Genomic DNA, 72,089 nt, shown 5'->3' with positions numbered 1-72,089 from the left:
GGCAGTCATCGGACCAATGCCTTTTTCAAACCCTTCAGCGTTCGGAACTTCTGCAGCGCGACGTGTGCACAGTCATCATTCCTGTAATACAGCTTTACAAGCAAAGCGGTATCCTGCACTGAGACAGTCATGGTGAACGTCACCGACGGGAAAGGAGGGAAATCCGTGTACCCGGCATGTTTATACCAACTTCAGTGGGTCGTCTGCATGACAGGTATTTTATGTACTTATTCTGGCATATACAGCGTCATCTATTGACCAATTTTCAAACTATTTTTTCTTCTGCCACACGTTTTCCCCCTTTTCTGACAATATTCCGTTGCAATTTGACGTCATTCTGACCAGTAGTGTTATTTCTACAGCGTTTTGAAAGTTTAACTTAGATTATAATCACCCTGTATACGAAAGATGGAAATTCCCAAATTTCAAATTGACTTATAATGTGTCATTTACACACACGAATCCAACACAAAACCCCAAGAAATAAGATTAATCCAGTTTCTCTTCCATTTTTCGGATTAAACTAGAGTTGGCAGAATTGGTCGTCCGCACATGAATTTTATATTTAGACTGTAATATATCACTATTCAGATGCACATTTTTGGGAAGGATTACATGAAAAGATGCAATTCCGTCCCAGCTACGCTGCTTGGAAACCATCACCCACTACGCTATTTCCTGCCTCATACCTCGCATGTGCCAAAAGTGTAGGATTAATTTCCTACTACAGGACTGATTCGACGTTGTCTAGATTACGGGCGGAAGAAGATAGCACAATTCTGCTTAAATAAGACCGACCACAGACTAAATGAAATACAGTGGTCAAATAAATGTTGAAGAAGGCTTTTCAGTTTATAACAATACCTCCACTAACAGTTAATTAGTTCAAAAATTATCACGGCGCACACTCAAAGTATGATCTTTTTATTGCGCAACTAAAAGGTCTTTAATGTGGCAGGTATTGCTGCATCAATTGATTACAGTCATTGAAGAAAATTAACAATAATATCACTTATCTTGTATTTGCAATCCATCGACGATCTCGCTCTGGCTTTGGCTCGTAATTAAACATGTTGTCTAGGTAACATGACTGTCGCTGTTGATGCGAAAGACGCTCTGACGTTAATTACGCCGACTTGAAGAACTTACGAAGACAATCTTTCAGGACTAATTTGATGATTTATGTTTTCCATTGCAATGTGCTTCATACTTTTTTAAACAACGGTCACTTGAAAATAATTCTTGACACTCACTTTTCACAAAAATTCACATTTATAAAACTTTTTATACTTTAGCATGTTCAAAACATTACTTCATCATACAATTTCGCAGCCGTTACTGCTCTTAATAAAACTCACAACATGTTTCATTGTCCACAAATCCGACTCATCTTTTCATTTCCAACACAAAGTCAATACTGTTCATATTCAACACAAAAACTTGACTACTCTGTACGCTTCCGCGCCAAAAGTCACAGGCCAGCATCAAAGATGACGATAAGTACAAAGATATTCACACTAGATATTATATCGATTTCAACATATCAAAATATCGACGTACATACATATAAAAATGAAACTATATTTGAATAGAGTGAAAAATATGAGACATTACGTAGAAAAATATTCATTAATCTACGGTATCGAAAAATAGGGTTGGCGGGTGGTAATGGTTTCGCAAATAAGGAACCATTACAAGTTCTGGACGTAAGAGGGAACAAAACGGATTTTGTTGTATCAGGTACAGTCATAAGAAAAGAGAAGTAATGACTGTAAACACATTTCCATTTGACAAACAGAAACAACCAAGAAGAAAGACACATCCTTACAAAAGATTCCATTGGAACATTAAAGGTTACTCACAAGTCATTTTTGGTAACACACTCTTCATGAACGAGCTGGCCCTCCTTGTAACTGGAGACACTTCTGAATGCTATTAGTCACACTCCTTACCAAATTGCCCAGATAAGTCCGCGGGATATTGTCCGATTTCTCAATCTCTACGATGCACTGTGAGACGTCTGATAGGGCAGGAGGATTGCAAACCGCTCTTTTTACATTGGCAAATGCATCCTCAGTGCGTTTTAGATGTGGGGAATATGAAGGTCATTCCATCCAACTGATTCTGTGTTCTACTAGGAGGGCGTTCACAAAACTTTGACTATGGGGTCGTGTGCTGTCGTCCATCAGCTCCAATATGTTTACCAAATGGAGACACAAATCCTGCAGGGATGTCGTCCCAATACTTCACATTAGTAATCCTCCCATATATTGGCATAAGGGGTGTGCAGCCATACATATTTCCACCCCAAGACACGACTGAAGCGTCTTGATAAAGGGTGGCGATCTGTGATACAGTTAAGGTGAAAACTTTCTCCTCATTGCCTCCACACATGAATGTCACTACTGTCAGGGTGAAGACTGAGATTGGTCTCATCAGAAAGGAGCATTGTGCCGTACTGCAGCCTAATCCACAACGAGTAGTTTCGTATCCATGCGACACGAGCCCCTGTGTGAACCCAGTTTAGATGAGGAGCCTTGAGAAGCCTTTAGGCACATGAACCCTCCCCATAGAACCTATTCTATACCACTTGTGTTGACACCTGCACTCCAGTAGCTGTTCGGAAAAGCTGCCATAGACACGTGTCGTGTTGAGGGTTTCTGCTTGCTGTTAGAGTCCGTGCAGAATAAGGTGGTCCGTAGATGAGCATTTGGCAGGCCACGAATGGGAAGAGCGGTAGTGGTGGAGGTTACGGGCAGCCACTGCAGGCGAAATGCTAAGCGCTGGAGGGGAAGTGCCTTTCTAAACTGATATCTTACATTTATGTGATTATTAAGTAGCCCCTCCATGCCCACACATAAATGATGGTCATGCAAACAAAAATGGCTCTGAGCACTATGGGACTTAACATCTTAGGTCATCAGTCCCCTAGAACTTAGAACTACTTAAACCTAGCTAACCTAAGAACATCACACACATCCATGCCCGAGGCAGGATTCGAACCTGCGACCGTAGCAGTCCCGCGGTTCCGGACTGCAGCGCCTAGAACCGCACGGCCACCGTGGCCGGCGGTCATGCAAACAGATCTACCACCTCTGCTTTAGTTAGTATCTAAAATAATTCCGCTGAAAATGGTACAAAAGCAGTGATTTATTTTCGCCTGGTTTGTTAACAATTTGTAACTTTCACAACAGCGACATGAGTGGTGAATATTGAGTAAAACCTACACGTTTCTGTTGCTGCCACGTTAAAATATGCTTCTTTAGCTAAAACACGGCAGAGTTTACACACTGTCTTCTCATTAACATGTTGTGCATATGCAGTTGTGAGAGAACTGTGAAAAAGTGATTTATTAAGTTCGTTAGGAAAGGAACTGAGGAAAAGTAATGTCAGTAGCTTCCGAAAACGCACATCCTTGGTAAAAAGAAGTACAATCTCTTAACGTATGTATTTCCAAGACCCATAGCATTTCTCGTCTCGACAGTTATCGATGGCTCTTAAAAATTAAGAAAATGTCTTTAGTTAGTGGTATAACATGGTAGATAATGACTAATATTTATATGGCAAAATACTCTCCTCTTTGCGTGTTATTTACCAAAATTTCATTTCACTATCTCGAACCGATTATGAAATCTGAGGCATGTTGTGGATATTTCACCCTTGGCTGCCGCTCGCAATCGCAATGAATGTGTTGCGTCAGACCAATTTTCTATAGACTGGTAGTAACTAAGAGCGACATCCACTCAAATCTAAAGAAAAATTCAATATCTTAGTTAAATTTCATACGCAGCAACGTATTATGTAATATGCACCAAAAGCAAAATCATAGTGATCCTTATTTTCCACTGCAAACTTTTTCGAATTTCGCTCAGTGTCTTACTTCGATGCGAATATCACAATAACTATGACCATTAACGAAATGATGGGCACATCATCATAAAGCTCACATATAAAGCTGTAGCTAACGGAAAAATGAATTGTTTTATCGAATAGTTTCTGTAAACAAATCAACTGACACGATAACACGTTGCTGGATCACAATATTCAATATTAAAGTTTCGTCAGTATGCAATATTTACTTTTGCCACTGTATGTATACATTCATAAAGAACCACCAATAGGTTAATAAAGTAGCTGAAAGGTCGAATAGGGAAGAAAGACAATGAAATAGGTGTCAAAAGTGCCTGGATACCAGAAATATTACTGAATCGGAAGACAGCACTCGTTCAATCAAGAAAAACGACACACAGCAGTAATCTGAAGACATAAAATGAAGAAATAAAGCCGCGCGGGATTAGCCGACCGGTCTGGGGCAGTGCAGTCATGGACTGTGCGGCTAATCCCGGCGGAGGTTCGAGTCCTCCCTCGGGCATGGGTGTGTATGTTTGTCCTTAGGATAATTTAGGTTGTGTGTAAGCTTAGGGACTGATGACATTAGCAGTTAAGTCCCATAAGATTTCACACACAATTGAACAATTGATTGAAGAAATAAAACAGGAAATTGAGGGTGAGCGAGAGACGTACTGCCTAACGACGGCGGAGTACCTCGACTGCGGCACTATAGTCAAATGGTTCCAATGGCTTTGAGCACTATGGGACTTAACGTCTGTGGTCATCAGTCCCCTAGAACTTAGAACTACTTAAATGTAACTAACCTAAGGATATCACACACATCCATGCCCGAGGCAGGATTCGAACCTGCGACCGTAGCGGCCACGCGGTTCCAGAGTGAAGCGCCTAGAACCGCTTGGCCACAGCGGCCGGCTGGCACTGTAGTCGTCAGCGATCGGGGTGTCATAGTAATTCCAAGTTACCATACTAATTCAAGGTGATCTGATTTTCGTAACTAGTGATCAGCAAGATAATTAACTGTTCATCCGACTAAACGGCAAACTTTTATAGGTCCTTCTGCAGCACTCGGTTAAGCCGTCCCAGCAGGCTCCTAAACGATATAAATATGTCGTTTAGTCACTGACCTCTACCAGGCACGGAAATGGATCTGGATGGCAAGAGAAGCCGGGTTTCGTGAGGTAGAGCTCTTGATGTGTGGGTTTATTTAACGCCTTAGGTTTCGAAGTAACCGGCCGACTGCCGAAGGGACATTATTTTCCACAGTCAACGTATCTATGTTGTCTGCGCAGTTTTTGGCAGATTGCCTACTTGCGTTAGTTTGGTTGACAACGACTTCAAATGGCCAGAACCGTTTCTCACACGCCGCTCTGCTGTATTCCTGCGCGAAAGACAGTTCGAACTACACATAGGTACCCCTTACGACGGAAACCACCATCTTGAAGAATATTACCAACTTTCGAATTAGAAGAGATTAGGACCAGCGAAATTATGGACATTACCTCAATACCGAGCATCAGTGCTGCCAATCTGATATGCCGCGTTTGGCCTCAAAACACCAAACTGTATTCAAAATTTATTAATTTGATGCCCTCAAAGGCTTGTTAATTCCAAATAACAAAACTGATGTGACGGTATAAATTGACGATTCCTGGGAATGGGGCATCACAGTATCCACGTTTCAACTGCAGCTAATCCGGAAATAGCAGTGTAATCATTTCAGTGTGCAAGGCAGGGTAATGCATGAGGTAACAAATCTCATGCATACAGATGGCGGAAGCATCGCGTACGCAAGTATAAAAGCGTAGTACATTGGCGGACCTGTCATTTGCACGCAGGTGAGGCACGTGAAGAGGTTTCCGACGTGATTGGCAGCACGACGGAATTAACAGACTTTGAGTTCATATGGCAGTTGGAGCTTGACGCATGGGACTTTCCATTTCGGAAATCCTTAGAGAATTCAGTTTTGCGAGATCCACAGTGACAAGAGTGGGCCGAGAATGCCAAATTTCAGGCATTACATCTCACCAGGGACAAATTGTTTTCAGTTGTTACGCACAAGCGCAATTGTTTCCAGTTGTCATGCTCAAGCGCACTAATAGTCCTTGACAAATTGTCTTAAATAATTGTGCGCAGGAGCATATACAGCCTATGAAAAACTGGTTAAATTGTCAGGGGCATAAACAGTCCACAACAAATTGTTTTAAATCATCGTACACAGGCGCACCAACAGTCCATGAACATCTGAGTGCTCAAAGCGTGAGTAAGAAAAGAAATGTGCTAAAGTCACAGTTTTTTAAACCATTGCAAAATCCATTTTGCCATCGTTAAATTACAAGTATCCAGTAAAAATCGTCGTTAACTTGATTGCATCCAGTACACCACTAAAGATAACTCACTTAAGTATGCCTTGAAGTAAACGTGGCTTGTCGGAGACTCAGTGCAGTACCATTTACGTCACTGTCAGGAGGATAAGAGCGACTCAGAGGATGCAGTATTATTCCATTAATATTTCGTTGACAACTGTGCCAAAGCCTCTCACAGCATTACTGTAAAATGCCATAGTAATAAGGAAACGCAGCACTTTTTCACCAAATTTATGTGAAATAATTGCATGAATGCTGTTGAAGTGAACTAACATATAGTTGTTGTAAAAATGCGTCCATAGATTAAAGTGTGCCACAGTGCGGAAGAACATTCCTAAAAAGCCCATGAATGTTCTGATTCAACAAAAGACATAATAAGCAAACACTGTTACAAATTAATAAATATAGAAGTTAAAATAAAAATTTATTGTTAATCTATATGTGTTACCATATGGCAATACAAACAAATATCTAAAGTAAAATCCATAAGAGAAAGAGTTTGTTGGTGGCATTCAAAACCAGTCCACAATTACAGCTAAAGTTGACAAATCACCATAAGGGTCACATATTAACATACGGTATACATGAAATTCCTTTTACTTGGTAAAAGAAAATGAGAAATGCATTGTATTCGTAGAAGGCATGAATTGAGAATAAAAATCATAACATTTTCGTACAAATATCTGTCAAAATAGACAAAAATAAAAGCTTCCTTACATAAGGAATATCCAGTGATCAAAAAGATAATACTATTTCCCACAAAAATTTCCAGCTCGAGCAACAGTTCAGAAGGTATGTGGATGCAGGAACGGAGTAAAGCTTTTTGCATAAAATTATTGTTACAACTGTCTAAAGAAATTAATTACATTTATTACATGGCTCAGTCCGACACAAAAGATAGTGATAGCGAAAATGAAGCCACAGACGCCTGTTCTATGCACTTGCTAAGTAATCATTATCATTTAAAAATGCTTAGCATATTCCAAATGCAAAAAAGGGAAAGTGGTAACAAAAACGCTACACAGCTGTACACAAATAGCACAAAGAATGGTTGGGCTAAATGGTTACTAAACGTATATAAATCTGTTACGGTCTTCTGAAAAAATAAAAAATGCCATTAGCCTGTCGAGCGAGAAAAAAAGTTGTTAGGACAAGCAAACCGAACAGTTGTCAGATCAAGCACATGAACGAAAGTGTATTCTCTCATAAATATCGCTATCCATGTAGAAAAATGCTTACAGGCAAAAAGACTGTCAACGAAATGTGTCAAATAAAGTAGCAAATTTCCCAAAACATCTCATCTCCATTTATAAGAAATCCTCTATCCTAGATAAAAATCGCTAAATCACAACAACTCAGAGTGTTCCCTACAAGCAGATCATCACATAATCCCCAACAGTCCCTAACCTCATTGCCTGTCTCCTGAAATGTTGAAACATATCACCACAGATACACAATCTGTAAGTCCATGAAACCATCAGCTTTATCATCATAAACTCATAATTCCATCACACACTATATTTTAGTAAATACAATGTCATATGGCATTGTACTTATTGTTGTTACTCCGTGTTATTATGTTCAGTGCTCTTAAATCCAACCAAAAATTCTCTACCTTTTCCATATCTGCGTGCTGTACAACATGTGTCATATGCCAACCAAATGTTTCATAGTTCAGTGTGACACCTGTAATAAAAATTCCATTACTTTACGCAATACCAGATATTACCATCCACAGACTAAGAGTTGCTGCTTCTTTTTCCAGAATGTAGTTTAGTCTCAATCTGTGTGTGGTACATACCGCTAGGAAGTTTCGTTATTAGTGATATCGTTGTTTATATCTGTAAAATATTTATATTAACAGAAATACATAAAGTTAAAGAAATACAAGGAAATGGTCTATCTCTTCTACCTTACACACGGAAAACGATCACACATACATAGAATGAAACGGCATACGACAAATTCTATATATTAACAATAATCCACTCGTCAAAGAGAAAATCGCATGTATCGCAACATGACTATATATAATACCTAAATAATTACTCTATAAAATGTTAAAAAGAATTTACATTGGAAACGTGGTCATTGTAATGGCAAAGTACGACAGAGTTTCATCTGGATTATTTCATTTGAATTACATTTGATGAATGCTGCATCACTAATTACTGAAACTGAAGAGCCTGAATCTAAAACTGCGATTAAAGTATGTTTCCCTGTTTGTGTGCTGAGGACTGGATAAGAAATTTGTTTTCGAGGCTCCTCTTTTTCTTGTAACAACGTGTCCCTCAAGTCTTCTAAACAAATGTATTTTCAGTAGTGTCTGTGGGATTGGTAATACATTTTGTTGTCTCTGTGGGTGAATCTTCTGCTCTCTTCTCCTCTAGTCATTGTTGTCCACCACTGTTGCGTCGTTGTGAAGCAGGCTGCCAAACTTCAGTTATTTGTACAGATCCTCTCGGTTCTACATTATTATAATTAATTTGTCGTGTGTGGAAACGACTGTCCCACTCATTCAAAATAAAGTTTTGCTGTTGTCCGTAATTTTCATTTGTCCTATTCCCGTACCTGTCATTTTCTCGGAAATCGTGGTTTTGTTTTATGTTGTCCTGTTAGCTGTGATTGTATGGTTGCTGCCTATGCAAATGCAAATTTTTATCCCTTTGTACGTAATTGTTTGCGAAATTGCTATGTTGTTATGAGCAAAGCATTGTCTTTCTATGAGTCGTATCCGCATAGCTGGTTCACCTCCCAGCAAACTGCAAATCAATTCTATCTTGTTTTTCAATGGCCAAGCCAAGTCATTAAAGTTCTGTCGGTTGAAATGCGTATGTGAATGTTCGCGTTCATTTTCAAAGTCTCTTTCACGTCTAATTCGGCCAAAATGTTCTTGCACGAAATATTTTTCTCGTCCGTGGTAGCTCTTACTACAATCATGTATATCTTGTTCTTGTGTCAAATGCTTTTCAATGTAAGCTAGATTAGAGCGTAACCTACTGATTTCTTGTTTTTGCTGTTTGTTTACTGTGAACTGTTCTTCCTTATAACGCTCTAAAGATTGAAATTCTTCGGTTTCCTTAAACTGTATTCATTGTGTGCCTGTTGAATGATCGCCTGTATTTACTTCGATTTGTTCATCTTTGTTTGAAAGTTCATCGGGCCGTGCTTGCAGTTTTTAAAATTGATCTCTCGCACTGCTGTCAATTTTGTTTCTGTTTCCAAATTCTGTATCTGTTCCGAAAGCTTTTGTGATTTGCGCTGCATTTTTGCGATGATGGCACTGAAACTACTTAGTTAATTTTTTCAGTAACTGATGCTTTCCCTGTAACTTCTTTAAATTTTGTGTCTGCATCCACCACTCTGTGAGAAAACTGACGTTATATTTGTGTCTGTGTTTTTGCAATTTCTTCTATTCTTGTATAGATTTTGCTTCATTCTGTTTTCATACACTTCATCACATTCTTTACGATTTAATCGTTACTAATGTTTTATCACTTTCTTGTAATTTTGTCTCGGTTATTTTGTTGTTCTCTTGTAACTTTATTTCAAGGTGACTTGATAGCTAATTAATTGATGCTTGTTAATTTAATTGTAATTTTGTTTCAATTACTTTGTTGTTTTCTGGTTGTACCTACTGAAGCATAAGTGCAAAATCGTTTTTCTGCGAAGAATTCATGCTAACAGTTGTGTGATAAAGTGACTTTTCGTCTTTGTTTTCATTTACTGTTGCGTTTTTCGAAAAATTTTGCGTCGTCTGTGTGGCAATACTGTTTGACTACGCGGATCTAAGATTAGTCTCATCGTCAACACAAGTATTTAAGTTCGTAAAAATGTTGAAATCTGTGTTACGTCCATATTCCTCGTAACCTGACTGGGAGGGAAGCATCTGCCTCAAACATTGTTGTCTGAATTGGTCTCTGTAGCATTAATAAGTGACTTGTCAGAAGTTACGGTATTGTTGTCGCATGAATTTTGCATCCTGACTGTCTGAGAATGAGTGTTACGCCCCTTGCGATTTGCTGTGTTGCGAGATATGGTACGAGGGTGAGTCAAATGAAAACCTTAAATTTGTAATAACAAATCGAAATTTCGCGCCGTTATCCTGTAAGTTGGCAAGCGAGCTACAGACAGCGTGCAGAATGCCCTGTAGGTGGCAGCATAGTGCAGCTGCACTCATACCGTCGCAGTATCAGTATAAAGATGGACGCCTCAATTGCGACTTGCACCGGGGAAGACCAGCGTTCTGTTATTCGCTTTTTGCGTAGTGAAGGTATGAAACCTATTGAAACTCATCTATGGATGAAGGTTCAGTACGGTGATGCATGTTTGTCACAGCAGCAAGTCTCGAATGGAGTAGGAAGTTCGCAAATGGTGTGACATCAGTGGAAGATGCTCCTCGTCCAGGTCAGGCACAACGAGTTGTGACTCCGCAGAACACTGCAGCAATTGAAGCCATAGTGAAGGAAACCCGCCGAGTGACACTGAATGACATTGCAACATGTTTACAGCTTAGTCATGAGTCAGCACCACATTGTGCATGATGTGCTGCAGTTTCACAAAGTGTCTGCAAGATGGGTGCCACGGCCGCTGACTCCTGAAATGAGAGAACGACGTGTTGATGCTTGTGAAGAACTTCTTCGGGACTTTGAACGAGAAGCTGATGGCTTCTTTGCAAGAATCGTTACTGGGGACGAAACCTGGGTTCACTTCCACCAACCGGAAACGAAGAGAGCGAGCAAGGAATGGCGCCATTCCTCATCACCAAAACCAAAGAAGTTTCGAACAGAAACATCAGCAGAGAAGGTTATGCTGACTCTCTTTTGGGACGAGAAAGGCGTCATTTTGGAGCATTACATGCCTAGAGGGACCACTGTCACCAGTGCATCATACACAGATCTCCTAAAAAAAATCATCTGCGGCCTGCAATAAAATCAAAGCGACGTGGATTGCTGTCAGCAGGTGTCCTTTTGCAACATGACAATGCAAGGCCCCACACTGCCCGTACAACAGTTGCAACAATCGCAGACCTGCATTTTGAGTGTCTTCCTCATCCACCATACTCACCAGACCTTGCCCCAAGTGATTTCCTTATGTTTGGACCACTCAAAGACGGAATGGGAGGAAAGAAGTTCCGTTCTGATGAAGAGGTACGCCACGCGCGGACTACCAAAAGAATTTTTTTCTAAAGGAATTTATGCACTTTCTAAGCGCCGGAGGACTTGCATTCAGCGTGAGGGAGATTATGTTGAAAAGTGATACAGCTTTGTACCACTTCTGCACAATAAATAATACTTAAAAATATTTAAGGTTTCCATTTGACTCAACCTCGTAATTATAAAAACAAAGAAAAACGTTCAAACAAATAAAGAAACTTTCAGAAATCTGCCCAATGATCTGTAAGAAAACACAAAAGATAAATTAATAAAACTAACAGCAAAATGCTATCGAGAGCAGTGCACTTGATCTGACAACTTCATAAAAACTTCAGAAAATTCCCCGACGTTTGAGCCTAGAATCACAGTGTGGAGTTAGCTTCACTACTGATGATAAAAATACAACTGCGAGAATGGGAAAATAAATCTAATTGCGAGAATCTTAGGAACACCATGCCCTGGCTGAAACTTGCTGTAATCATAAAATCTGACTACGAACTTCGATAAAAGAAAACTAATTACACTGAAGTTAAAGTTGGTCCCCGTGAAATTTAACTGCAGAAAGAATCTGCTCTCTACACAACGTGTTACCTGGATGCAAACTGCTCTCGTAGCTACAGATCGTCTCGGTAACTACAGAGCTTCTCGACTGTAGATACCCAAGTTCTAGCTACAGAGATACGCAGAGGTGCAATGCGGAGTCTAAAAACATTGACAACATTCGTGACTCATAATTTTTCCAATGACTCCTGGGATGTGGGAAATGACTGTGGTTTAAATGAACTCACTTCTAATTTCATTTCCTTTGACATAATATCATTTAATGGAACTTCAAAAATTCTTAAGCTTTCTCTAAAATCACATAACAATAATCCAAAATTACAAAAATTGATCGTACAAAATTTGAACTTCATATGTAAAATTTCACCTTTAATAAAATTCCAAAATCGAATTCTTAAATCTATTTGTCTCTCAGTGAGCGATAAATCCTAACAACAAAATGAAAAGTAAAAAGGGTCCTGATCAGGATGTCTAACGAACTTATCCGCAATAATTCTTCTACCGATTTATAATGAAATTCCGAAAATCTACATAGTTTGTCCCTTGCTGCTACTAAACAAAAACTCGGCTGCTCACATCTAACACCAAATCTCAACTGACTATCTTCTCTCCACTCCTCGTGATCAACAGATAAATCTGGCCGCATTTCCGCAGAGCAAAGATCGTCTCTGTCTCACCTCTCTGCTGCGAAGCATGCTTCACTAGGCTGCATGCACATGTCTAAGCAAATCAAACTTTACCAATGGATTTCAGACATACAGAACAAGAAAAATTTCTACAAAAATTAACACACACATCTTTCTACGGGCTTAAGGATATCGAGATAGTAATGTAAGTGAATTTGGAACTATAGTATAGAACCCAGAAAGACGTTCCATATGGACGAAAGTATTTGATTTAAAGGTTGTCTCTGGATTATGACAAAGATATATCAAAATGATTTAGTGCATAATATCGGAAGCTCCTAAACTGAAAGCAAATGAAGAGGGCCTGCAACGGATCAACGCTTTTTGCAGAGACAGCCAGTTAACCCTCGACCTAAATGAAGTTAAACTACACTCCTGGAAATTGAAATAAGAACACCGTGAATTCATTGTCCCATTAAGGGTAAACTTTATTGACACATTCCTGGGGTCAGATACATCACATGATCACACTGACAGAACCACAGGCACATAGACACAGGCAACAGAGCATGCACAATGTCGGCACTAGTACAGTGTATATCCACCTTTCGCAGCAATGCAGGCTGCTATTCTCCCATGGAGACGATCGTAGAGATGCTGGATGTAGTCCTGTGGAACGGCTTGCCATGCCATTTCCACCTGGCGCCTCAGTTGGACCAGCGTTCGTGCTGGACGTGCAGACCGCGTGAGACGACGCCTCATCCAGTCCCAAACAGGCTCAATGGGGGACAGATCCGGAGATCTTGCTGGCCAGGGTAGTTGACTTACACCTTCTAGAGCACGTTGGGTGGCACGGGATACATGCGGACGTGCATTGTCCTGTTGGAACAGCAAGTTCCCTTGCCGGTCTAGGAATGGTAGAACGATGGGTTCGATGACGGTTTGGATGTACCGTGCACTATTCAGTGTCCCCTCGACGATCACCAGTGGTGTACGGCCAGTGTAGGAGATCGCTCCCCACACCATGATGCCGGGTGTTGGCCCTGTGTGCCTCGGTCGTATGCAGTCCTGATTGTGGTGCTCAACTGGACGGCGCCAAACACGCATACGACCATCATTGGCACCAAGGCAGAAGCGACTCTCATCGCTGAAGACGACACGTCTCCATTCGTCCCTCCATTCACGCCTGTCGCGACACCACTGGAGGCGGGCTGCACGATGTTGGGGCGTGAGCGGAAGACGGCCTAACGGTGTGCGGGACCGTAGCCCAGCTTCATGGAGACGGTTGCGAATGGTCCTCGCCGATACCCCAGGAGCAACAGTGTCCCTAATTTGCTGGGAAGTGGCGGTGCGGTCCCCTACGGCACTGCGTAGGATCCTACGGTCTTGGCGTGCATCCGTGCGTCGCTGCGGTCCGGTCCCAGGTCGACGGGCACGTGCACCTTCCGCCGACCACTGGCGACAACATCGATGTACTGTGGAGACCTCACGCCCCACGTGTTGAGCAATTCGGCGGTACGTCCACCCGGCCTCCCGCATGCCCACTATACGCCCTCGCTCAAAGTCCGTCAACTGCACATACGGGTCACGTCCACGCTGTCGCGGCATGCTACCAGTGAAGACTGCGATGGAGCTCCGTATGCCACGGCAAACTGGCTGACACTGACGGCGGCGGTGCACAAATGCTGCGCAGCTAGCGTCATTCGACGGCCAACACCGCGGTTCCTGGTGTGTCCGCTGTGCCGTGCGTGTGATCATTGCTTGTACAGCCCTCTCGCAGTGTCCGGAGCAAGTATGGTGGGTCTGACACACCGGTGTCAATGTGTTCTTTTTTCCATTTCCAGGAGTGTATTTTTCATGCACTCCAGGTCAAAATTTTACGAACGCCTATCATAACTATGTATGTGTGGTTAAAACGCAAATTTTGTTCTGTGTATTCCATTCCCATTCTGATAATAAATCAAGTATAAACATCTAAAGGCTAAGCACGTCTATTGTGTATTTGACTGGTAGTTCGGGCGCTGAGTATCACAACAACACTGACATGTCATTACCTAGGTCGGTGCCACTCGAATAGGCCTTATTCCTTCAGTTGCCTGTGTAGCATCCCGTTCGCATTAATTTTAGAGTACAGTGTGTGCATCTAACAGTGTGTTTGCATAACACAGCAGGTTCTCACTATACTACCTGCTAATGGGAGGGTAACAAGAGATTGGAACTGGAACTGCATCAGGTAAATTGTGCTAGCATGCCAATAGCAAGAAAAATTGGTGAAGCCCAATCTAGAGTGGTTTATACGTTGCAGTGGTTCAAGCAAATGGTGCCAATACAAGACTTTTGCATTCTGGAAGACACCGAGTAACATCTATAGGGAAAATCAGCTCTTATGTATATAGCATATACGTCAGAGGATTCGTACTGTATCTGACAATCGCGAGGAAGTAAACAGTATGCGAGCAGCTCCAATCTCTGACTCAATGGTGCATCGCCGTATTTGTGAACGAGAGTTAACGGAGTGTGTAGCGGCCAAAAACCCTTTATTATGCAAACGAAATAAGGTGGAAACATTACAATGACGACACCAACGTATGAACGGGAGAGTGCAGCGTTGCTCCAAGATTCTATTCAAGGACCAATCTAAGTCTGAAGCGTTGGGAAACCATGGTTGAATTAATTGGGAACGTAGTAAGAGTCAGTGTGAGAGACAACGTTGTAGCATTGTGGAGGGTGTATCATGGTACGAGGATGTTTTTCGAGTGATCTTGTGAGAATTTATGGAACATTAAGGATGGATGCATATCACAGGATACTGATCAACACTGCACTTCCTTCTGCCAAGGAACATACTGGTCGTGGGTTTATTCTGCAGCAGGACAATGACCCTAAACAAACTTCTACATTTTGCAGAGGGTATGTCGATGAAAAGCGAAATGTGAGGAACTGAAGAATGTAATCTGGCCAAATCAGTCACCTGACTTAAATCCCATTTATTTCGTATGGGATAAACTAGACAGGAAGGTTAAAAACTGACGTCATCTAATGATGAAGGTCTATGGAATCATTTAAAGACGTGTTGGACTGTAATATCCATAAAAACACTACCAAATCTTATCTCGAGGATGCCAAGAATTAGTGCATCTGTTCTGAGGTTAACTGGTGGATACTTTTACAACGTTAAAATCTGAAACACGCTGTATTGCATTTAAAGATAGATAAAATATTTACTTAGCTGATCTATTTAGTTTGTACGTTGTGCTTATTCGTTAAAATAAAGTATATAGTCTTTATCAAGGGTGATAGAAAACTTTCGGCCGGTAGTGTAAATCGAAAGAAAAGCCTATCATTTTTCCCTTACACTATTGGCGATTAAGTCCCTGTAAATTATAACAGCTTCAAAATCACAATAAAAGTAATATTGTAGAACAAAAGCAAACTGGTGCTTTTCATTTATTATAACGTTGTCCTACCAAGAACCGACGGACGATTCTGTTAACTTCAAAATCTTTGAAAATAATCATCTGGAGTGACCTAAAGTGGAACGACTTGAAAATATTAACGTTAGTACACCAAGGAAATGTAAGTAACACGCAAAAAAATTGCTTTCCAATCCCTCTACTGATCTTGAGCACTGCTCGTCAGTGGTGACCATTTCCACATATAATTAACAGAAGAGGATCCAATTACGAGCAGCACATTTTCTCAGTGGACCGGACAATTTCAATGAAATTCAGTTGCTGACGCTAGATATTATACTGTTACGCTAGCGGTTTTTTTTCCACCCCGAAAATACTTCTGAAACTGGATGTTTGGGAAGTTTTTAGCTCTTCAGCGATTCGTATTCAACCAAAAGACGACCCTTTAAGGGGTCAAATGGGTCTTGTCAGGTGAATATGGAGAGTGGGGTTTCTTACAGTACTGTTTTTGATCAAAAATCGATGAACAAGCAACAAAGTATAAGCAGGTTCATTGAAGTGGTCCAAAAGCCATGTTTCGTCACAAATTCTGACGTTTTTTTTTCAAAGTGCTTCTCGAAAGTCGCCTCGTTGTCACTGCAGACCTGCACCATGGGAAGCAAGGAGAGGATGTTTTTGGTGGCCGGTATTGTTTTTCTATAACATAGCTTCCCACTATATTAGCAGGTTGTTTCTTAACATAAACTATATGGTACTTAACTTAGTCCAAGTGTTGTGGTACAAGCTCTCTGTAATAGGCCGCATTAGCATCACTGCTGGTGAAGCACAAACCAGCCATGTCACTACTCTGGTTGCCACGTCCTGCCTGACTGAGCTAGAGGCTGAGCTAACTGCGATGCGACCCCCGCTGAGCTGCAACAGACGACTAGACTAGTTGACTCATTGAATGACAAACTGGAACTGACCACACTCTCTGGTCCGTGGCAGTTATTTAAATACTGGCTGCCGAGAAGGCATTGCCAGCACGTTTCTTGCGAGTCTGTCTTTGGCCTCTATCGATCTTCTCGCAACCTCATTGCCACCTGGTGTGCTGGCGACAGCTTACAACAGCACATTCCTCCTCCCCTCCCCCACCCCACAAAATGCCACACCATTGTCGTGTAGTGAGACTGCAAACGGCAACGGGGAGGGAGGCAGGACACTGGACACAGAAATGAGCCAGGAACCATAGCTGTAGAGGACGTATACTCCTGACAATACCCAGCCATGTGGTTTGCGAGGCAACAGGAACCTCCTCTGGAAAACTGATGCCAGGGCACACGTCCAGGCCTGCTGGGACGATGACAGCGTAGGCGACGGCGATGCGGTTCCAGGTCCATGTGGTCGGCGAGTGGGGACGGCGGGGCCAAGGCGCATCGCCCGCCCAAATGCTCCTCCTGCGGTGGCCTGGTTGGACCAGCGGGTGACTGCAAACGCCATGTGGCCCGGTGAGGCCGTGAATCTGGTGGAAGAGACGCAGCAGAATCACGGGGCAAATGACATGCACAAATTTGGTTCTGATGCCGGCACTGCAAACCATCAGGACTCGCAATCATATACATAGAAGGGCCGATGCATTCCTGGATCATGCCTCTTTCCCTGTGCCTATTGTTGCCGTAACCCCTGAAAAGAGCGAGATCGCGCGGGGCAGAGTGGTAGTCGAGGACCATTAGCGACGCCGGATGCTGTGGTGGGTGTAGCAAGTGTACCAGCGTCCGCTGGCGGCGGCCATGCAGAGATTCCGCGGGTGATGTTCTGTCTCGTGGGTGGAAGAGACAGGAGGCGAGAAAAAATTGCAGCGCTTGTTGCCGTGTGTGGGTGGTGTGAAGCTTGACCGTCTGTTGTCTGAAAATGCATATGAAGCATTCTGCTTCTCCGTTGGGCTACAGGTGAAACGGAGCACTTGGTAAATGACGGATGCCATTGCGTTCACAAAACTGTTCAAAATCACGTGAAGTGAACAATTGTCCGTTGTCTGACACAAGTACGTCTGGCCAGAGGGGATTCTAGAGGTCGGTCAAGGTTGGGGCTAATGGGGGGGAGGGGTTTGGGGGAATGGAGTAGCGCTTAACAAAAGGAGAGTCTTCCACCGACAAAATAGCAAGATCTGGTGTTGCTTAAAGTCGTTTTTGGTAACCGTTTTGGAGTTCAGGGTACGAAAGAAAAACTTATTTTAAGATGGTAGATTTCATAAATCACATAAAGCATAAAAAAGGTCAACTTATAACAAATAAGTTTTCATTAATTTTCTGGATACAGAAGATGACATGAATATAAAAACTTGAACTTGACATGAACATAAAAAAAGTTCTGTAATAAAATTCACTAGTTATTTCCGTCTTCTGCCCAATTTGTCATGCTCATTCGACTCTGTTTCTGTTTACTGAATATCGCAATGATATTTTCAATGTCCACATCTCTTTCTTTATGGATGTTTGCAAGAGTCAACCCATTTAGTCTCACCTGCATCATTGTGTTACGCAAATAAACCTTTATTCGCTGCATGTCACAGTTATTTAAATCTTCAGTTGCTGTTTCACATCTTTTACTTTCATCAATGCACTTTTTCTTCCATAGTTTCAGCTCTCCTTCTGAATCTGTTGAAGTAATACATTCGTTGATATCTGAAGTAATTTTATCCAGTGTAATGTGACACTCCATTGGGGGGGGGGCTATAGCCCCCATAGCCGCCCCCCCTTGCCTCCACCCGTACTTCTGGCAAACATTCGATGCAAAATATTGAAGGACAATGCTTGAATGGTGCTACGTGACGTGATAGATTTCACAGGAACTACAAATGGGGACTTGTTAAAAGAGACTACCGCTATGAGTTAACGAGTGTTCCAAAATGGTCCTGCATAGTCAAAGTGCACTAGTTGCCATGGTGATTGAGTTTTCGGCCAAGCTGAGAATGTCTGTTGTGGAGCGTATTGGTTATCCGTGCATGCGTCATCTGTTCAGTGTCGGCATCCATGCCCTGCCAAGTACAGTGCCAGCGCGCTATCTGTTTAGTGCGAACAGTTCCCCAACGTCCTTGATGGAGCAGTCGTAGTACATCATTCTGCAATACTTTGGGAATAAGCACACGCGATTGTTCACTGTCATTTTGAACTAGAATCACACCCTGCAGATTTGTAAGGCTATGCCGACGCGCAAAATATCGGTGCTCAACTCAGTTCTGGATACTATTCAATGACGAGAACAAGACGTGCGAATGCAATGCAACAAGATCTCGAGATCTGGGTCTGTCAGTGCAAGGGAAAAGAGTTCAGAAATTGAGAGTCCTGTGCATCGATTTGGCAACAAAATGCGGCAGATACATCAAAATCAGAGACTGGGCTAATCAGAAGGCGAGATAGGGCGTCTGCTTTGCCATGTATTGCGTAGGTCTGTAGACAATTTCATACTGAAACTGCAAAAGTAACATAGATCGCCGTTGCAATTCGTGGGCAGTGCGTGTAGGAAACGACTTTGACGGATGATACAAGGACTGCAAAGGCTTGTGATCTGTCACTAAATAGAACTTGCGACCATACAAATATTGACATAATTTTTTCACACCATACAGAATATAGAATGCAGAATTTGAGATTAATTGCACTTAGTTTGATTAATAACTTTGAGGCAAAAACAATAGGTCTGTCTTGTGCACTAATTCTGTGCGAAAGCACAGCGCCGATTCCGTAGGAAGACGCGTCGACTTGCAAAACTACCCGCTTGGCAGGATCAAAATGTACTAAACATCTCTCACTGAGCAAAGCATTGTTGAGTTTCTGAAATGCGTCTTGACAGTCTTTAGTCCACACGAAAGATACATTTTTGCGACGCAAGCGATGCAATGGGGCCCCTATCTGAGCGGCATTCGGTATGAACTGAATGTAGTATGTCATTTTCCCTAGTACTGACTGCAGTTCAGACACATTGCGAGGAACAGGCAGGTCACGGTGTGAAAGCAAATGAGTTTGGAGGGAATGCACACCCTGACTGTTTATCACAGGACTTTAGCAGTAAAGTCAGTTTGAAAAAAGTCACACTTTTCGAGACGATACTTGAGTCCTGCTTCTGACAACACTCCAAAAAGAATACACAAACTGGGAATGTGTTCCTCTGGTGTACGACCTGAGACGACAATATCGTCAAGGTAGTTTGAACAAAATTGCTCTTTTGCAGTCAGCTGTTCCAAGTAACGTTGAAAAATGCCGGGTACGGAAGCACTGCCGAATGGTAAACGCAAATACTTGAACAGTCCTAAATGCGTATTTACTACAAACACTTTTTGTGATTGAAACTTCCTGGCAGATCAAAACTGTGTGCCCGACCGAGACTCGAACTCGGGACCTTTGCCTTTCGCGGGCAAGTGCTCTACCATCTGAGCTACCAAAGCACGACTCACGCCCGGTCCTCACAGCTTTACTTCTGCCAGTATCGCGAAAGGCAAAGGTCCCGAGTTCGAATCTCGGTCGGGCACACAGTTTTGATCTGCCAGGAAGTTTCATATCAGCGCACACTCCGGTGCAGAGTGAAAATCTCGTTCTGGACTTTTTGTGATTCTTCATCCAATGGAATTTGCAAGTGGGCATCACGCAAATCTATCGTAGAAAAGTAACGTCCTGAACCAAGCCTGTCCATGAGATCCTCAGGGGGAAGTAACGGATAAGTCTCATCTACTGTATATGGGTTGACTATAGAGTAAACGTCTACATAAATGCGAATGCTAATCAAACAAAACGAGAGGATTTACCCATTGACTATGTTGAATTGGCGCAATTGCACCACTATCTTGCAATTCTTTCAGTTCACAGGCTACTTTGTCTCTAAAAAGCAACTGGAACGGGGCGGGCACAGAAAAACTTGGGCCGTGCATTGTCTTTCAATGTAACAGCCGCTATAAAGCTATTAGTTTTTCCCATGATTCCTGAAAATAGTTCAGGAAATTCTTTAAGCAAGCTAGCGACATTGTCGTTTAGTGCAAAAGCCGATATGCAAAGTATGTTCTCGTGGTTGCTAAGTTCAAACAAATCAAAGGTATCTAAACCGAATATGTTCTCACTGTCTCTGGATTTCCGCACAATAAAAGTCACTGTCCTAGCGTGAGATCTGTATGGGGCAGGCATACTACGCCATGCAAGCACTAGATTTTCCTGTCCGTTGTAAACAGTGAGTTGCTTGCTAGATTTAGAAAGGCGTGGTGAGCCTAACTGTTCGTACGTGGCAAGATTAGGCAAAGTTACTGAGGCACCTGTGTCAAAGTTTATACGATGGTTAGAAATCCATAATGAGACAAACAGTTTGTTAGAACGTAGTTGCGGAGAACGAGGAACAAAAATCATCTTATATTTGTGAGAAACTGTTGTTGGTTCTGAAAACACAGCGGTTACTTCATGTGCACGAGCCAATTTTTTTTTTTTTTTTTTTTTGGGAGCGGACATAATTGGCGATTTGTGCAGTTGCAAGCAAACTGCTTGGACATGGCCTTTTTATCCACACGTGCAACACGTTGCGTTACGTGATGGGCAACCCTGTCTTTTGTGGTGAACAAAACATATAGGGCAGACTTCACAAAATTCACAGGCCCGCTGAAACGTCCCCTTTGAAAAATCTATGAATTACTCTGCTGGTAAACCTCTTGCGTTATTTGATTTTTTTCTATGCACAATTACCAAATTACTACTTTGGACGTCTGTTAATTCATTACACGGTGGTGCTGATAAGCTACGCTCGTCGTCACTGTCATTTCTCAGTTTACTTTGGAGCCTAGTGTTACGTTCTTCACACGCCATAATTATCACGTATTTCACACGATAATAAGAAAAGCACAATTTGAAGAGCAAAAACAAGAAAACACATTAACATAGCACTGAAAATAATATCTAGTTAATTGCAGGCGCAGCTGCGAAACACTTGGTGCAAATCCACATGCAAGTCACAACTGTTTTACTGTACAACAATGAAAAACTACAACTACACAGGAAATTCTCTCTACAATTACGCTCTAGCAATAAACAATAGCTACACTAATTACGCAAACTACAAGAAAAAGTCAGAAGAATCCAGTGAGGTATCCTCGACTAAGGATCGACATATGAAACGTCCCCTTAGAAAAAATTATGAGTTACTATGCTGGTAAACCTCTTACGTTATTTGATTTTCAAACCGATGAGCAAAACTGAACGTACTCAGACATTTCTCTCGTTACTTATTCTGATCATCACTAAACTGACACACAATATTTTTAGCGCAACGCAATCTGACCTTCAATAATCCCTACAAAAGAATGGCCCTGACGGACAATAACCTATACCTTTCATGAATCACTTACCTCACAAAAATCTTCGTTACTCGAACTACTGCAATACAGTGAGCGCCAATACTGCCAGCTAAACAAAGAATTCTAACTACTGAAGGCACTAACTACTGATGGGCATAGTTAGCAAATGAAAGATTTTTATAGAGAACAAACAATGTATTTAACTTAATAATGTTCAAAAGTCATAATATATGTAAGTTCATGACATCCAGTCTTATAAATTTCGTTTTTCTGACGGACACACGTCCAGATCGTCCGCTCTCAAAACTCTGCCATCTCTCTTCCCACATCCACCACTGTTGGCGGCTCACATCCAACTGCGCAATGCTACGCGTTGTTCACATCCAACTGCCCAACACTACAATAGCGAATATTCCAACAATGCCAACCAGTCACACCGTTTAAATGTCTACGTGGCTGCCCGCGTGGATGTGTACGCGCTCGTTGTGTGGCTGCTTGGGGTGGTCGAGAGCAAGGACCGCCTCGACTCAACGAATCGGGGCCTGGTGAAGATTATCGACCGCTGTGGCACCCAAATCATACTGCTCTAAGATCTACAACACTTGAGGAAGTGAAGGATCAGAGTACTTTAAGATCTGTTTCCGTATTCTACTATCGAGAACGTTGAACATTATAGCATCCCTTATAATTAAGGCACTGTAAAAGTTTCCACAACTACACTTAAATTTACACTTCCTAGTGAAGCTCGTTAATTCTGTGCGCCACTGATGGTACGTTTAAAAATGGTTCAAATGGCTCTGAGCACTATGGGACTTAACATCTGAGGTCATCAGTCCCCTAGAACTTAGAACTACTTAAACCTAACTAACCTAAGGACATCACACACATCCATGCCCGAGGCAGGATTCGAACCTGCGATCGTAGCAGTCGCGCGGTTCCGGACTGAAGCGCTTAGAACCGCTCGGCCACCGCGGCCGGCGATGGTACGTTTATCCCGGCTTTTTTTTGCAGGTGAAAAAACTGGTATCTGGCTGCAGCTACTTGAACTTTCTGGTCATAGTACTTGGTTGATGCTGCGATTTTTGTATTATTGTAAAGGACAGGAAGGATGAATGGATGAATATAACGTATATTTGGAAAGGTGAAAGTATATAAATATCGAATTAAGCTTTTCGGAAGTTTGAGGTCAGCACTGCACAACTGGGTTGTCGGAATGATTATCGTCAGGTAGTTGCCTTGGTTCACTAACTCAGAACTTAGGGAAAGACCATGCCACTTCCCTGAATCATGATTTACCATATCATCTGATTAAGCTGTCTAGTTTTTAAAGAAATTCTCTATTAACATTGCACCCTTTTTAAATCATTGCCCACTTTGTTAAGAATAGTATTGTTCACCCAATACTATATGTGAAGTTTACACGAAGTTTTACTCTGTCTTTTTGAATACATGCAACAGCCTTGCCGCAGTGACTACGCTGGTTCCTGTGAGATCACCTAAGTTAAGCGGTGTCGGGCGTGGTCGGCACTTGGATGGGTGACCATCCACTCCGCCATGCGCTGTTGCCGTTTTTCGGGGTGCACTCAGCCTCATGATGCCAACTGAGGAGCTACTCGACCGAATAGTAGCGGCTTCGGTCAAGAATACCATCACAACGACCAGGGGAGAGGTGTGCTGACCCCACACCCCTCCTATCTACATCATCCACTGAGGATGGCACGGCGGTCGGATGGTCCCGGCCGGCCACTCGTGGCCTGAAGACGGAGTGCTTTTTGAATACATACTTCATTCTAAAATAGTTTGCTCGGAATATCACTTAATAGGAATAGTTCCTCTCCCCATTCATCTGTTTAAAGAAACATGTTGCACCATGTGGTGTGCGACAGTTTGAATATTGTTTGGAAATTTTATTAAAAAATAGAAATATAGCTTGGCAGCAGCCTGCTTCCTGTTTGAACACTCTTTTACCTGACTATTTGAAAAGACGCATAACATCCAATGTTAACGATATATTTATAGCAGAAGAACCTTGACCACAACAGAACCGTATCTTGAGAAGCTTGTTGCATATGTTAGAGGATTCGGTAATCATTGTCAACATATAAAAAGCGGAGTTTGCAAAAACGAGACTAAGACTTCTTGGTCATATAATTTCATCAGGAGGTATTGAACCAGCCCCAAAGAAACTTGAAGTAATTAGGGCAATCCCCACTGCTTCAACAAAACATCAAATTCAAAATTTCCTTTGTTTAGTAAATTTTATCACCTTTTCTTAAATATGAAAATTTTTGTCACTCCTAAGTCATGTTCACTCACTGGAAAAAACATCATATCGCACTGGTATAAACAGGCAAAGTTAGTGTTTCAAAGTCTGAAAGATGCCCTTCTTAATGCTCCAATACTTGCTTATTCAGATGTATCAAGAGAATTTTTCCTTATCTACGGACTCGTCGAAACTTGGACTTGGCGCTCATCTATGTGAAGAATTTGAAGAGAATGGTGTAAGTGTGCAGAGCAGTATAGCCTTCGCCAGTCATGTCTTGTTTAAATCTGAAAGAAATTATTCTGTAACTGTGTTGGAATCGTTGGAAATTATTTGGTCATTTTCTAAATTTCGATTCTTCTTATTTGTAAAACATACTAAAGTGTATACTAATCATCGGGTTCTCCAGTCATTGTCATCTAATCTAAACAATGACCTTTTGAAACAATGGGCTTTCTATTTACAAGAATTTAATTTCACTGTTGTTCACATTCCTGGTACTCAAAATGTTATAGCGGATGCTTTAACACGTGCTCCTGTTGATTTCGTCAAGATCACTTCTGAAAATGATTTGGAGAAAAACTTCAGTTTGTTGTACATACGAAACGTTGCCTTTGAAAATTTTAGCTCTTCTTCTGTACGAGACATAAATTAAGAACTGGATAAAGTCCCTATTGCTCATTTTGTGTACACATCTCAGCTATGCTCGTTTTGGTCGTAGAAATGCTTTCACAAACTTCGTAAAACTTGACGTTTTAATATCATGCATAAAACAATACAGAAAGTTTCAGAAAAATGCAAACTGAATCAGGAAGGCAAACCTTCAATCATCACATATCGAGCGCCAGTATTACTATAATTCCTTATACACTAAAACAGTTAGTTGCAGTAGACCTCTTTGGACAGCTTTTCAGGTCAGTCTGTGTATTCTAATGCATTTTTGTTGGTGTGGCATTGACCTCAGTATTAGGTACATTCACTCATTTATATAAAATTGCTGCCAAAACATTATCCACAGCCTTTGTCAATAATTTTCTATGACACGTTAGTCGCATTGATAAAGTCATTTTCGCCAACGGTCCACAATTTCGCTCAAATATTTTGTTACGCACTTTACAACGTCACAAAATTAGATCTGTTTTCATTTCACTATATTGGCCTCAGTCCAATCCTTCAGTACAAGTTATGTGACAAATTAACAAGCTGTGCGGAATATATTGCCATCGTCAATACCAGACTTGGGACAAACACAGTGAGACATTCCAAGAGATTCTCAATGAGTTAACACATGATTCTATACCATTATCTGCGTTACTTGTACTCAAAAACCAACAACCACTGGATCGTATCAGAGAGTTAATGCCATTTGCAGCTTCGAAAAAATTACACCAGAAGGAAGTAGTAGACATAGAGCTAATCAACGTCAAAAAGACTATAGAAAGAAGGAAGGAAGCTCAACAAGGACATGTAAACATTAAAAAGCTACGGGTTGGACAGAAAATTCTGGTTAAATCTCATTCTTTATCTTGTAAAAGCAAGCATTTTACGCACAAACTCTTTCTTGTATGTAAGGGGCCTTACACGATTCGAAGAACTGTACATGACAATGTGGAAATTGAAACGATTTGGCCATACAAGACAAAGGGAATTCATCATACTTCGTATAGCAAACCTTAAACAGAAAATTTTTATTTACTAAAGTTATACCCAGATGATAAAACTACACATAACCTATTTCTAAAATATTTCTTGTATTACAGCGCACAGCAACAGTTAGCGATTAACAATGCTATTGCAATGCATGCAAGAGCGACTTACGTCGCATGGAAGACAAGTCTGACAAGAATCGGGCGACTATCGTCGCGCAAAAAACTTTATTTATCGCGCAACCAATTGAACGATTTGTTGCCATGACACGTACGCTAAACAAACTGCTACGAACTTCGAAATTTCATCTAGAATCCGAATAAGAACATTTAATTCTAATAAAATGAACTTTGACAGTATTTTTAAAACCACTTCTGGGGGGTTCAATGTGTTGTTCACTTGAGAACTATTTTTTGGCTGTACAGAGTGATGATAAAACTGAAACACACAACATTTTTTACTATTTTTGATCAAATATACAGGCTGTTATGATGGTAACTGCATTGTCTGGAAAAAAGACTAGTAGGTATTTTTATGTAAGAAATTTTTCAGGATCTATTGAGGTACTGAAGTTATATTTACTGAAGTGAAATATTTACAAATATAGGTATGAGTTGTTCTTTATGTGGAAATAAGTAGACAAAAACAGAGCAGGGAATTGTTATTAGAAGTGTATATGGAGACACAGATAGCGAATACTAATAATGTTGTAGTAGGATAGCCAGATTTATGTTGGTTAGGTACACAAGGTGATAATTATGAGATTTATGATGCATACTGTAATAGAATGAGGCAATGATTGTGACAATTAATGCAAAGAAAGTGTAACTGAGTAATGCTTAAGGCATAGGTACTCAGTTTCTTGTTATACTCAATTTTTATGCCGTATGGAAGAATTTCTGTTTAGAAGCGTAAAAGGTAAGTTTTTGAAAACATGTGTCTAGATGGCAATAGTGAATGAAGGTAATTTGACATGAGACAATACAGTTATTTCTTTGATGTGGAGTTCGTGATTATCTAGTGTAACTTATACAACCTTTTTCTAAACATAGAGTGTCATTTTCTTTCATCAGGACAAAACTAAATGTGACAGTTATGCAAATTTACTGTAATTCGACAAGTATACGTTTTTGTCTCAATCTCTGTACGAAAAATGTTTTGCAAAGATTTTGAAAAGATTTTGCTCTGTACTGTTACACACTCTTTTAGCATATGATATCCCAGTGAATTTATTGTGAGTTGTCATTGTCATACTACCTATTTTCTTGTTTACACTGATGAATGACCTATTTTCTGATTTGTATCTAGCAACATGCATGCAAAATTTAAGTTCTACGGAATTCTGCAGAATTCATCTGCCTTTTTTGTCTAGTAGATAAACTTTACATATGTATGAAACGATGTCATAACATTATTGCCCATCAGTCTAGAAGCTTGCGAAATTTTGGAAGTGAAGATGAAATTCATGACTCGCAAGGTGCGACATGGGTAGACAACACACTTAGCATGAGAAAAAAAAATAATAAGAGAATGAGATGCAGGAAGTATGTGGGATACTAATGATGATGTTATTTGCTTTTCAGCTCTATTCTTTTTTGCCATGGCACAGGATAAGATTCCTCTAGATATATTTTGCTACTAACATTTGTGACATTGCAGACTAACTGTCTTCATATATTTATGTGTGATGTAACATAATAACATGCACCACTTTAGCTTAAAAAATTGCAGATTGTATTTTCCTTTTACACTTATGTCATTTATTGAGTTTCTTTATAATGCATATTCTGTGAATAAATTATCACTGCAGGAGGCGGACCATTAGTATAACAATAACGTTAAGTGTAGTATTCTAGTGAGGTCCCATAAGTCATGAACGTTGCATCAGAAGTCATGAAAGATGTTTGAGGAATCAATGAGAAAAAGGTAAGAAAGAAAGTCCTACAACATACACATGAGCAAAGGAATGCTTACAAAAATGGATTTGAGATGAAATGATTAGGTAGAGTGAATATCAGATGAAATATCATTAGTTAGGGCAAATATGAGAAATAGTTAGGTATGGCAAGTTGACAAATAGGTTGGGCAATGGAGCTAAATAAAATGAACCTGTAAGTATGTATACTTATGAGAATGTATAAAATATATGACAGAAAGAATTAAGAGGTAAACTGCACAATTGTATTTGTTGGAAGTTTGATGCAATTATGGGTAAAATGAATAACAGGTGCACTAACTAAAGGAGGAAATGTAACAAGATAGCATGCTAATTACTGACTATATTAGGTATAATATTAGACTGACATTTGATTCGCTGCATAAAGTATTCTTTGATATGAACCACGGTTATCCCTAAGCCATATTTTTCCTTGTCTGTATGTGTGATCACTATCCTCATGTGCTTGTTTCTTGTGTGTGATCATTGTTTTTATGTGTCTCTTTCTGCCTTACTTTTACTCCCTATACATTTATGAATTTTACTGAAGGACAATCATACATATTTTTCTGAATAGATTTAGAAATGTTGGGAGGTCATTCTGTACATATACAATAATTGTTTCTTATGATTCCTATTATTATACTCTGTTTCACATGAATTACTTGTCTGATATTTCTGAGATTCATTAATGAAAAACCATGGTGCCACTTTTTCTTGCTTTTTTATAGGCAATGAAATTTGTTAGTACCATTACACAACATGTGAAGTTCATATGTACAACTATGTAAAATCTTGTTACTCCTATCTTAATGTAGGTAACTGAATATTGTAAATGTAAGAAATTGTAACTGACTGACCGTTCACCACAAATGACTGAGGCTTACCAGGGCAGAAGAAATATGGCTAGCTATTATATACTGAAACATTCTCTGCCAGATGTTGGCATAGTTCACCAATGCTAGCAACAGCTGACTTTTATAAGGAACTCTTCGATACTACAAGATGACTTTAGAGATATCAATGGATTTACAAGCACATACTATAACATATTTTACTGTATGTGCGTGTGAGGGGTTTTATCAGCTGAGAACTGTGCTAAGTTTCACTGAGTCTGTTTCTACTTAACTTCCCACAACAGTGACATAATAGCAACGAGCTATAGAAAGTTTGGCCGTTTGTGACTAGGATACTCTTCTACCTACTTTCTTCGTGCAAGTTAGTACTGCCAAATGTATGCCTTGTGTGATGAACCTAGTTCCTGTGTGCTGCAAAAACAGTGTAGATCACCAACACTGCTTACTACACTACAAATGTGACATATAGACTTTTAAAATAGCCCTGTGAAGAACGTTCTCATAGACATCATAACACATGACAACCTGTGGTGAATCCTATTGATTACTTCACTCACTTGTACTTGAATTTTGTAAATGTTTTCACTTATAGTTTGTTAACTCACATTCTTTTAAAGTTATTTCTCTCTTTGTATTTGTAACATGTTTTGTACGTCCCTATCCATAATGTTATTACTTTTTCCTGGTCCCACTCCTTTCTGAAATGACCCTCATACAAAATTCTATTCGGGAAAAGTGGAGGTTATGTTAAGATAGACATGTCATTTTGATGTTTGTAAGTTATCGAAGTGCACGCCAGAGAGAGAGAGAGAGAGAGAGAGAGAGAGAGAGAGAGAGAGAGAGAGAGAGAGAGAGTGAGAGAGAGAGAGAGAGAGATCATGTTATGTTACTGTTAAACAATCTTTGGTCTAGTCTTGGCACAGTCTGTTCCTCTGTGCAGTCTAATACTTTCTTAGTTGAAGTGTGGTAGGTGATGGACATATTCAGTAGTGCTCTATTGACTTGTGATTGTATCTGTTAGATGAAGATTTATTGTAAAGAACAACAAAGATGAGTATGAAGTATACATTGAATGGCGAAAAGAATGTAAATTTTATAAAATGAGGCTTTTTTTCTTTTATTGAGCAGAATAAATATCAGGTACGACTGCACACTGCGTAACTAGTTTGTCGGAATGATTAATATCAGCTGGTTAACTTCGTTCATTTGTCAGAGATGAGAGAAAAACCACGTCGTTTTCTGAGTCATGCATTAACATATCATCTGATTCAGCTGTTGGATTTTTAGAGAAATTCTCTGTTAACATTGTATCGTTTGTCCACTTTGTTAATCGTAGTACTGTTCAGACCAATGTTGTGTGTTATCACCCCACCCAGTTGTTTAAAGAAGGTTTATAATTTCGCATTACCCCATTGCACCGTGTGGTATGCAACAGTTTGACTTCTGACTTAAAGGCTTTCCCGACGGATCTGTTGGAAATACACGACTCGTGTTTGCCGCCAGATCGTATTGTGTAAATCCCACAATATTTCATCGACGCTAATGCTCGACATCTTCAGGTGGTGGCAGTTGCTACTATTTTATTTATTTATTTAATCGTGTCAGAAAGACACACTATAGCTTACAAGTTATACATAATGTTCCAAAACATGGTACTATAAGCATTACAATTACACATCAATGCGGCGTGACCAGTATGCAGCAACTTCGCATGCTTCCCTGGTGGCATCGATGACATTCTGTGGCGAGCATGACGTCGGGCATAGGCTGCAGACAAGAAGATCACTCATTGTCTGTTCCTCACCACATTCACATGCTGTGGAGTCGCATGCGAATCCCCACTTTTTCGAGTTGGTCTTGCTTCTTCCAACTCCAGAACGCAGCCTGTTGAGGGGCTTCCATATAGACCAGCTTTCTTCGTGACGTGGTGGGAGGCTTTCGGTCGGGAATATCCACCCTGCTAGGTAGCTGGATCTGGAACGCCATGAATTGACTCTGAAGTTCGAAGGTGTTTCAGTTTCAGTTGAATGGAGAAACCTTTTTCTTGATTGGAGTCTTGGTACTGCTGACTGATACCCGTGTAATGCGTGGGTCTTCAGATTCAATGCCTTAGACTTTTCTTAGACTTTTCCAGTCTGGATGCACATTCACGACGGATACCTGGAGGTGGGATGCCCGCTAGACAATAAACTTTATCAAGTGGTGTAGACCTCAAACATCCCGTAATGCAGGTTTCATTCAAGGCTATATCCACTTGTTTAAGATGACTAGATCTCTACCAGACAGGTTTACCAACGTGTAAAGAAGAGGTGTTACACAACCTTTGTTATACACACATAGTTGCTGCTATCACTGGCGCCGAACTCTCTGGTGAACAAATAAACACTAACTGGGCTGGGACACACAACAAGCCACAATCACACTATGTTTTGGTGAAGTGAAAAATGTTTTACGACCTTATTTGTGGAAAATATGTGTTTATTTACGTGTGCATCACGACACCTCATCATGATGCGGAGAATAAAAGGTCTTGCCATATGAAAATGTAAGAAAAAACGTATATAGGCGCGAAAACATCGCGACAAACTGAATTATATTCTAGATGATAGGTTAACTCCCAGGAAAATTTTCTCGTCAACATCGTTTGCTTGCAGATGACAAGGTACATGTAGTAAATAACTCACAAGTGATCCGGAAAAATCATGCACAACAAGTGTAAAGGTATTAACAAAAAGAAACGAACTATTGTTGGAACTAAACACCCACATAATTTTGTAATCATTTAACAAAAATGTCCACATTACAGAATAAACAAAATGGAAACCCACTGATGATGGCACAGTTGTGCTGAAACATGTTTTGGCACTGAAAAATAGCGGTGTTTTGCATAACTGGCGGGCCTCACATCCTACAATTTTAACTAGAGAGACAGTCAACACAAGGAGCTGCAAATCCAAATGATGAACATTAGTAATTTTAGTTTTCTGTCCTGCACGCGAGTAATGGATAGCGTTTCTAAGCTAGTTTTTGATGGATACTAGTCTGAGGCTTTTATTGTTTCGGTAAGATGCCTTCTTTAATTCTGAAATGTTGGTATGATTATGGGCAACGGGATACACAATGGATCTTTATAAATGAAGCTTCAGTTTTGCGAGTTAGTGAATAGGTATGACTGGTTGCATGAGAACTAAATCTGTTGGGACGTAGTTGGAGGGATAGTTGGCGTAGTGGACGGCGAGGGCGGTGGTGTGGTACGTACACGGGAAGTATGGGTTTTGTACGCCAGCTGCGTACAGAAAGTAAAAACACATTTCTTTTAGTGGCCATTTTCGCAGCAGCTGTATATAAATTGCAGTTGTTTCAAAGAAAATGCCTTTTTTGCATGCTGCACATCGAAATTTTAGTTTTTATCTGTGCACCCAGACGCGTTTCGCCTTTTTTACAAGGCATCTTCAGTGGGTGTCCTGAAATATTAAATGATTTGTCCATTTTTACACATAGGTTATGATTTCACATCCAGGGTATAGATTCAAAAACAGTTCCTTAACGTTTTTTTATGAAATGGAAAGGTACTTACAGGTAACTTCTAATTCACTGCATCTAATCAAACTGCTTTTTCTCATCTGGCAACCAGGTGGACATCTTACAGTTAACTTTCAGTTCAAAGGTGGCAGTTACAGTGATGTGTAACGTAAACAGTGAACTGAAAGTGAACTGTAAGATATCCACCTGGTTGCCAGATGAGAAAAAGCAGTTTGCTTAGACGCAATGAATTAGATGTTACCTGTAAGTACCATTGGCAACGGCCATGCCGCAGTGGATACACCGGTTCCAGTCAGGTCACCGAAGTTAAGCGCTTTCGGGCGTGGCCGGCACTTGGATGGGTGACCATCCTGGCCGCCATGTGCTGTTGCCATTTTTTCGGGGTGCACTCAGCCTCGTGATGCCAATTCAGGAGCTACTCGACCGAACTGTAGCGGCTCCGGTCAAAGAAAACCAGCGTAACGACCGGGAGAGGAGTGTGCTGACCACACGCCCCTCTTATCCGCATCCACATCTGAGGATGACACGGTGGTCGGATGGTCCCGATGGGCCACTTTTAGCCTGATGACGGAGTGCTTGCAAGTACCACTCCATTTCATAAAAAAAACGTTAAGGAACTGTTTTTAAATCTATAACCTAGATGTGAAACCATAACCTATGTGTAAAAATGAACAAATCATCTAATAATTCAGGACGCCCATTGAAGATGCCTTGTAAAAAAGGCGAAATGCGTCTGTGTGCATAAATAAAAATAAAAATTTCGATGTGCAGCATGCATTTTTTAAAAAACTGCAATTTAGAAAGTAAAAAGCTGTATAGTACGACTCCTCGAGGCACACCTTCAGCTGGTTGGAAAATGTGACTGTGGATCATTGTTACGAGGGACGGAGGTTTGTCAGGATGGTTTACATTAGGTCTTAGGCTTCTTCCTAAGGCAGCGGTTAGCAGAAGGAATGGCCGAACAGCATATTTGGTACAAGAGGTGGGCTAGGTGTATGGATTTGTTAATTATGTTTGTTTCGTTTTATTTATGCTTTTTCATGTGCTCTACACATTGGCTATGCCACATTTTAATATTTATCTGAGAGTCCTCGACCTGTGGAAATCAGGTCACTCCTTACATTTCCTCCGATGGCTGCAGTGAACGGCAGTTCTTGTCAGTAACATTACGAAACAGTCAGTACGCATGTTCATTGACAAGAGAACAATGTTAGGGTTGAGAACGCTGGTAAATTGTGAAAGACTTCGCGTTAGAGGAAGGAAGGCGTCGTAACAAGACGTACCGGCTCCGAACAAGACGTACCAGCTCCGCATGCAGCGGACAGGGTGCCTTGTAATTACGCCGGGGCGTCGATTTGTCGGCCCTTTGTGGAACAAGCCATTTCGGCGGCGCCGCCAGCGGCAGGCCAGCGATAATCGGCCATTACCAACAGCCAGGCCAGCAGGCCGCCCTGAGTGGGCGTAAATTGTAGCGGGCGAGAGAAGAAAGGCTGATTATGCGGGCCGGGCGGCCGAGTTACGAGTGCTGCGCAGTTTGTTAAAGCTGCTGGGTCGATGCGCTCCGCTGCCTGACAACCTTTCGCCCAGAGAAGGAGCTACGGGGCAGCGATTTTGTTCTTCATGAGCATTTGCCTTTGCATGACAGGGAACTACAATGGCGGAAAAAATCGCAACACGAAACAATAATTAACGTAAAATAATGAAATTTCGGGAATACAATAGAGCGTCGATTAACCGAACATCGGTCAACCGAACGACCACTTTACCGAACTGTGTACTCGCTCGCACCTGTTACTCTCCCACCCTACCGTCCATCATCCCCCTCACTCCCAAACCAAGTTTCCCACAGTAGTTGCCGCACTGGGCCACAGCTGGCGCAACATTGCTTCTAATGGGGCCTTCACAAGTCGCTGCTGACCGCCCAAGCCGCCAGTCGCTGTGTTTCAACAATCAACACACTTCTGTCGGCTTGGCACTGGCAGTAGAAGTAGCGGCAGTATCAAAGCTGTTCACAGCAACAGCTGCGCCAGCTTAGAGTTGAGGCGTGCCGCTTCGCCAGATTATATGAATAAATTTACTGTACAGTACTTCTTTTTGGCAAATAAACATGTACAGTTCGATTATCCGAACGAACCAGTTTTCCGAACACCCATGTCCCCCAATTACTTCGGATAATCGACGCTCTACTGTACATTTGTCGAGGTAACATATTTAAGTGATTAACATTTCAGGGTGACAGGCTAATATAAGCCCGAGATAAGTCATTCCAAATGTGACACGCTGGTACAGTAATAACCAGTGTAAACGCTAAAATCTTATGCAAACCTACATGCACTGTGTTGTATAGGTGCCGACGGTGAGTTTGTGGGATGGTCGGTCACCTGTTGCACTTGATCAGCCAATAAGGGACGGTTATTGCAGGTTGTGCATGACGCTCAGTTGTCGTCAGATGATGTCCCATTAGTGCACGATTGGAGACAGGTCTGGTGACAGAGCAAGCCAAAGGAACATATTGACACTCTGTAGAGCATGTTGAGTTATGTACCGGGAGGTAATACTGAGCGAGAACTGGGTGCCAGAAACGCTAATTGACGCTTTAAAATATTTATTAAAGCTAAACATGCATACAAATTATTAAATGCTAAAACACAAACATCCCTTAGCGTACATTTTAAGTGAATTATATGTCCAAGTGAATATTTAACAAATAATTTTCAATTAAATAATTCACAGAAGCTGGCAATTAAACAGAACCACTTCCTTTTAAAGTTTTGATTTGCTTGAAATTACGTTACCAAGAAAACTGTAAAGGCATAATGACCATTTATAGAATTAAAATTTTCTTGAAACTGCTTGAGCAGAAGAATTGGTAAAACTATAATACACTACTGGCCACGAAGATGCCGTGCTACAGACGCGAAATTTAACCGACAGGAAGAAGATGCTGTGCTTTGCAAATGATTAGCTTTTCGAAGCATTCACACAAGGTTGGCGCCGGTGGCGACACCTACAACGTCCTGACATGAGGAAAGTTTCCAACAGATTTCTCATACACAAACAGCAGTTAACCTTCTTCCCTGGTGAAACGTTGTTGTGATGTCTCGTGTAACGAGGAGAAATGCGTGCCATCACTTTTCCGACTTTGATAAAGGTCGGATTTTAGCCTATCGCGATTGCGGTTTACCGTATCGCGACATTGCTGCTCGCGTTGGTCGAGATCCAACGACTGTTAGCAGAATATGGAATCGGTGGGTTCAGGAGGGTAATACGGAACGCCGTGCTGGATCCCAACAGCCTCGTATCACTAGCAGTCGAGATGACGGGCATCTTATCCACATGGCTGTAACGGATCGTGCAGCCACGTCTCGATCCCTGAGTCAACAGATGGCGACGTTTGCAAGACAACAACCATCTGCTCGAACAGTTCGACGACGTTTGCGGCAGCATGGACTATCAGCTCGGAGACCTTGGCTGCGGTTACACTTGACGCTGCGTCACAGACAGGAGCGCCTGTGATGGTGTACTCAACGATGAACCTGAGTGCACGAATGGCAAAACGTCATTTTTTTCGGATGAATCCAGGTTCTGTTTACAGCATCGTGATGGTCGCATCCGTGTTTGGCGACATTGCGGTGAACGCACATTGGAAGCGTGTATTCGTCGTCGCCATACTGGCGTATCACCCTGCGTGATCGTTACACGCCTCGGTCTCCTCTTGTTCGCATTGACGACACTTTGAAAAGTGGACGTTACGTCATTTCAGATGTGTTACGACCCGTGGCTCTACCCTTCATTCGATCCCTGCGAAACGCTACATTTCAGCAGGATAATGTACGACCGCATTTTGCAAGTCCTGTACGGGCCTTTCTGGATACAGAAAATGTCTGACTGCTGCCGTGGCCAGCACATTCTCCAGATCTCTCACCAACTGAAAACGTCTGGTCAATGGTGGCCGAGCAACTGGCTCGTCACAACACGCCAGTCACTACTCTTGATGAACTGTGGTATCGTGTTGAAGATGCATGGGCAGCTGTACCTGTACACGCCATCCAAGCTCTGTTTGACTCAATGGCCAGGCGTATCAAGGCCGTTATTACGGCCAGAGGTGGTTGTTCTGGGTACTGATTTCTCAGGATCTATGCTGCCAAATTGCGTGAAAATGTAATCACATGTCGGTTCTAGTATAATATATTTGTCTAATGAATACCCGTTTATCATCTGCATTTCTTCTTGGTGTAGCAACTTTAATGGCCAGTAGTGTACAATGGCGGAAAAAAATCGCAACACGAAACTATACTTAACGTAAAATAATGAAATTTCGGGAATAAATTTGCCGAGGTAACATATTTAAGTGATTAACATTTCAAGATGACACGCTAATATAAGCCCGAGATAAGTCATTGCAAATGTGACACGCTGGTACATTAATAACCAGTGTAAACGCTAAAATTTTGAATGTAAGCATGCAAACCTACATGCACTGTGTTGTACAGGTGCCGTCGGCCAGTTTGTGGATGGTCACCTGTTGCGGTTGGTCGGCCAATAAGGGACTGTCCATGTGTGCATGACGCTGGAGTTGTCTTCCGATGATTTCCCATTAGTACACGATTGGAGACAGGTCTGGTGACAGAGCAGGCCAGAGGAACATTTGGACACTCTGTAGAGCATGTTGAGTTATGTACTGGGAGGTAATATTGAGCGAGAACTGGGTGCCAGAAACGCGGACTGGCGCTTTAAAATATTTATTAAAGCTAAACATTCATACAAATTATTAAATCCTAAAACACAAACTTCCCTTAACGTACATTTTCAGTGAATTATATGTCCCAGTGTACATTTAACAAACTTTCAATTAAATAATTCACAGAAACTAGCAATTAAATAGAACTACTTCCTTTTAAAATTTTGATTTGCTTGAATTACCTAACCAAAAACCTGTAAAAGCATAATGACCATTTATACAATTAAAATTTACTTTACAGAAAAAATTGTAAAACTATAATATTGTTTACACAGCTCATTACAATAGGCACAGTTTTCTGTTAACCATGAGATAGTAATTAAGGAATCTTTTTTACAAATTTATATCCACGCCTCGCACACCAGGCAGTGAAAGCATCTCACGCACTGTGAAAATCACGTAGACTTTAACAACCCTTAAGGGAGGAGGAGCGGACAGAGGGTCAGGACACTCTCTTGTCCTTTGGTTGGGAAACTGCTCTAAAGACGGAAGAATCAGCAATGATCAACGACCTGAGGATGCAGAAGGCAATGGAAGCCACTGCATTAAAGAAACGTGCTGTATACCCACGCAACATGTGTCCTGTAATAGAAAAAATGCCATGATAATCCCTCTGTTGGGAAAAGATTCCTGAAGAGTCCACCATTCGGATCTCCAGGAGGGGATTGTCAAGGGAGAGGTAACCGTGAGGAAAAGATTGAATAATCAATGACAATACACCGTTCTTCGAGTCGCGGTGTGGAATGTCAGAAGTCTGAACGTGTAAGAAAGGCAGAAAATCTGAAAAGGGAAATTCCAAGGTTCAATCTATATACGTGGGGATCAGTGAAGTCAAATGGAAAGAAGGGGAGGATTTATGATCAGATGAGTGTAGGGTAATACAAACAGCAGCAGAAAGTAGTATAACGGGAATGGGATTCGTTATGAATAACAAGGTAGGGCAGATACTGAGCTTCTTTCAACAGCAAGCCAACACCGACAACATTAGTTCAGGTATACATGCCGGCGTCACAAACAGAAGATGTAGAGGTAGAAAAAGTATATTTGCCGATTCGTAACTCATTACGTAAAGGGAGATGAAAATCTAATAGTCATGAGGATTGGAATGCGGTTGCAGGGGATTCCGGGAGGATATGGGCTTGGTACTAGGAATGAGAGAGGAGAAACACTAATTGAATTCTGCGATACATTTCAGCTGGTAATAGCGAATACTCTGTTCAAGAAACACAAAAGCAGGAGGTATACTTGGAAAAGTCCGGGAGACACGGGAAGACTACACTTAGATTATATAGTCGTCAGGCAGAGATTCCGAAATCAGATACTGAATTGTTTGGCGTACCCAGGCGCAGAAATAGACCCAGATCACAGCTTAGTACTGATGAAGAGTACACTGAAGTTTAAGAGACTAGTCAGGAAAAGTCAGTGTGCAAATAAGTGGGATAGAGAAGCACTAAGGAATGAGGAGATATTCTTGAAGTTCTCTGAGGTTATACATACTGCGAGACGGAATAGCTCAGTAGGCAGTTCAGTTGAAGATAATGGACATCTCTAAATAGGGCAGTCAAAAAATTCGGAAAGAAAAACTTAGGTGTAAAGAAAGTATCTGTACAGAAACCTTGGGAAAAAGAAGAAATACTTCAGTTCATCGTTGGAAGAAGGAAGTACAAAAATGTTCAGGGAAATTCAGGAATAAAGAAATACAGTTCACTTGAGAATTAAATAAATAGGAACTGGAGTGAAGCTAAAGTGAAATGGCTTCAGGTAAAATGTGAGAAAATCGAAAAAGAAATGGTTGTCGGAAGCACAGACTCAGCATGTAGGAAGGTCAAAACAACCTTCGGTGAAGTTAAAAGCAAGGATCTTAGCATTAAGAGTGCAATGGGAATTCTACTGCTAAATGCAGAGGAAAGAGCAGATAGATGGAAAGAGTAGTCTGAGGTGCTCTATGAGGGGGAAGACTTGCCTGATGACGTGATAGAAGAAGGAGTTGATATAGAAGAGATAAGGGATTCAGTATCGGAATCAGAATTCAAAAGATCTGCGGTAGACTTAGGATTCAACAAGGCAGAAGGGATACATAACATTGCATCAGAATTTGTAAAAGCATTAGGAAAAATGGCAACAAAACCACTGTTCACATTGGCGTGTAGAATGTGTGAGTCTGGGAATATACCATCTGACTTTCAGAGAAACACCATCCATAAATAGTCCAAGATTGAAATAGCCGAAAAGTTCGAGAATTATCGCACAATCAGATTAACAGTTCACGCATCCAAGTTGATGACAAGAATGACATACAGAAGAATGGAAAAGAAAATTAAGGATGTGCTATATAACCACCAGTTTGGTTTTAGGAAAGGTAAAGGCACCACGAAGGCAACTCTGACTCTGCAGTCGATAATCGAGGCAAGACTGAAGAAAAATAAAGACATCTTCATAGGATATGTCGACCACTAAGAAGCGTTCGACTTTTGAAATGGTGCAGGATGTTCGAAATTCTGAGGAAAATATGGCTAAGCTGTAGGGGAAGATGGGTAAAATACAATACGTACAAGAACCAAGAGGGAACAATAAGTGTGGGTGACGAAGGACGAATTGCTCGGATTAAAGAGGGTATAATACAAGGATATAGTCTTTCACCCCTAATTTTCAAACTAGACGTCGAAGAATCAATGACGGATATAAACGACACGTTTAAGAATTAAAATTCCAGGTGAAAGGACATCAATGATAAGATTTGCTAATGACGTTGCTCTCCGCAGTGGAATTGAAGAAGAAATACAGAATCTGCTGAATGGAATGAATAATCTACTGAGTACGGAATGTGGACTGAAAGTAAATCGAAGAACGCCGAAAGTAACGGGAAATAGCAGAAAGGAGAACAGCTAAGATACTACCGTCACGACTGAAGGTCACCAAGTAGATGAAGTTAAGGAATTCTGCTACCTAGGCAGTAAAATATCCAATGACGGACGGAGCAAGGTGGATATCAAAAGGAGACTAGTATTGGCAAAAAGGGCATTCCTGGCCAAGACAAGTCTATTAGTCTCAAACATTATTTGCTGATTATTTCCGAGAATGTACGTTTGGAGCACTTGGAGCACAGCATAGTACGGTAGTGAAACATGGACTGTCGGAAAAGCAAAAAAGAAGAGGATGGAAGCGTTTGAGACGTGATGTTATAGAAGAATGTTGAAAGTTAGGTGCACTGAAAAGATGAGGATTGAGGAGGTTCACCGGAGAATTGGAGAGGAAAAGAATATATGGAAAACACTGACAAGAAGAACGAAAAAAATTGCTAGGGTACCTGTTGAGACATAATGGAATAACTTCCATGGTACTAGAGGGAGCTGTGGAGGTCAAAAACTGTAGAGGTAAACGGGGATTGGAATACATCCACAAAATAATCTAGGGCGTAGGCCTCAAGAGGTACTGTTAGATGAACAGGTTGGCGCAGGAGAGGAATTCATGACATGCTGCATCAGATCAGTCACCTGGCTGATGAGTCAAAAAATAAAGGTTACATTAATTACCAACAATTGACAGGATTGCTAAATTCTTTTTGATCGCAGGTTAGGTGACAACCCATGCACCCCAGCAGCTTCAGACTCACTACATAGATGACCACTATGCAGCATACAGTGGCAAATGGCGCTGGACTAGTACCACTGACAAAATTTCCCGGCAGTCAACGAAAGTCACTCTGTAGCAGATATTTCATCAGGTAATCTGAAAACAACCAAAATTAATTCCATGAAACCAATATCACTAAAGACAGACACCCATAGGATTTTGCCAAGTTGAGAGAAAATTACAGTGACACTATTGAGAGAGACTAGTCTTCAGCAGATGACTTTTTTCTTTACAATAATACTGTGCTCATGCGTTATAATTTTTTCAGTTATGCAGCACTAGGACTTTAGACAAGTCTCACATACCCTTGACACATAATTAAGTCAAGCATCGTACCGTGTGCTAACTGAGCCATGGTGCGCCTTTTCTGGCACATCATCTCTTTGGCCCGACACTATCGATTACCCGGCTGTACTAGGACCTTTGCCCCTGTTGTGGTCTCGCGGGTGTTTGGCGCTCGTGGCGGTTGGTGTTGGACTCGCTACGAAGCGCAAGGACGTGCTTGCTCGGCCAGCAGTGGCACTGCGGGTTTACCTCGTAAGGCGGTCGCGAGTTTGTGGTGGCCCTGCCTGATGTCAACTCTGGGAGCTGTTTATCGCATTGCTTTGGTGCCTGTTTTCTCGGAGTGACCCATCGCTGTAGACCATCTCGAACAACGCTCTTCATCGAAGGTGTAAGTGATTTTGATGCCTTCGTTTCGTTAAACTATTTGCTTTGCAGGGAGTGTACTTGTTACTTGGTTGCCCTAATGCACGTGTTGTTGGCCAGCCGGAGTGGCCGTGCAGTTCTGGGCGCTGCAGTCTGGAGCCGAGCCACCGCTCCGGTCGCAGGTTCGAATCCTGCCTCGGGCATGGATGTGTGTGATGTTCTTAGGTTAGTTAGGTTTAAGTAGTTCTAAGTTCTAGGCGACTGCTGACCTCAGAAGTTAAGTCGCATAGTGCTCAGAGCCATTTGTACGTGTTGTTGAGGTAAGAGCAGCTGGCAGAGTGTGTTACCACATAGAGACCAGCAGTTACTATTTCCTTTTAACAACCCGCTGGTTGGATTACTACACTACTGGCCATTAAAACTGCTACACCAAGAAGAAACGCAGATGATAAACGGGTATGCTGAAAGCAGAACCTGGATTCATCCGAAAAAATGACGTTTTGCCGTTCGTGCACCCAGGTTCGTCGTTGAGTACACCATCGCAGGCGCTCCTGCCTGTGATGCAGTGACAAGGGTAATCGCAGCCGTGGTCTCCGAGCTGATATTCCGTCCTGCTGCATACGTCGTCGAACTGTTCGTGCAGATGGTTGTTGTCTTGCAAACGTCCCCATCAGCTGACTCAGGGATCGAGACGTGGCTGCACGATCCGTTACAGCCATGCGGATAAGATGCCTGTCATCTCGACTGCTAGTGATACGAGGCCGTTGGGATCCAGTACGGCGTTCCGTATTACTCTCCTGAACCCGCCGATTCCATATTCTGCTAACAGTCGTTGGATCTCGACCAACGCGAGCAGCAATGTCGCGATACGGTAAACCGCAATCGCGATAGGCTACAATCCGACCTTTATCAAAGTCGGAAATGTGATGGCACGCATTTCTCCTCCTTACACGAAACATCACAACAACGTTTCACCAGACAAGCAGGTTAACTGCTGTTTGTGTATGAGAAATCTTTCCTCATGTCAGCACGTTGTAGGTGTCGCCACTGGCGCCAACCATGTGTGAATGCAAATCATTTGCACATCACAGCATCTTCTTCCTGTCGGTTAAATTTCGCGTCTGTAGCACGTCATCGTCGTGGTGTAGCAATTTTAATGGCCAGTAGTGTATTAGGAAGCTGATTAGCTCGAAGGTGTGTGCGCTTTTTTTTTTTTTTTTTTTTTTTTTTTTTTTTTTTTTTTTTTTTGAGACAGTATTCAGAAGTTTATGTATTGTCAGTGTGAGATTTTCAGTGTATTTTGATTGCTATTAAATCGACGTCCCTTGTATATTGCTGTAAAATTTGGGTCACTTGTATTGAAAGCACTTACTCAGTTATTAGTAAAGACTCATAAGACTCATATACTGTAAAGCTAGTCATTTGTATGTAGTTCCTTTATATACGTGCATTTATTTGAAAGCGGTCACTCAGGTATTAGTAACGACTCGTATTCTGTAAAAGGCAATCATTTTTACGTAGAATTTTATAAGCGTGCATTTATTTGAGTGCACTCAGTATTAGTAAAAGAGCAATTGATTGTTCGTTTATTTGTTGTTTATTGATCTTTTAACTTATATTAATTCACGTTTGGTTGGTGTTTGCCGTGTCTTCTGCGGTCTGTTTGTGTTCCAGTTTCCTGCGAGTTGGGGTGTGTGGGAGCGGCGCCACGTCCCGCTTCGGTGCACAGAAGCTGTGACGTGCCGTCTAATGGGAAGTGACTCTCGGTTGGACCCCAGCGTTTAGGTGTTGTTTTGAACGGCTGGTCTGCTACTTCCGGCATTTTAAGTTAAGTCACTTTTTACCCAGGGCAGCCTGGCGTCACTACCCGTTTGTTAAACATTTAACGTGTTTCATTTATATTTAAATATATATATATATATATATATATATATATATATATATATATATATATATATATAATGTTTTTTATTTGCTAGGGAATGAATTATATTAAATTGTAACTTGTGTTGCTTGTGTTATTTGGGTTCTTAAGGAACTGGTGTGCGTTTCATAAATCATTTTCATATCGCAAATTATTGATCCTTTAAATAAATTACGTATGCCTCATTGCTTTAAATCACTTTCTGATTGTAATTTATTGTTCCTTTAAGTACTGAAATCTCTATGGCTCATCTCTTTAAGTCAGTTTTCGTAATTGTAATTTCCTGCCTTGTTTGGCGGGCAAGCTATCTTTCATATTTTGGTACTGTCTTAAAGATCGCCACGTATTGATTGTCTCCTAGCTCTTTTATAAATATTGTCTTTGAATAAAATCTTAATTTATTGATTTGGTAATTGTTGTGTTTAAGGAGTGACATTATAAGGGCCTTGACCTTCAATGCTAAGTGTACCCCTCATCCCGACTTCCTCAGTCACACTAACAGCATGAGTAAAAACAACTAGGTCTTTTTTTTTAAGTAAAAGGATACCCCTTCAGCATATTTAAATAACATAATCTACACACATCTATAGCTGAATGTCTGCCACTGCAGTGCGAAACTTTAAAATCACTCTGCTTATATCATAAAGAAATACCACATTCCACGTCCGTCTGCTTAGGATTGTCTTGTGACGTACATATAATCAGAAAGGTTGTGACGAATTGAGAAACAGCTCGATCTAACATACGAATTACATTAGCTTCTAAAAGAGTCAATTTTGTTATGTAAGCACAACCATTGGCAGCAAAGTGGTAACAGAAGGATGCTTAACACGAAATGTAGGCGCCTGTTAGACAGTAGTAATATAGGCATAGAACGTATTATTAAATATAGCACATTAATCCTTTGCTGTCAACAGGCCACACAGCATACTGCTGTTATAGAAAGTCCAACCATCTCCACTGTAGATCAGATTTGCACAAGGCCTCCACATCTGACCCTGAAATCTGGATAAACACCGCTCTCCCCAAAGTGAACTGAGTGCCTTTAGGCAGCCATTTCGCACACAATCCGTACCGAGTGTGGCCAGAAGGAACCTGTTTGTATGCATGGTGAGAAATGTAGTGTTATCGATTTTTCCGACTTTGCTGCTTGTGTGGGATACTCATTACTTATATAAGACCAGACTTGAGCTTGTATTTGTGTACTTATACCTATATTGTTGGTGGGTGGTTGTTGTTCTATCTAAACCATGCTCCAGCTACTGCTGGGTCTGGGTGTTACGAACGGATTGTGGCAAGGTTAGTTAAATGGGTGGCCAGATTCCCTTCCTGTCGCCACCCTGTACCCCCCAGGACAAAATCAGTGTACCCCAGCCATCTGCATTTACTGTAAAGCATGAAATAATGTGAATATGTGTCAGATGTCTGTGAGTCGTGTAATTGAGGCAGAACGTGGGGACCAGCCCGGTATTCACCTAGGGGGATGTGGAGAACCGCCTAAAAACCACATCCAGGCTGGCTGCCACACCGGCCCTTCGTCGTTAATCCGCCGGGCGGAGTCGATCCGGGGCCGGCGCGCCTACCCGAGTCCAGGAAGCAGCGCATTAGCGCTCTCGGCCGACGTGGCGGGTACAGAAAGTGGTATGTACCTGTATAGAGTGGTGATGGGATGTCTGTTGCCTTGGCACCCGATACTTGTGCCACCTATCCTGTTGGACTGTTCCTACCGTCTACAACTGCCGACTAGTGCCACATAAGTTGTCGATTATGTCGAATGTTTTCTGTGGTTTGTCTTTGACTTGTAGCTGCAGGTACTTTTCCTGCAATGCCTTGTGAAGTTCTGTTGTGCGTTTCCACCAGCAGGCTCCCAGTGCCATCCGTAGACATCTGTTTTGCATCAACTGAAGCGGCTAGCAAACTTCGCTGCACACGTCGTTCCCCAAGATGTCAAATCGTAGAACAACGTTGGTTCTTGCCGGTGTTCAGACGAGTGCTCTTGACGAACGGTACCAATGGCTGAAGTATGCGTAGCCTTGCTGTGATGTGTGAAGAGAAGTTTCTTTTCCAAATGGATCCCTAGGCGTTTCACTACTGGGGACCATGGAATAGGTTGAGTGTTGATTGTGAGCCTCGTATTCAGGAATGTCTTCCGTTTCGTGGGAAGTACAGCCACTGTCTTCGTCGGATTTGTTCATCAAGGCCCGGTTCCGTCACGTTGATTTGTTGCTGCAGCCTTGTGACGAAGTGGTCCAAGCTTCTCCCACTGGTGAGGAAGGCCGTGTCCTCGACACGGAGGCTGACCGATACAAGAGGCACAGTCGGGCTTTCATTTACACAGATGTTGAACAGTGTGGAAGAGATGACGAAACCCTGGGATATTCTGGCCACCACCATTTTCTTCCTAGAGTTTTTGTCTGCAATTCGATCGTAGAGTTGCCGCTTTTGAAGATAACTGTCAATCGTTTTAACATAACAGGCTGCTTTTGGCGTGTCCTAGTGAAGTTTGTGGACGAGTGGGGTATCGCCATACTTTGTTGTGCGCTTTTTCCAGATCTAAAAACACCCCAGTTGTCACCTTGCGTTTACTTAAGTTGTCCTGTATGGATTCAGGAATGCGTTGGAGTTGGAGTTCTGCTGAGAAGCGATTCTCAAAACCAAAGTGTTCGGGGCGGGTAACATGTTGTTGAGTCAGGTCGGAATTGATCCTCTTGAGTAGAATTCTTTCAGATATTTTCCCCAAAGTTAGTAGAAGACTAATGGGTCGATAATTATTGCTTTGCAACAGGTCTTTGCCCGGCTTTGGAATCGGTGTAATGCATGGCACTTACTAGACTCCTGAAGGCAGATTGATGATACTCGCAATCAGGACTATCGGTTTTGGAGGGATGTGTTTGATATCCTCGTTGGTGACATAACCCATTCCTGTGGAGTTGTTGATCGTCATTCTGATGATCTGGTTCACTGCAGCTGGCGTAGTAAGCAGCGGCTGAATTCGAGTGGGAGCGGCTCGACATGCTGCCGGGCCGTCAGTGACATGGTCTTCAAAGTGGAGGAACTGTTCGCTGTTGGCTGGTGGTAATGAACTCGTCTTAATTTGGTCTGGAGGAACCTGCAACCCTGGGCTTGTAGCTCCAGTTTCCGTCACAGGATGGTGCCACTGATATCCGTCAAAGACGCTTGCCATCAGAGATGTGTCACTCCACGGTACATACTACTCCCAAATTCCTAGAAGTCTCCCCCCCTCCCCCCCCCCCCCCCCCCCCCCGATGCCACGAACGGACCACTATCATTTAGGATCTTTATGTGCGTGTCTAGAGGTAGTGGGTAGTGTGTTTGATTAGTAATCAAAACGTCCTCGGTCTCGAGTTGGAAACCCGCCACAACTTAAAATTTGATTAATAATCAGCATTGGCGGCCGAATACTTAAGGCATAAGAAGTCACCCTCATTCTACCAACGGCCTTGTCGAAGACGTCAGAGGAGCGGGAAGACGTTCAGGGCACTCTCTTGTCCTTGGGGTGGGAAAGAATCAGAAATTATCAACGTCATGAGGCTGCAGAAGGCAATGGAAACCACTGCATTAAAGACACATAACGAGTATCCACAGGACATATGGCCCGTAACTGGAAAAGTGCAATGCTGATTTCCATTCGCAAAATATTCCTCAGTAGTCCCCCATTTTGATCTCCAGAGGGTCCTGCCAACGGATAGGTAACCATGAGAGAAAGACTGAATAACTAACGAAAAGATACCGTTCGCTGAGTCGGTACGTGGATTGTCAGAAGGTTGGACGTGATAGGGAAGCTAGAAAATTTGAAAAGGGAAGTGCTAAGGTTCAATTTAGATATGATGGGAATCAGTGAAGTGATATGGAAAGAAGGCAAGGATTTCTGGCCAGATGAGTATAGGGTAATATCAACAGCGGGCGGTCCGTGCGGCTGCCCCCGTTAGAAGTTCGAGTCGTCCCTCGGCCATGGGTATGTGTGTTGTCCACAGCGTAAGTTAGTTTTAGATCAAGTAGTGTGTAGGCTTAGGCACAGATGACGTCAGCAGTTTGGTCCCATAAGACCTTACCACAAGTTTCCATTTCAGCAGCAGCAGAAAATGGTATAACGGGAGTAGGATTCGTTATGAATAGGATAGCTGGGCAGAGAGTGTGTTACTGTGAACAGTTCAGTGATAGGGTTGCTCTTACCAGAATCGAGAGCAAACCAACACCGACAATGGTAGTCCAGGTATACGTCCCGATGTCGCATTCTGAAGGAGAAGAGACTGAGAAAGGGTAATACAGTACGTAAAGGGAGATAAAAATGTAATAGTCATGGGGAACTGGAATGCAGTTGTAGAGCAAGGTGTAGAAGAAAAGGTTACGGAATAATATGGGATTGGGAGAAGGAATGAGACAGGAAAAAGACTAAATGAGTTCTGTAATAAATTTCAGCTAGTAATAGCGAATACTCTGTTCAAGAATCACAAGAGGAGGAGGTATACTTGGAAAAAGCCAGGTGATACGGGAAGATTTCAGTTAGATTACATCAAGGTCAGAGAGAGATTCCGAAATCACATACTAGATTGTAAAGCGTACCAAGGAGCAGATATAGACTCAAATCACAATGAAGTAGTGAAGTAGGCTAAAGTTTAACAGATTAGTCAGGAAGAAACAACATCCACAGAAATGGGATACAGAAGTACTAAGGAATGGCGAGATACGCTTGAAGTTCACTAACACTATAGATACAGCAATAAGGAATAACCCAGCAGGGAGTACAGTTGAAGGGGAATCGACATCTCTAAAAAGAGCAGTCACAGACGTCGGAAAGAAAAACATGGGTATGAAGAACATAGCTGCTTAGAAACCATGGGTAACAGAACAAATACTTCAGTTGATCGATGAAAGAAGGAAGGGCAAATATGTTCAGAGAAATTCAAGAATATGTAAATACAGATCACTGAGGAAAGAAATAAACAAGAAGAGCAGGGAAGCTAAGACGAAATAGCTGCATGAAAAATGTGAAGAAATCGAAAAGACATCATTGTCGGAAGGACAGACTTAGCATATAGGAAATTCAAAACAACCATCTGTGAAATTAAAAGCAACAGTGGTTAACATTTAGAGTACTACGGGAATTGGCTGCTAAATGTAGAGGAAAGAGATGACAGGTGGAAAGAGTACATTGAAGGCCTCTGTGAGGGGGAAGATTTGTCTATGTGACAGAAGAAGAAACAGGAGTGGATGTGGAAGAGACAGGATCCAGCATTAGAAACAGAATTTAAAAGAGCTTTGGAGAACTTAAGATCAATTAAGGCAGAAGGGACAGATAACATTTCATGAGACTTTCTAAACTCATTGGGGGAAGTGGCAACAAAACGACTATTTAAGCTGATCTGTAGAATGTATGAGTCTGGCTACATAACATCTGACTTTCAGAAAAATATCGTCCACACGGTTCTGGACATTGCGAGAGCTGACGAGTGCGAGAATTATCGCACAATCAGATTAACAGCTCATGCATCCAAGTTGCTGATAAGAACAATATACAGAAGAACGGAAAAGAAAATTAAGGATTGTTAGACGACGATCAGATTATCTTCAGTTAGGGGAAAGGCACCAGAGAGGCCATTCTGACGTTGCGGTTGATAATGGAAGCAAGACCAAAGAAAAATCAAGACACGTTCATAGGGGTTGTCGATCTGGAAAAGGAGGTCGACAATGTAAAATGGTGCAAGATGTTCGAAATTCTGAGAAAAATAGAGGTAAGCTATAGTGAGAGACGGTTAATATACAATATGTGCAAGAGCCAAGAGGGAGTAATCAGAGTGGACGGCCAAGAACGAAGTGCTCGGACTCAAAAGGGTGTAAGACAGGAATGTAGTTCTTCGCCGCTACTGTTCAATCTGTACATCGAAATATCAAGATGGAAATAAAAATAAATTTTCAGGAGTAGGATTAAAATTCAAGCTGAAAGGATATCAGTGATACGATTCACTGACGACATTGCACTCCTGAGTGAAATTGAAGAAGATTTGCATGATCTGCTGAATGGAATGAACAGTGTGTGAGTAAAGAATATGAATTGAGAATAAACTGAAGAAAGACGAAAGTAATGAGGAGCTGCAGAAAGGAGAACAGCGATAAACTTAGCATCAGGATTGATGGTCTCGAAGTAGGTGACGTAAGAAATTTTACTACCTAGGCAGCAAAACACTCAATAATGGACGTAGCAAGGAGAACATCAAAAGCAGACTAACACTGGCAAAAAGGTCATTCCTGACCAAGAGAAGTATACTAGTGTCAGACATAGGCCTTACTTAATATGAGGAAGAAATTTCTGAGAATGTACGTTCGTAGCACAGCACCGTATGGTAGTAAAACATGGACTGTGGAAAAACCGGAACAAAAGAGAATCGAAGCAATTGAGATGTGGTGCTACAGAATTTTGAAGATCAGGTGGACTGATAAAGTAAGGAATGAGGAGGTTCTGCGCAAAATCGGAGAGGAAAGGGATACGTGGAAAACAGTGACAAGCAGAAGGGACACAATGATAGGACATCTGTTAAGACATGAGGGAATGACTTCCATGGTACTAGAGGGAGCTGCAGAGAGGAAAAATCTGTAGAGGAAGTCAGATATCGGAATATATCCATCAAATAATTGAGGACGGAGATTGCAAGTGCTACTCTGTGATGAAGAGGTTGGCAAGGGAGAGATATTAGTGACGGGCTGCATCAAACCAGTCAGAAGACTGACGCCTCAAAAAACTTTTAACCATCAGCTAACCTTGGGACGGGTGAGCTCTTAGGGCCCGTTTACTTCCAGCATCAAATGGCGTTTAATGGACTCTTACTGTAAGCATAATAAAGGTTAGTTTGTGGTAAATATGTGGTAAGGTCTTATGGAACCAAACCGCTGAGGTCATCGATCCCTAAGCTTATGCACTGGGGGGGGGGGGGGGGGGGGGGGGAACCGCGCGGACCGTGACAAGACGCCTCCAAAGCAGGAATGTGAGTCCATAAGAGGGACTAAGCGGACTAAATTTTTTTTATCTAATTCTATATAATTTACCACTGGTCTACTTTCGCCGTTAGGCCTTGGTACTAAAAATATAGATGCCACGTAAGGTGATTTAAATTTTCTGATCACTTCTTTTCCTAGCATTTCGTGAATTAATTGTTTTAGTATTTTCTTACGGGGAAGCGCCAATTAATGAGGTGATTTTCATACTGGAGCATTGTCTGTGAATTCGTTTGTAGGTCTATATTCAATCAAGGAGGTAACACCCAATTAAGCTGCGAGTACGTACTTAAACTGATGACGTATTTCCATGAATTTACGTTTAACGTCTCCTTGTAAATGGCCAATCGGATCAGATTTCCGGTGTGCCATACTATCGTTTTGTTCGTAAAGTGTCTCCTCTTTACTGGGAGCCCCGATTCAGTTTTTCTTATCATGCTGACAGAAAGTAATTTTATAGAATTGGAAGGAAAATCGGCATTGGCCATATAGTTTTATGTGATCGCTCTAAGCTTGTGGTTATAGCTTGATACCAGTGCCTACCAATTTTAATTGTATATTACAGCACTGAGGATGGTCACTAAGTGACCGAAAATCGATTTTGCTGACAATATAAACAACAAAATACGGCCAATGCTGATTTTCCTTCCAATTCTATCCACTATTTGGCCGTGGTGCACACAACACGCCATGCAGTCGCCAGTCAGTAAGGTAATTTTATAATCAGGCTTAAACCTCAACCAAAATCTCTTTCTCGCCCAATCTCAAATACGCCCGACCTTCCCAATAAACACAGGTCATAAAATGCAAGAAATTGCGAGTCTCTTAATAATTCCCACCTTACTTTTGCATGTGTATGGGCCTATCCTAATTTTTGGCTTTATATATCCCATTACTCCTATACTAGTTTTATTGGCTGCCATGAATGTTTCTACTTCCTTACTCACAGCAGCCATTTACAATGTGTGCTATGTGTCATAAACCATTGTTCATCCTCAGGTGTTGTCGTACTTCCTGAATCAGCTAAAGCCCAAACAGTGAAGGGTCTCAGCATGAGCCTCTTCATGATTCTGCCATATCACACAGCTGCGTTTGTTTGCATCTGGCATCTCAGTTGTTGGTGCAAATGGTGTATTACCATACACGTAAAGAAACAAAGGGAAACGATTGAGGAGCTGAGTGGGTTTGTAGGGGGCCACAGTATACTGTCGATATTTAGTTTTAACGTTTCATTAGGTTAGTGGTACTTGTCGGAGCCGCACACGCATGTTTGAATCATTTAAGTGCCATATTTCAATGTATCTATTCTTTCCTCTTCTTGTCAGATCAGTTAAATGTATGAATGAGTGTGTGCAAGGATTTCAGTGTGTAGATGTTTGGAAGTGCAGAAGTCTGCCACTGTGTCAGAATAGCCAATTGTAGGAAACACGTACCAGGTATCAAAGAGGTTCCTGTTTGGCTTGGACGAACCTTTTGCATGGGTTGGCACCACAATAGGCGCTCCTCCGGCCACTTCCATAGGTACGGGGGAGCGGTTTTGGTTGGACAGCGGATGCTCGTGGAGTGTTCCGTGGGACACAAGACGGGAGAGACCTACTGGCGGTAAGTGTGCCTTTTCGATGAGAAGTTAATGTTGTTTGTTTCGTAAGTTTTTCAAAGCTAGTCAAAGCAAATGATTCCTTTCATCGTTCCTTTCTGTTTAGTGTCCCTTTCGTGAGAGCATGTATACTGCTTATGATTTCCATGATTTTGAAAGGTATGTGCTAAGGTCTGATCAGGGTAGCTCGTGCTAAGGTCTGATCAGGGTAGCTCCAGAAAATAGTTGGCAGTTGCCAACCGCAAGGTGGAACGAGATATAATATCTTTGAGTAGGAGGACCTTTGATGGTTAAGAGAGCCGGGCGCGTGCAGTAAAAAAACCGGAGAGTCGTAGGTAGGTGCCCGGACGAAGCAGGTGGAACGAGTATAATATCTTTGAGTAGGAGGACCTTTGATGGTTAAGGGAGCCGGGCGCGCGCAGTAAAAAACAGGGGAGTCGCAGCTAGGTGCCTGGAGGAAGCAGGCGTGTGGTGACAGCGTTAAGGTAGGTCGCTGCCCCTGACCAAACTTTAGCATGTCAATGAGAGAAGATATATAATCATTTCAAATTGGTTTTTGTTAGATAATGTTCAGAGTTAGGATTTGTATGTCCAAAGTTTAACGCAGTAAGCGTTTTGTAAAATTTTTTGTAAGAGTGATTCGTGCTACGAAAATGTTTGAAATAGTAGGTTTTGTGTATGACTTAAACAATATATATATATATATATATTGTTAAAATTGTTGAATAATTATAATTTAGAACAATCTTATCACTGATACTTTCACAGAATAAAAGGATATAATTTTGGTTTGATACTTTCAATTTTATGACTGAATTTTGTGCACTTGATAACTTTCTTTGTGTACCCTTTTGTTTGTGAGGACCACGTGGTCGTCATCTAATGAGAACGTTTACAGTGCCAAGGTCACAGTGATCTTCCACTGTAGAGAATCTGAATTAATTGTGAATCTTTATTATGCTTCATTTTTATAGCAATTCACATTAATAGTAATTTCATTCATTTATACCGCATGTTAAAATCAAGGGAACAGCCCATGTTGCTAACCACATGAGTTGTGGTGAAGGTTTTTAGTTCTTTTCCTTCTTCTTAGTCTCTCTTGTGCGTGTGAATGTAAGTGTTCGTCATTAAACAATCCTTTGATTATTCCTCTTTCATAGATCATAGACCTTGCAGGGGACTCTGAAGTCAAGTTCTAGGGTTAATATGCTACGTAATAGATTGCAGGCAACAGAAACCATCACATTACTCACTATACACTACCATTAAATTTACTGATGTAATAAATGTTCTTTTGCCAGAAATTTTGTTTACGCTCTCACTGCTAGAATTCCATTCCATCCTTCTCCAGCACATCCTACAGCATTCCGTTTGCCAGACAGTTGTATTGAGCCACAGTTTACTCCCATATTGAGATTAGTTGTAAAGATACCCCTTAGTTGTAGAGATACCCCTTAATTGTAAAGATACCTTTCAACAGGTTCCTCATTAATAGTACAACATACAAAAGAGCATTCCTCTTTTTGTCGGATATCACTTCCCTGTACGAACTTGACTTGAGAGACACGTTTCATAATATTACACCTGCCTTCTTTTGCCACCGTCTGTCCGTTCTATCCCTCTCTTTATTACGAACACAGTTACATCGCGCATGGCCCATTTCACCACAGCCACAACAAAATTGATCAATACGACTGTGTAATTTCTGTCCTGCTGTTCTATTATAATTTGGAGTGCTGTATCCGGCAATACCATATACCGCAGCACGTAATAGTGTTATCCTTATTCCCTGGCTCCTTTCATCCTTGTTCCTGTCTATATCGCGCAAACAGTAGCTCTCGAAAGGACCGTGGGGTATCACATTATTACAAATGTTCTTTCGCAACTCATTATTTCCATCATTGTATTCTAATGCTGCTAATATCCACTCTCGTTCCTTCCGAAATCACGGGTACTATCCATAACAATTTTGTCTCCTGTCCCTGTTCTTGAACATGTACTAATAATTCTAGAAATTCTACTATTCCCGTAACAGAAGTATCCGAGAAATTCTTACACCTCAGAATATATTCCTGTAACGGTTTAGGAAACTTAGTAAAATTATTCATAACTTCCCACTGATTGTTCCATAAAAGCTCACATTTTTGTATTTGCGAACTTTCATACACCCCTACCCCAGTGACAAATGTCTCCCTTTCATGGCTGTAACGTAGAAATGTCATACCCCACCATGCCCACCAGATTTGCCAACCTGTCTTTATAATGTTCAGAACACCGATGACCTGTCTTTATAATATCCAAAGCGTGCTTGTAATCACCTAAGTTGGCCAACAATAGGTCTCGATTCATGGATGAACTCTTTTTGTATACCTACTTCAAATTCCTCAAGCAGAGCGCGCAATGTATCGAGGGCCCGGTATGCCTTGTCTTGACGAAACTTGATAACTCCGGTTTCCGCCCCAGGATGGCGCCACCACCAAGTGTCGAAGACGCTTGCAGTCACGACTGTGCCACTCCACGGCACGGCTACAACAGCGGTGCGTTGGCGAGTGTTATCCTTTTGGAAAACACACCCTGACAGCCTGGAATGCTGTTAATGAATGCCAATACAACGGGTCGGCGGAGTCAGGGATTTTCTCTGCCTCGTGATGGCTGGGTGTGGTGTGCTGTCCTTAGGTTAGTTAGGTTTAAGTAGTTCTAAGTTCTAGGGGACTTATGACCACAGCAGTTGAGTCCCATAGTGCTCAGAGCCATTTGAATTTGAACAACGGGTCGAATCACCAGACTGACGTACGAATTTGCGGTCAGGGTGCGTGGGATAACCACGAGAATTCTTCTGTTGTCATAACAGACCATAGCTCCAAGCGCACGTGTCCAGTGTTCCTAGCATGCAGACAGGTTGGCTGCGGACACTTGGCTGGCCTCCTCCTAACCAACTCATGGTCATCACTGCCACTGAGGCAGAACCAGCTTTCATCAGAAAACACAACAGCCCTGCGCCCTGCCCTCCAAAGAGCTCTCGTTTGGCTCCACTGAAATCTCAGATGGTGGTGGTTTTGGGTCAGTGTAATGCACGCTGCAGGGTATGTGGCTCGGACCTGTCCTTCAACTAAACGATTTGCAACAGTTATTTGTGTCCCTGGGACCAACTGCTGCTCCAATTGCTGCTGCAGAAACAGTATGAAGCGCCCCACAGCAGCACGCCGAACATGATGATCTTCCACTCATGAACTTCTCCTCAAGGAGACCGGGATTCTTGCGACCGGATATTCACGTGGCCACCGCTGCCAGCAAAGTACTGTTGCTACATTCCTGCCGAGTCTCTCTACAGTATCACAGAAGGAACGTCCAGCTTCTCGTGGCTTTATTGGTCAATGATACTGGTGTCTTCGTCGCCTTAAGGATTTTCTTGCCTAACATCAACTCACCACGTCCAAACTCAAAGGTAACTAACGCTCATGATAGTTGCAGCGTGTATTTAAATCTAACCTGATTTGCGTCCTCATAGTGGCGCTACAGGCGGCACTGTTATGCGACTGGAGCGAAATTTTAGTAGACATCATCTTTCACATGCAGAACCAATCATACCAACTTTCGTTTAAGTCGCACATCTCGTTCTTGGTGTTGCTTTTTTCCGTAGGGTTATATTCTTATTTCTGTAGCTGTTCTCCATCTTTACTATTATTCCGATGCTTGCAAGAAGAAGGTTACTCACTCTGTAATATATACATCTAGATCTATGTACCGCAAGACATTAAGCTTAGTACAGCGGGAGGTACTTTGTACTTTCCGTCAATGTTACCAGTTTTCTTTCTGTTCCACTCGCGTACTGAAAGGGATAAAACTGCTAAGTTTCTGTCTACGAACTCTAATTCCTCTTATCAGTTTTTAATAACCCTGCGCGAGATATACATTGAGGCAGCGTAATGGTAACGTAGTAAGCTTGAAATACAGGTTCCCCAAATTTATACAACATAGCATAACGAGAAGTACATTAGTTGTTCTTCCAATAGTTACCATTTAACATCTCCGAGAATTTATGTCACATTTTCGTACGGGCAGTACCGACCTGATACAATCCTAGAAACTTTTTTTTTGAATCCGTTCGATCTCTGTTGTTATAACCACCCTATATCGGCCCCAAATACAGGGGCAGTATTCAAGAATTGATCGCTCTTTATGTGATTTTCTTTACAGATCCACCACACTTTTTTCGGGAACCTTCCAACGAAAATAAATCTTTCGTTGGACGGCCAAACAACAGAGGAGGTACATATTCGGCACCATATGCTTTTTGACTTTCGCGAGCGTTGTTACCAAAAACATTTGCAATGTTTATCCAAGAGCATCAGACGTTCGTAAATTCCAAGGATGGTTTTCTAAGTTCAGATTAATAGTTTTGATCTTTGCGTCTTGTATCGATCAGGAAGATTTGTTCTTGTGGCTCTAAGCACTATGAGACATAACTTCTGAGGTGATCAGTCCCCTAGAACTTAGAACTACTTAAACCTAACTAACGTAAGGACATCACACACATCCATGCCCGAGGCAGGATTCGAACCTGCGACCGTAGCACCAACACGGTTCCGGACTGAAGCGCCTAGAACCGCTCGCCATAATGGCCGGCGATCAGGAAGACCAACAACTTTAGCCAGTGATGTGTTAAGGACTGCTGTTGAAGCAAATCTGTGTCAGACAACCGAGGAACTGTACAACATTCTTAATCGATCGTAGTCATCCAAGAACAGTTCCAACAGATAGGTAAAGTCAAACAAAGCTAACCGATAGACTACAAGCAACTTATTGTTTCAACGGCACATTACCGATACGTTTTTTTTTTTTATTCTTGATCACCGGAGGTGAAAAACTGGAATCCCCTCCCAACTAATCGACACGAAGTACAGATATGTTCAGTTCACACCCAGAAACTGCGCTTGGTGTATTGTTAGCGGGGTCTTTTAATTGTGAAGCGCTGAAACGTTGACAAAGTGTGGATGCAGAACGTTTCTGTGAACAACTGGATAGAGCAGATCAACGTTTAATTGAAAAGCACCTGGCGACTGTCAACAGAAAACACGTTATTCTGTAACTCTGTTAGACCGCACTGCGCAAGACGAATTTTGGAATAGATTACTCAATTTGGGTGGGAGGTATTGTTCCGGAGTAAAGTCAAGAGCCGGCACGGCGGTCGGTAACGTTAGAGTAGAGAGGTCTGTCAAGAAGACGTCAGCCAAACATACGCGGACCGACCCCTCTCTAGGACTACACCGCGACGGCAGCGCGCTCTACGCGAGGTGTTGCACCCGATCGGCCGCGGCCTAGTTGAAAACTACCCAGTTATACGAGTTCTACAGTAGCGAGTTAAAGAATAGCATCAAGACTAGTCATTTCGCTTCTACTATGTAGCATTGTCTATACTGAAGAGGTTTCGTATTCTGCCTGTCGCCGTTTGCTGCGACACATCTGTATTTCAGAAGGTTAAGTATTGTAATCATTTCCTTTGGTAATAAACTTCATTAATACGACTTACTTTAATTGTTGTCTAGCGACCCGAGAAAGCAGGTTTCTTAGGAAACCTATATTTGAGGAGTAGGCAGTATACAAGAGGTAAGCCGGCCGCTGTGGCCGAGCGGTTCTAGGCGCTTCAGTCTGGGACCGCGCCACCACTACGGTCGCAGGTTCGAATCGTGCCTCGGGCATGAATGCGTTTGTTGTCCTTAGGTGAGTTAGGTTTAAGTAGTTCTAAGTTCTAGGGGACTGATGATCTGAGATGTTAAGTCCCCATAGTGCTCAGAGCCATTTTGCTCAAAAACCAATTGGTTTTTGTTGATATGGCATTGAAAATTTCCACTTAAGATGACAAAAGGTTGTTGATAACGAACCTGGATGAATCATTGATTAAAAGTAAAAACTTGTTAATAGTTTAACTCTTTGAACTTAGTGCAAAAACGGTCATTACTCTCCGGGCCCCCTAAAATTTAGACGATGCGACGTGTTCAAATGTCCACCTCCGGTCATAAGACAATGTGACTTGCTTACGATGGTCACCACTAGTCCTGTAATCGGATGCAGTACCGTTCTTTTCTCTGTTATAGGCATTATTTAACATTTATCCATATTTAAGGAAAGCTTCCCTTCAACAGCAAACTGTAAATTTTTTCAAAGTACTTCTGCAATTCCTAATGACCAAGTAACAGCGATACTTTCCTACAAACAACTGCATCGTCTATAGTTCTACTGCTTCTAGATGATAAATCTCGTATGTAAGTGGACGGGACGTATCGTGTTCCACAAGTCCACAATTCGCTGGACTGTGCTACCGCAGATCCTGGCAGCAGCTGGAACTACGATGTGCCTAGCAAGCAGCTGCTAAGTATGCCATGCCAATAGCAACATCTACATCAACATCCATACGTCTACATCCATACTCCGCAAGCCACCTGACGATGTGTAGCGGAGGGTACCTTGAGTATCTTTACCGGCTCTCCTTGCTATTCCTGTCTCGTATTGTTCGTGGAAAGAATGATTGCTGGTATGCCTCTGTGTGGGCTATAATCTCTCTGATTTTATCCTCATGGTCTCTTCGCGAGATATGCGTAGGAGAGAGCAATATACTGCTTGACTCCTCGGCGAAGGTATGTTCTCGAAACTTCAACGAAAACCAGTATCGAGCTACTGAGCGTCTCTCTTGCAGAGTCTTCCACAGGAGTTTATCTATCATCTCCGTAACGCTTTCACGATTACTGAATGATCCTGTAACGAAGCGCGCTGCTCTCCGTTGGATCTTCACTATCTCTTCTTTTTTTTTTTTTTCGTCATCAGTCTACTGACTGGTTTGATGCGGCCCGCCACGAATTCCTGTCTTGTGATAACCTCTTCATCTCAGAGTAGCACTTGCAACCTACGTCCTCAATTATTTGCTTGACGTATTCCAATCTCTGTCTTCCTTTACAGTTTTTGCCCTCTACAGCTCCCTCTAGTACCATGGAAGTCATTCCCTCATGTCTTAGCAGATGTCCTATCATCCTGTCCCTTCTCCTTATCAGTGTTTTCCACATATTCCTTTCCTCTCCGATTCTGCGCTGAACCTCCTCATTCCTTACCTTATCAGTCCACCTAATTTTCAACATTCGTCTATAGCACCACATTTCAAATGCTTCGGTTCTCTTCTGTTCCGGTTTTCCCACAGTCCATGTTTCACTACCATATAATGCTGTACTCCAGACGTACATCCTCAGAAATTTCGTCCTCAAATTAAGGCCAGTATTTGATATTAGTATACTTCTCTTGGCCAGAAATGCCTTTTTTGCCATAGCGAGTCTTCTTTTGATGTCTTCCTTGCTCCGTCCGTCATTGGTTATTTTACTGCCTAGGTAGCAGAATTCCTCAACTTCATTGACTTCGTGACCATCAGTCCTGATGTTAAGTTTCTCGCTGTTCTCATTTCTACTACTTCTCATTACCTTCGTCTTTCTCCGATTTACTCTCAAACCATATTGTGTACTCATTAGACTGTTCATTCCGTTCAACAGATCATTTAATTCTTCGTCACTTTCACTCAGGATAGCAATGTCATCAGCGAATCGTATCATTGATATCCTTTCACCTTGTATTTTAATTCCACTCCTGAACCTTTCTTTTATTTCCATCATTGCTTCCTCGATGTACAGATTGAAGAGTAGGGGCGAAAGGCTACCGCCTTGTCTTACACCCTTCTTAATACGAGCTCTTCGTTCTTGAACGTCCACTCTTATTATTTCCTCTTGGTTGTTGTACATATTGTATATGACCCGTCTCTCCCTATAGCTTACCCCTACTTTTTTCAGAATCTCGAACAGCTTGCAGCATTTTATATTGTCGAACGCTTTTTCCAGGTCGATAAATCCTATGAAAGTGTCTTGATGTTTCTTTAGCCTTGCTTCCATTATTAGCCGTAACGTCAGAATTGCCTCTCTCGTCCCTTTACTTTTCCTAAAGCCAAACTGATCGTCACCTAGCGCATTCTCAATTTTCTTTTCCATTCTTCTGTATATTATTCTTGTAAGCAGCTTCGATGCATGAGCTGTTAAGCTGATTGTGCGATAATTCTCGCACTTGTCAGCTCTTGCCGTCTTCGGAATTGTGTGGATGATGCTTTTACGAAAGTCAGATGGTATATCGCCAGCCTCATATATTCTACACACCAACGTGAATAGTCGTTTTGTTGCCACTTCCCCCGATGATTTTAGAAATTGTGATGGAATGTTATCTATCCCTTCTGCCTTATTTGACCGTAAGTCCTCCAAAGCTCTTTTCACAATTCCGATTCTAATACTGGATCCCCTATCTCTTCTAAATCGACTCCTGTTTCTTCTTCTATCACATCAGACAAATCTTCACCCTCGTAGAGGCTTTCAATGTATTCTTTCCACCTATTTGCTCTCTCCTCTACATTTAACAGTGGAATTCCCGTTGCACTCTTAATGTTACCACCGTTGCTTTTAATGTCACCAAAGGTTGTTTTGACTTTCCTGTATGCTGAGTCTGTCCTTCCGACAATCATATCTTTTTCGATGTCTTCACATTTTTCCTGCAGCCATTTCGTCTTAGCTTCCCTGCACTTCCTATTTATTTCATTCCTCAGCGACTTGTATTTCTGTATTCCTGATTTTCCCCGAACATGTTTGTACTTCCTCCTTTCATCAATCAACTGAAGTATTTCTTCTGTTACCCATGGATTCTTCGCAGCTACCTTCTTTGTACCTATGTTTTCCTTCCCAACTTCTGTGATGGCCCTTTTTAGAGATGCCCATTCCTCTTCAACTGTACTGCCTACTGCGCTATTCCTTATTGCTGTATCTATAGCGTTAGAGAACTTCAAACGTATCTCGTCATTCCTTAGTACTTCCGTATCCCACTTCTTTGCGTCCCTAATTGAAATCTTCCCGTATCTCCCGGTCTTTTCCAAGTATACCTCCTCCTCTTGTGATTCTTGAACAGAGTATTCGCTATTACTAGCTGAAACTTGTTACAGAACTCAATTAGTCTTTCTCCTCTTTCATTCCCCGTCCCAAGCCCATATTCTCCTGTAACCTTTTCTTCTACTCCGTCCCCTACAACTGCATTCCAGTCGCCCATGACTATTAGATTTTCGTACCCCTTTACATACTGCATTACCCTTTCAATATCCTCATACACTTTCTCTATCTGTTCATCTTCAGCTTGCGACGTCGGCATGTATACCTGAAGTATCGTTGTCGGTGTTGGTCTGCTGTCGATTCTGATTAGAACAACCCGGTCACTGAACTGTTCACAGTAACACACCCTCTGCCCTACCTTCCTATTCATAATGAATCCTATACCTGTTATACCATTTTCTGCTGCTGTTGATATTACCCGATACTCGTCTGACCAGAAATCCTTGTCTTCCTTCCACTTCACTTCACTGACTCCTACTATATCTAGATTGAGCCTTTACATTTCCCTTTTCAGATTTTCTAGTTTCCCTATCACGTTCAAGCTTCTGACATTCCACGCCCCGACTCGTAGAACGTTATCCTTTCGTTGATTATTCAATCTTTTTCTCATGGTAACCTCCCCCTTGGCAGTCCCCTCCCGGAGATCCGAATGGGGGACTATTCCGGAATATTTTGCCAATGGAGAGATCATCATGACACTTCTTCAATTACAGGCCACATGTCCTATGGATACACGTTACGTGTCTTTAATGCAGTGGTTTCCATTGCCTTCTGCATCCTCATGTCGTTGATCATTGCTGATTCTTCCGCCTTTAGGGGCAATTTCCCACCCCTAGGACAAGAGAGTGCCCTGAACCTCCATCCGCTCCTCCGCCCTCTTTGACAAGGCCGTTGGCAGAATGAGGCTGACTTCTTATGCCGGAAGTCTTCGGCCGCCAATGCTGATTATTTATCCAAATTTAGGCAGTGGTAGGGATCGAACCCGGGACCGAAGACGTTTTGATTATGAATCAAAGACGCTACCCCTAGACCACGGGTCCGAGTACCTATCTCTTCTATGAACCCTATCTGGTACGGATCCCAAACCGGTGAGCAGTATTTAAGAAGTGAGCGAACAAGTGTAGTGTAAGCTACTTCCTTTGTTTTCGGTCTGCATTTCAATAGGATTCTTCCAATGAATCTCAGTCTGGCATCTGCTCTACCGACGATTAATTTTATATGGTAATTTCATTTTAGATCACCCCTAGTGCCTACTCCCAGATAGTTTATGGAATTAACTGCTTTCAGTTGCTGACATGGTATATTCTAGCTAAATGATAAAGGATCTTTCTTTCTATGTATTCGCAGCACATTACACTTGCCTACATTGAGATTAAACTGCCATTCCCTGCACCATGCGTCAATTCGTTGCGGGTCCTCCTGCATTTCAGTACAATTTTCCATTGTTACAACCTCTCGATATACTACAGCATCATCCGCAAAAAGCCTCAGTGAACTTCCGATGTTATCCACAAGGTCATTTATATATATTATGTTCACATGATCAAATGTGTGTGAAATCTTATGGGTCTTAACTGCTAAGGTCATCAGTCCCTAAGCTTACACACTACTTAACCTAAATTATCCTAAGGAAAAACACACACACCCATGCCCGAGGGAGGACTCGAACCTCCGCCGAGACCAGCTGTATATATTGTGAATAGCAACGATCCTACGACACTCCCCTGCGGCACTGCTGAGATCACTCTCACTTCGGAAGACTTCTCAACATTGAGGATGACATGCTGCGTGGGTAGCTGTGGGTATTATGAGAAAATATTGTTCCGAACATGAAAACTTGCAGTTTAGGCCCCCATGCGGAATTAAACGACGAACTGGTTTACTGGAAACATGTTGTATACACTCCTCCACATTGTTTTGAAGCAGCAGCTTTCAACTACACACAAAGTGGTGGGACAATCGACAAACTTTAACAACTGGGTGGCTAGTCCATTTCTACATCTACATCTATACTCCGCGAGCCACCTTACGGTGTGTGGCGGAGGGTACTTATTGTACCACTATCTGATCCCCCCTTCCCTGTTCCATTCACGAATTGTGCGTGGGAAGAACGACTGCTTGTAAGTCTCCGTATTTGCTCTAATTTCTCGGATCTTTTCGTTGTGATCATTACGCGAGATATATGTGGGCGGTAGTAATATGTTGCCCATCTCTTCCCGGAATGTGCTCTCTCGTAATTTCGATAATAAACCTCTCCGTATTGCGTAACGCCTTTCTTGAAGTGTCCGCCACTGGAGCTTGTTCAGCATCTCCGTAACGCTCTCGCGCTGACTAAATGTCCCCATGACGAATCGCGCTGCTTTTCGCTGGATCATGTCTATCTCTTCTATTAATCCAACCTGGTAAGGGTCCCATACTGATGAGCAATACTCAAGAATCGGACGAACAAGCGTTTTGTAAGCTACTTCTTTCGTCGATGAGTCACATTTTCTTAGAATTCTTCCTATGAATCTCAACCTGGCGCCTGCTTTTCCCACTATTTGTTTTATGTGATCATTCCACTTCAGATCGCTCCGGATAGTAACTCCTAAGTATTTTACGGTCGTTACCGCTTCCAATGATTTACCACCTATGGCATAATCGTACTGGAATGGATTTCTGCCCCTATGTATGCGCATTATATTACATTTATCTACGTTTAGGGAAAGCTGCCAGCTGTCGCACCATGCATTAATCCTCTGCAGGTCCTCCTGGAGTACATACGAGTCTTCTGATGTTGCTACTTTCTTGTAGACAACCTTGTCATCTGCAAATAGCCTCACGGAGCTACCGATGTTGTCAACTAAGTCATTTATGTATATTGTAAACAATAAAGGTCCTATCACGCTTCCCTGCGGTACTCCCGAAATTACCTCTACATCTGCAGATTTTGAACCGTTAAGAATGACATGTTGTGTTCTTTCTTCTAGGAAATCCTGAATCCAATCAGAAACCTGGTCCGATATTCCGTAAGCTCGTATTTTTTTCACTAAACGTAAGTGCGGAACCGTATCAAATGCCTTCCTGAAGTCCAGGAATACGGCATCAATCTGCTCGCCAGTGTCTACGGCACTGTGAATTTCTTGGGCAAATAGGGCGAGCTGCGTTTCACATGATCTCTGTTTGCGGAATCCATGTTGGTTATGATGAAGGAGATTTGTATTATCTAAGAACGTCATAATACGAGAACACAAAACATGTTCCATTATTCTACAACAGATTGACGTAAGCGAAATAGGCCTATAATTATTCGCATCTGATTTATGACCCTTCTTGAAAATGGGAACGACCTGCGCTTTCTTCCAGTCGCTAGGTACTTTACGTTCTTCCAGCGATCTACGATAAATTGCTGATAGAAAGGGGGCAAGTTCTTTAGCATAATCACTGTAGAATCTTAAGGGTATCTCGTCTGGTCCGGATGCTTTTCCGCTACTAAGTGATAGCAGTTGTTTTTCAATTCCGATATCGTTTATTTCAATATTTTCCATTTTGGCGTCCGTGCGACGGCTGAAGTCAGGGACCGTGTTACGATTTTCCGCAGTGAAACAGTTTCGGAACACTGAATTCAGTATTTCTGCCTTTCTTCGGTCGTCCTCTGTTTCGGTGCCATCGTGGTCAACGAGTGACTGAATAGGGGATTTAGATCCGCTTACCGATTTTACATATGACCAAAACTTTTTAGGGTTCTTGTTTAGATTGTTTGCCAATGTTTTATGTTCGAATTCGTTGAATGCTTCTCTCATTGCTCTCTTTACGCTCTTTTTCGCTTCGTTCAGCTTTTCCTTATCAGCTATGATTCGACTACTCTTAAACCTATGATGAAGCTTTCTTTGTTTCCGTAGTACCTTTCGTACATGATTGTTATACCACGGTGGATCTTTCCCCTCGCTTTGGACCTTAGTCGGTACGAACTTATCTAAGGCGTACTGGACGATGTTTCTGAATTTTTTCCATTTTTGTTCCACATCCTCTTCCTCAGAAATGAACGTTTGATGGTGGTCACTCAGATATTCTGCGATTTGTGCCCTATCACTCTTGTTAAGCAAATATATTTTCCTTCCTTTCTTGGCATTTCTTATTACACTTGTAGTCATTGATGCAACCACTGACTTATGATCACTGATACCCTCTTCTACATTCACGGAGTCGAAAAGTTCCGGTCTATTTGTTGCTATGAGGTCTAAAACGTTAGCTTCACGAGTTGGTTCTCTAACTATCTGCTCGAAGTAATTCTCGGACAAGGCAGTCAGGATAATGTCACAAGAGTCTCTGTCCCTGGCTCCAGTTCTGATTGTGTGACTATCCCATTCTATACCTGGTAGATTGAAGTCTCCCCCTATTACAATAGTATGATCACGAAACTTCTTCACGACGTTCTGCAGGTTCTCTCTGAGGCGCTCAACTACTACGGTTGCTGATGCAGGTGGTCTATAGAAGCATCCGACTATCATATCTGACCTACCTTTGATACTTAACTTAACCCAGATTATTTCACATTCGCATTCGCTAATAACTTCACTGGATATTATTGAATTCTTTACTGCTATAAATACTCCTCCACCATTGGCGTTTATCCTATCCTTGCGGTATATATTCCATTCTGTGTCTAGGATTTCGTTACTGTTCACTTCCGGTTTTAACCAACTTTCCGTTCCTAATACTATATGCGCACTATTTCCTTCAATAAGAGATACTAATTCAGGAACCTTGCCCTGGATACTCCTGCAGTTTACCAATATTACGTTAACTTTTCCTGTTTTTGGTCTCTGAGGACGGACGTTCTTTATCAACGATGATAATGTCCTCTCTGGTAAGCCGTCAGGTATTTTATCGTTTCGCCCAAGGGGGGGTCCCTCTAACCTAAAAAACCCCCGTGTGCACGCCACACGTACTCTGCTACCCTAGTAGCTGCTTCCGGTGTGTAGTGCACGCCTGACCTGTCTAGGGGGGCCCTACAGTTCTCCACCCAATAACGGAGGTCGATGAATTTGCAACCATTATAGTCGCAGAGTCGTCTGAGCCTCTGGTTTAGACCCTCCACACGGCTCCAAACCAGAGGACCGCGATCGACTCTGGGCACTATGCTGCAGATATTAAGCTCAGCTTGCACTCCGCGTGCGATGCTGGTTGTCTTCACCAAATCAGCCAGCCGCCGGAAGGAACCAAGGATGGCCTCAGAACCCAAGCGGCAGGCGTCATTCGTTCCGACATGTGCTACTATCTGCAGCCGGTCACACCCAGTGCGTTCAATAGCTGCCGGAAGGGCCTCCTCCACATTACGGACGAGACCCCCCGGCAAGCACACCGAGTGCACACTGGCATTCTTCCCCGACCTACCCGCTATTTTCCTGAGGGGCTCCAGAACCCGCCTAACGTTGGAGCTCCCTATAACTAATAGGCCCGCCCTCTGTGACTGTCGGGACCTTTTCGTTCTGTTGATTTTTTCCGTTAAATGAAAGAACTGAATGAAACTATTGCTTGTGACTGAGGCAGCTGTATGTATATTTTTCTCCACTCTTAGGATTTGAGTGGTTTCACTTAATGTGAGAAACACGACTCTTGCACATTTTTTCAGCATTTTCGGTCATACGTGCACCATCTCTGGAACTGACAACTTTGTTAAGAGATAAATAACACATCGTATTTTAAGAATAGGTGAATACATTTCTAGTAATGAAGTATTTTGAAGATCTATGTATTCATTTAGTTAAATACGAATTTATCGTAGTTTTAGCATTAAATATAGGTTTTGGGTTGTTTTTAAAGGTAATTTAACATCTGGTGCGCAGTTTTAACGTCCCCCCCCCCCCCCCCCCTCCATTCCCCCTCAACCCCACAGGAAAGTCAAATAGCTTTTTGGGGGAGGCAATTTTTTATACAAGTGGTTAATTAATTAAAGTGTAACGATAGTTTTTTGTAAACAGTTTTTATGATTCCAAGCAAATGTGTACAGCCTATTTTTATAAATAAGATAGCGTAACGTGTGATGTCACCGCCAGACACCACACTTGCTAGGTGGTAGCTTTAAATCGGCCGCGGTCCATTAGTACATGTCGGACCCGCGTGTCGCCACTGTCAGGGATCGCAGACCGAGCGCCACCACAAGGCAGGTCTCGAGAGACTGACTAGCACTCGCCCCAGTTGTACGGACGACGTAGCTAGCGACTATACTGACGAAGCCTCGCTCCTTTGCCGAGCCGATAGTTAGAATAGTCTTCAGCTAAGTCAATGGCTACGACCTAGCAAGGCGCCATTAGTAACATTGCATGTATCTAAAGAGTCTCACTTGTATCGCCACAATCTCCAGATGTACCAAAAGGATGGATTAAAGTTAAGTATTCCAGAAGCTACGTACTTTTCTTTATAGCATTCATTACGTATCCTGTTTCAGACCTCACGCCATCCTGCTTTAGCTTAGCGCGTGCCTTTCGGCTTCCTCTCATTGTGTCTAGGCTGTCTTGTCTAGACACAACATAACTGATAATTAATAGAGTAGTACAAAAACCGAAGATGTTTTTTTGTTGTAGGTGACTTTAACATGTACCTTTAAATCTCATCCTTCGAATTGTATATTCCGAAAACTCGAAAGCTGCTACGCTATTTTCGATCAATAAAATTGCCAAACTAGTCGTATCTGACTTACTGTGGACCTAATATAGTTCCTTATTAATGAGTTCTGACAAATTTCTTTCACATGCGAAACACAGAAAGCTAAGGAAGATCTTAAAATCAAAATGAGTTACGGAACACATTACCAAAAGTCAAATCCATCCACGAACTCTAAGAATCTTAGAGATGTCTAAACAAGAGACACTTCTTCTACAATTTTGACAGCTTGCAGAAATCATCTTAGGCGTGCATGGAAACCATTTTGAGAAATCTTAACTGTCAACCAAAGGTTTTACAATCGTGCGAAGTTCCGTTTCTTTGGTTTTAATGACATTGCTGGGCTCTGGAACAGAAGATCGACGTGAGATGCGTTTCGTGGTTTTTAACATATCTCTATTTCATTCAGAAACCTGTTGATGCGCTGTAACACTGACTTTCTTAGTTCCTAGTACAAAGTCAGAGTCTTATTTGCAGCCTTCTCTTCAGTGATCGTTTTCTTCTTCCTCCTAGTTCTACTTTTTCCAATTTGCCCGTCTCGTCGCACATGTCCTTCACAAACTAAAGTGCTTCATGAACATGATAATTTCTCTTGTTTAATACACATTCCGAAGCTGACTCCAAGAATCTGTAAATACTTTTGAGAATTTCTCCTAAGCACAAAAAAGAGAAATCGTCAATATAGGCAACACAGTTTCAGGAGCTCCTTATCTTTCTGTGGTTTCCGAATAATCAGAGAGCTACTCAGTGGCATCGATAATCTTGTTAAACCATTGAAACGCTGGGTTAATAGATTCGTAGTAAGCACTCCATCGTGCATCTGAGCGTCTCTTAACTGTAACTTGAACATCTTTCAGAAAGTTCGTACATTGGCAGGTAGGGCCAATTACAAGTAGAAACTTTCTTAGGCCGCAAAAGTCATATATAACGGAGCTGTTCCAAAAGCATGCAAGCTGCACGTATTGAGAGAGTGGTTTGCACGTGGTTCAAATAATGACTTAGGATTAAGTGCAAAAATTCTTCCTTGAACTGATAAAAGCACTCCAGCCATAGTAGAATCACTGTCATATACGTGTGCTCAGCACATCGTTATTTACACACTATCCTGTTGAAATGGTTCAACTGCCTCTAAGCACTATGGGACTTAACATCTGAGGTCACCAGTCCCTTAGACTTAGAACTACTTACACCTAACGAACCTAAGGACATCACACACATCCATGCCTGAGGCAGGATTCGAACCTGCGACCATAGCAGCAGCGCGGTTCCGGACTGAAGCGCCTAGAACCGCTCGGCCACAGCGGCCGGCCTATCCTGTTCGCTAACTTGCAAATTATCTTCGTTATCGTAAAAGCTTTGTTCCCAGTTTCCTGAAATAATTTAGAAATTATCCTTTACTTCCACTTTCGCGTTTTTTATGTGAATGAAACGAATAGTATCACAGATCTGATCTACGTGCGAGATGCAGAAAGTTTCAGAATAGGCAATAGAAAATTCTCTCACTTTAGTTTGATACGATGCAAGAACTTATCTATTTGCATTACATAATTTAAAAAAATATATAGAACGGTTCTGGAAACAGTGCTGCAGCCAAGAACGTGTTGTCGCAGTTACATGATTTAACAAACACATACGACGGACTAGAGTACCTGATCTTGAAGGAATTCATAATTTAAAATACCTACATCATTACCCATATTCAGTTCACTTGTCGTTGAAAATACTCTTGTGAATACAGAAGACTAGAAACAGAGTATCTCTTTCATCCACAAACTCACAATCTTTTCCATCAAGGTGCTTTCGTTAATAAAGGATTGGTTTCATTACTTTATTTCTGAAATACGTATTTACCACAAATTAATGACACCACGCAAAACTTCACAGCGCAACCAAATCATAAAAACGGTTTAGTGACAGACAATCTTATGTTAATAATGCTCTTTGTACAAAAAATTAATATCAAACTAGGATAATTGATATCACTATCTCAAGTACTGCGAAAGAACAAGTTTTGTTTGCATGCTATTTTAGCGGCAAAATTCGCGTGTGCATCATTAGTGTCAGGTCCAGTCAATAAGTTCTTTATTTGTTAAAGCCTCTCCCATAATTATCAGGAATATTTTTAGTACTCGTGCCATAGAAACTGACTAGTTTTGCCACCCCATGGAGTTGGTACATGGTACGGACCGCATTCCCTGCATTCCCTTTGCTAAGACTTTGTTTAAAGCGCTACGTTATCGGTATGCATGTGACAGCAATCGTACCATATACGTTCCAAAACGCCGAGCATAAAACCGGAGTTTTCTGGTACTGATACGTCGGGTTCCGTTGGAGATAAAAAGGTAGGGTCAAGTGTTTTGGATATACCTTGCCGTGCGAGTCATTTGTATGCTCAGCAGAAGGATCGTCTTAGTGTCACTATCCTACAGTACAGCGTCAATGTACAACTATAACACGTTTCCTCCTGCTTAGGAATATGGAGCAAACGGGATAGTTCTTTTTACATTATTGTCTTGGTATAGGGAGAAGAGGAGTTGGTGGCACAACTTGACAAGAAGAAGGGACCGGTTGGTAGGACATGTTCTGAGGCATCAAGGGATCACAAATTTGGCATTGGAGGGCAGCGTGGAGGGTAAAAATCGTAGAGGGAGACCAATAGATGAATACACTAAGCAGATTCAGAAGGATGTAGGTTGCAGTAAGTACTGGGAGATGAAGAAGCTTGCACAGGATAGGGTAGCATGGAGAGCGGCATCAAACCAGTCTCAGGACTGAAGACCACAACAACAACAACAACATGGTCTTGATGGGACTTACGGGGGCAGCATTAGTTCATGGACAGTTCCTCGTAAAATCCCACGAAAATGTATTTCTACTGTATTTTCGCCGTCACCAACAGACCAAAACCCAACCGAACGCACATTAAATGCCTACATTCTTACGATATATTCCTAAGATCCTGATCTGGAACAGCCTTGGAAATTTTCTTGGTATCTTTATCCGTTTACAAGATACAGGTGTTAAAAGTTACCCTACTTCTACACAAAACTCCAGTATGAGGAGAAATCTAAGTACTAAATAACCATAACAAGTTGCTCAAATTTTAACGGTATGTTCTCTAGACATTTACTTAGAAGAGTCATCTCCCCGATTTCGAAAATCTTCATCTGTTCTCTAGAAACCCAGCCGCGGATTTCCAAACGGTTGTGCACACCTGATTGCCGAAATTTTAATGGTGTATTCCTAAGATCCCGATTTCGAACAGAATTGAAAATTTACTTGATAAATTTATCCGTTCCCGAAAATATAGAGGTGGAAATTCACCTTTTTGTACACGTAAAACTGGCACGTAAAATCGGTTGTGAGGTGGAAATAAATTTTGCGTTATTTCAATTTTATGTAAGTAAAATCAAAATTTTACTGACCATTACATTCCTTTTCACATGTGTTACATGCTCTGCTGCAGTAGGGAACGGAAGGGAATCAGCTGAAAAATGCTCCTATCTGAGCACAAGAAATACCAATATGTTCCTCTTTATTTAAAAGATTCTGCCTCATTCTACAATCCCCAGCACCTTTAAAAATATTCCCCAAAATTTTGGCATGGGAGCATATTCGCGCATCTTTATGCTGAGGTAGAAGAAGGCAGTGGCGGTGGCAAAGAGACAGAAAGAAAGAAATACTGTAAATTAGTAAACATTGATTGTGTTATGGAAAGAGTAAAGAATACAATGGCAGTGTGAGGAAAAGAGAGGAACAGACCGGCAGAGGAACATAGTTGACAGTGGCAGAACAGTGCTAGGAAACGAGTAAAGGGGACAATGGTAGGAGAGGGGAGGAATGAATAGTAAGAGGATGTACTTCCCAATTTTCACAATAGTTCTCCTGCTCACCTTACGGGACTAGCACTCCTGGAAGAAAGGATATAACAGGGAAATGATTCAGCCACAGCATGGGGTATTGTTTATGGAATGTCTTTCATTCTGCACTGGGTTGTGCGCTGTTTCGAAACTCCCAGGTGGCTTAAAATTTGGTACTGCACTGGGATTTGAACCATAAATCTTGTAGGCGAACTTCTGTGAGGGCTGGAAAGTAGTAAAGGTGTAATTCCGGAAGTAAATCTGTCGCGAGTAGTGTCTGGATTGCACAGTCAAGTAAGACCATTGCCCTCTAAAGGCATGGCTGAGGGGTCGAATCCCGTTGTGACATGCAGTTTTAGTTTGACGAGAAGTTTCAAAACTCCGCTCACTCCACTTTCGAGTCAAAAGGTTTGTTCTGGATGTGCAGAGATGTGTGCATGTCGGTACACATGCAATAAGATAAATTTCTTGTAGCTCGTGCTATTAATTCCACAGCCGACGTTCAAAGTATTTGCATTATTCAGCGTGTCATAATTTCACATCTGTCTT

The 72,089-nt window shown here is 42.0% G+C and overlaps 1 pseudogene; it reads left to right on the top strand.

Annotated features, from left to right (window-relative positions):
* The first annotated feature begins 32,779 nt into the window (after positions 1 to 32,779).
* On the top strand, positions 32,780 to 32,897 carry LOC124620758 (annotated as a pseudogene).
* Positions 32,898 to 72,089: the final 39,192 nt, after the last annotated feature.

This window comes from Schistocerca americana, chromosome 6 (genome assembly GCF_021461395.2).
Source record: "Schistocerca americana isolate TAMUIC-IGC-003095 chromosome 6, iqSchAmer2.1, whole genome shotgun sequence".
In the NCBI taxonomy this organism is placed as follows: Eukaryota; Metazoa; Arthropoda; class Insecta; order Orthoptera; family Acrididae; genus Schistocerca; species Schistocerca americana.
This window is presented reverse-complemented; position numbering and strand designations above follow the sequence as displayed.